Source organism: Triticum aestivum, chromosome 6D (assembly GCF_018294505.1).
Source record: "Triticum aestivum cultivar Chinese Spring chromosome 6D, IWGSC CS RefSeq v2.1, whole genome shotgun sequence".
NCBI lineage: Eukaryota > Viridiplantae > Streptophyta > Magnoliopsida > Poales > Poaceae > Triticum > Triticum aestivum.
Window position 1 is genome coordinate 374,693,230 of NC_057811.1, and position 71,629 is coordinate 374,764,858.

At 46.2% G+C, this 71,629-nt stretch overlaps 3 protein-coding genes, 1 long non-coding RNA gene and 1 pseudogene across 7 annotated transcripts; 4 read left to right on the plus strand and 1 right to left on the minus strand.

Moving 5' to 3' along the window:
- Nucleotides 1–27,555: 27,555 nt before the first annotated feature.
- Nucleotides 27,556–32,217, plus strand: LOC123145182 (uncharacterized). Its single transcript, XM_044564526.1, has 4 exons — nt 27,556–28,051; nt 28,134–28,273; nt 31,301–31,383; nt 31,605–32,217. The coding sequence occupies exons 2-4, from the start codon at nt 28,210–28,212 to the stop codon at nt 31,806–31,808; spliced, it is 351 nt and encodes a 116-aa protein (XP_044420461.1). The 5' UTR covers nt 27,556–28,051; nt 28,134–28,209; the 3' UTR covers nt 31,809–32,217.
- A 10,039-nt stretch (nt 32,218–42,256) lies between these two features.
- Nucleotides 42,257–47,771, plus strand: LOC123145185 (uncharacterized). Of its 2 annotated transcripts, XR_006472158.1 has the most exons (4): nt 42,257–42,559; nt 42,666–42,751; nt 47,104–47,375; nt 47,464–47,771. It is a non-coding gene; the product is annotated as an uncharacterized lncRNA (long non-coding RNA). The 2 variants fall into 2 exon arrangements; XR_006472159.1 differs by having other exon boundaries at nt 42,666–42,802; nt 47,104–47,771.
- LOC123145183 (transcription factor EAT1) lies at nt 42,827–46,388 on the minus strand. Of its 3 annotated transcripts, XM_044564527.1 has the most exons (5): nt 46,095–46,200; nt 45,556–45,674; nt 44,448–45,345; nt 43,260–43,673; nt 42,827–43,146 (listed from the first exon to the last, which is right to left on the minus strand). In XM_044564527.1, exons 3-5 carry the CDS (start codon nt 45,315–45,317, stop codon nt 43,051–43,053), a joined length of 1,380 nt encoding a protein of 459 aa, XP_044420462.1. In that variant the 5' UTR covers nt 45,318–45,345; nt 45,556–45,674; nt 46,095–46,200; the 3' UTR covers nt 42,827–43,050. The 3 variants fall into 3 exon arrangements, with proteins under 3 accessions (XP_044420462.1, XP_044420464.1, XP_044420463.1); XM_044564529.1 differs by lacking the exons at nt 45,556–45,674; nt 46,095–46,200 and adding an exon at nt 46,251–46,388; XM_044564528.1 differs by lacking the exon at nt 45,556–45,674 and having other exon boundaries at nt 46,095–46,322.
- On the plus strand, nt 45,339–47,737 carry LOC123145184 (uncharacterized; annotated as a pseudogene).
- Nucleotides 47,772–48,725: 954 nt separating the features above from the next.
- LOC123145186 (cell division cycle 20.2, cofactor of APC complex) lies at nt 48,726–51,464 on the plus strand. Its single transcript, XM_044564531.1, has 5 exons — nt 48,726–49,069; nt 49,183–49,458; nt 49,561–49,830; nt 50,184–50,774; nt 50,874–51,464. The coding sequence occupies exons 1-5, from the start codon at nt 48,926–48,928 to the stop codon at nt 51,018–51,020; spliced, it is 1,428 nt and encodes a 475-aa protein (XP_044420466.1). The 5' UTR covers nt 48,726–48,925; the 3' UTR covers nt 51,021–51,464.
- Nucleotides 51,465–71,629: the final 20,165 nt, after the last annotated feature.

Sequence of the window (71,629 nt, forward strand, 5' to 3'; positions counted from 1 at the left end):
GTGCTAGGCACACCTGGCTAGAGAGCCATATCGATCGATGTGTGCCGTAAAGAAGGAGCTGGGGGGGCCTACACACACCGTGGGTGAACGACCTAAAGTGAAAAGACGAATTTGCGCGATGGAGCTAGAGAATGCTGAGGGAGGGTGAGAGGGATGCGGGCGTCTGCATGCACGAGAGAAAGTTAGTGCTAGCTAGCTACAAAGATAAGAGGATTGTGTAGGTGTAAAAGACGAATAGAGATCATACTTCATTATAAAAAGCGAATTCGGATATTTGAAGAATTTATCATAGTGTTTTAAACCGACGCATGTGTGAATATATATAACGGTGATACACATGGTGTGGTTATGAACATGCTACATATAATATATTTTATCTCTACTCTTATAAAAAAACGGAGTTGTTGATGATGGTGCCATCCTGCAATATAGGCCGTCCGATTTATATCTGACGGATAGGAAGGAAACTATGGCAATTTTGAAAAAAGATACCCACACGCCTCTCCATATTTGCAAATCAGGCCTCCCCTTGATCATGTTGATGTTTTGTGGGACACATGGGCATCTTGCTAGTACTACATATAACATATAGAACATTGATCATAATTTGGGCTAATGTGTGGCTTTTGCAGCTCAGGTCTAAATACTTGTCATAATGTAGGGGCGGGGCACTATACTATGTGTGATAAACATGGTGTACACGCATGGAACATGGTTTAGATTATGAATATATAGTTAGTACATCAAATGTACTATTATTTGGAATCAACATCAAGTGTATTCAAAAAATAGAAGGGACAATTCCATTTATCCCCCTAACCTGAGCCACCACCTGGCATTTGCCCCTAATTTTCAGGTATGCTAAAAAATACCCCTCTTCCGTCAAGTCACCTTACAGAAATGCCCTTCTGTGTCGTTACCGTCCGGTCAAAGGGGTTTGACCGTCTGGTGAATAGTAAATGGTGAACAGTAAATTCGCAAAAAATAGCAAAAAAATCAAAAAAATCTGAAATTTTGTGGGATCGAAGATACTCAAGGGAGCAAGGCGCGTGCAAATTTTGGCACAGTTTGGACATTCCAGCTGCTCGTGTCAAATGAAACAACTTTAAAATGTACGCTGTGAGCAGTAAATTCAAAAAAAATAGCAAGAAAATTCAAAAAAAATGAAATTTTTTGGCATCAAAGAGGCTGGGGTGCGCAAGGTGCGTGCATTTTTTTTTTGCATTTCGACACTGTAGGAGCTCGTGGAGAAAAAACAAAATTTGGCGCAGAAAAAACTTTGAAAAAATGCACGATTTTGCTTTTTTTCTAGAGCACCTCGCATGTCATTTGATCACAAAAATTTGCAAGCGCCTTGCGCACCCAAGCCTCTTTGATGCCAAAAAAAATCATATTTTTTTAAATTTTCTTGCTATTTTTTGAATTTACTGTTCACAGCGTATAGATTACATTTTTTCCTTTCCCACGAGTTCCTGGAATGTCCAAACAACACGAAAATTTGCACATACCTTGCGCCCTTAAGTATCTTCGATCCCACAAAATTTCAAATTTTTTTATTTGTTTTGCTATTTTTTTGAATTTACTGTTCCCCATGTTACTATTCACCAGACGGTCAAACCCCTTTGACCGGACGGCAAGGGCATTTCTGTAAGGTGAATTGACGGAAGAGGGTATTTTTGAGCATACTTGAAAATTAGGGGCAAATGCCTGGTGGTGGCTCAAGTTAGGGGGATAAATGGAATTGTCCCAAAATAGAATTCGAGTTCATGTTGTACACATAGTTCATATCTATCTCTATAGTAATCATGTGGTGTGTTATTAAGGTAATACACGAATGATGGTTGAAGTTGGCAACAATCATGATTATAGATTCTTATTGAAATAGAGAAACGAATTCAAATTCAGTTCGAATTGGAGCGGTAGTATAGACATTTGGAATGCACTAAAATGTTGGTATGAGTAGGTTACATGCATTATACAGCAAGCGAAAAAATTTAATTGGACATAACATGGATTCATACTCCCTCCTTCCATCTATATAGGGCGTAATGCGTTTTTTAAGACCGCCTTTGACTATTGACAAGATTAATAGTACATGACATGCACAATGTGAAAATTATATCATTGAAAGAACCTTTCACAGACGAATTTAATGGTGTGCTTTGTGTAAGTTGCATGTCATATATTATTGCTCTAATATTTGGTCAAAGTTAGCATCAAAAAACGCATTAGGCCCTATATAGATGGAAGGAGGGATAGCTTTGAATAGCATTTTTATAGTAAAACGGGGCAAGACTCTCTCTTTGTGTGGTGTGAATAGTTTTATTTTTTTCGTTTTCTTTTTGGTTGAGGGAAGTGCGAATTGATTTGGTACGTACAAGTACAATATTACACGTTAGGCTTGTCCCTAAAATTCAACCCGCGCCTTGTTATATCCCGAAAATTCAGATATCGTGCTCCCAAAACTGGCGCCTTCACAACCCGCGCCTTGCTATCCCGAAATTACAACGCACGCAAAAACTCCCTCCAGCTGCCAAATCCCGACACGCGAAATCCCCCTTCTAACCCTAAGTCGAAAGGGCCGCTAGTTCAGATCGGTGGGGGTACTTTTGTAACACACCCTACATTTTGGACAAGCGCGTCCCTAAGTCATGGTTCACCCCCTCCCATCGCCTCCTTTTTGCCATTCGAAATCCCAGGCAGCCATAACCTCTCCTCTCTAGCCGCGAAACCCCACCCTCCTCCGTCCGCCACCTCATCGCTGCCCAGCCGGAGCCTCTTCCACGACGACGTCGTCCAGCGCAACAGCTCGACGTCCCTCGTCCACCTCTCCGGATGAGGATCCGTCGTCCATCTCGTCGTCCCGCCGGTTCAGCCGCCCCGTCCTCCACCTCCAAGGAGCTGCTCCGACGATCGCCTCATCTATCGCAGTTGCTCCATCCCCATAGCGCCGCCTTAACCTGCTCCACCGGAACCGCAGCATCCTCACCGACTCCTCGGACGAAGCCGAGGCCTACTCGGCGCCACAAAAGAGGTTGTACACTCATCGCATTGCACCTTCTCCTTAGCTCGACCTCCCGGCACCGACGGTGCTCCATCCCGCACCCCCATGGAGCGGCTACCTTGAAGCCGGCGCCGCGGGCGACATCTCCACGGCGGATCTCCCCCAGTGCGAGGCCCCTTCGGCGGCGGCGTCCATACCAGCCGGATCTGCTGCTGCTGCTCCGGCTCTCGCTCGCTCGCGCTGCTGCTGCTGCTCCGGCTCTTGCTCGCTCGCTCGCGCTGCTGCTGCTCTTCCCCTCACTCGTGCTGCTGCTCTGCTCTGATTTAGCTACACTTCAGTCGACTGAATCGACTTTTGGGTCAGTCGATTTTCAGGGGGTGGGGGGGCTCGCCGGAGTTAAGGAAGAACCACCCGCAGCGGGGACGGGGGCTCGCCGGAGAGGTACCCCACTATCTATCTTAGGGTTCAGGGTGGGGGCGGGGGGCCTATAGGGCTGGCCGGGGCGGTGGCGGACTAGCGGTGGGGAGTTGTTTCGGGGCGGCGAGGCGGCGCTGGGGCCGGTGGTGGCTGGCGGCTCAAGGGGGTGCAGGTTGAAGATGAACTGCAGACCCTCCCTAAACTACATGTCAAGTGCCTCTCTACTACCATTGCATTCAGTTTCGACAGTAACATTCAGATTCCACAGTAAATCTTGGGCGGGAAACAAATAGTAAAGCAATCATCATCTGTCTTTTTATTAAATTAAAGCAATCATCAGCCTGCTATCATTATTTTTGGATCCATCCACTGGTTGTTACCATCACTCTAAATTTCTGCATGCTCTCCTTACATAATCTCACCATATTTTTTCGTATGCATGTCAGATATTGTACACAGTCATGCTGAACATGTAGAGAAAAAGAGAAGAGTTTTGTGCGGCAATACAATGTCATGCAGACATCGCTCCATGGTGGGTTCAATGGAAAACCCTCCCCACCCCTCTCCAGATTGTAATCTAGAGGAAGATATCTGTTCTGAGGCGGATTCAAACGTCGCTGACCACTCCTATTTACCCCCAAGGTGTTTGCTCTACCTTGGCATGATGATGTTAGTCATATCATGCATATGTTGCCTTGCAGTGCCTACTTTTGACATCATATATGTCATCTACTTAGTTTAGACATGTTCTGTAATCCCACCTGTTTAGTTTCTATATCATATATGGGAATTGTGCAGTCTCATGTCTTTTAGCCAGCCATAATATATGTGAAATGTGCAATGCCATCCTGTTTAACCAGGCATCATATGTTTGAATGATATCTTGCCCATCCTTTTCTTCATTACATTTCCATTTGTCGACAATGTTTGTACATTAAACTACTCTTCCTGTGAATCAGCCATTTGGTTGGGAGATTGAAAAATCTGGAGTGAAAACAAGGCCTTCAGAGCAGATAGTGCTACCTGTCAAAGCAGATCTCTTGTTGGGTCCCGATAGCTCCTCATAGATGGATTCAGAGACAGATGACCAGTCCTATTCCCCCACCGAGGTGTATGCTCTAACTTGGCACGGTTATACTGCTCATATCATGCATATGGTGTCTTGCATTGCATAGATTAGACATCATATACACAATATTCAACACTATGTTCTTAGTGCAGACATCATATCTAATGCCCTCTGTTTAGCATATAAATCACATATGTGAATTAAATGATGCGATCCTGATTACTTAGATAACATGTAGGTGAATTATGTCATGCGATCCTGTTTAGTTATTCATCATATCTTTGAATTATGTTATGCTATGCTATCCAGTTTAGATAGACATCATATATGTGAAATTATGTCATGCTATCCGTTTTAGTTAAAGAATATACATGTCAACTATTTCATGCCCTCTTTTTTCCACACTATCTATTGCATCTGTCTCTCATACAATGTCTGTACATTCAACTATGTTTCCTGTTTATCAGCCATTTGAATTGGAGCGGGTGATGCCAGCATCTAGCGGACTAAAAACACGGTCTTCAAATAAAACAGTGCTACCTCTTGGTGGAGATAGCACCCCGGTTGTACATGCACGAGAACCAGCCCTACCACACATAACCCAAACTCTCGCAGATTGTACCCCTACTGCGATGGACAGAGAACCAGCTTCACCCAATCTAACCCCAACCCCAGCAGATAGTAACCCAGTTCCTGTTGACACAGCACCATCTCCACCACAGAGCTCCCAAACAAGAGCAGTTAGTAAGGCAGCTCCAGTGCCCAAAGGGCCAGTACTACCACGGCGAACCCCAACTCCACCAGTTAGTACGCCTATTCCTGTGGAGGAAGCACAACCAGCTAGTCGTAGTTTAGCATCTATCGCATTTGATGTTGTTAAATCGTATGTGCGTATCTTCCCATCTTGGAAATATTATACTGAAGATGAAGGAAAATGCCAGTTGCAGGTGTTTGTCCAGGAGTTATGTGTAAGTAATGTTATTCATGGCAATTACTTTGCTTTGTCCCATACATCCTACCTCCATGATGGTTATAATACAGCAAATTTTCCCATTTTTCTCTATAGAGAAGGACCGATTTGGAAACTCAGGATGAGGTAACCTGTGCTAATACCTCTGCTATCTTCAAGAATGCTTGGTGGCAGTATCGGAATTACCTGAAGAAAACGTACTTCACCGGCAAAGAAACTCATCAAATTCCCTTACGTTCTCCTGAGACACATTTACTGGACGATGACTGGGAACGCCTTGTTCTGTACTGGTCCCGAACCAAGAATGTGGTAAGGTCTATGAGCTCATTTTCTATTTTTAAGTACTATATTCTTGCGTCTTACTGTACTCTGTTCATGTAGAACAAGTGCCTAAACCTGAAGAACAACTGTTCTAATTTAAGATTCCATTGCTATCATAGTTCAAAAAAGCGCTAGGCGTTAATTGTGCGTTTTGCCACCGCCTTGCGCTTTACTGACCAAAGCGCATGCTTATGCGCAGTTATGCACAGATTAAGCGTAGTTATGCGCAATGCGTTTCGCCAACGCCTAGAGCCTAGGCGCGCTTAAGCGCTCGCTTAGGCGCGCCTTTTTTTAACTATGATTGCTATCGTGCATACTGCTTTGCTCTTGTATCACTGTATTTACTCATACAAACTTATTTTTAAATTGAAGGATCCAATCGAAACTGCAATGGCACAGCAGGTATGTTCACGCATGTTTCTTTAACAGGCTTGCTCTTATCAATAGCTCTGTTGATTTCAATTTCAATTGTGTATACAGTTGACTTCTCATATCATGCACATTACTAGCATCACAACAGAGCCAATAGTGTTGTTGTACATGTAGACCCGTGGTACCCATCTGAAATCTTGTTGTGCCATGTAGTTTCCCACGCTTTGTATTCTTTCACTGCTGCTTTGTCTTGAACTGATATGATTTGAACCGTGTCTCTATTTTGATTTGGCAAGACAATGCAGTGACCATAGGACATAGATATATGTTTGTTTGATGCTTTTATTATGTACTAGTACTTGGCAATAGAAGACTTGGTAGTTTAATCCTGTCCACCTTACTAATGAACTGGTTCACCGAAATGAGTTTCATATACTAGTACATGCTAAACTGTTATGTGTCTGCTTGTTTCTTCTTTTAGAATGCTGACAGAATATTGGGGAAGAGTGCCTTATTAAGCAATGGTAAAGGAAGTAATGCAGATAAGGTTCAGGATAGTGACACATCCTTGTTGGTCTCCAACAAAGCTGATAAAACAGCTAAGGAAGACTATCTCGAAGACAGTGAGACAACCCCAAAGTCCTGTCTTGGTTTAGTGTTGGAGTTACTGGCCACTACCGCTTGCACAAGCTATTCAAACTCACTGTCTGAATCAGTTCGGTTTCTTGAGTCTCAACTACAAGCTGAAAGACATCGATCAGCTGTGCTGCGACAAGAAGCGGAAGGACTGCGGAAGTCCCTGGAGCATTCAGATGCATACTTTCTGGTGCAACAGCAAGCGTTGGAGGATTTTAGCGCCAAACAGGACAAAGCTAATAAGCTTGCTAAGCTTATTGCCAGCATGGTGGATACCACATTTCTTGAGCTCTTCTGAAGTTGTTTCAGTTATGCTCTTGTTTTGCTGCCGCGTTTATTTGCACTGGTGGCCAATTTTGACGGCCAGTGTATGTAATATGCTGCTTTGTTCCCTATATTTGCACTGGTGGCGAACTTTGATGCCCAGTGGATGTAATATGTGTAATAGCAGTAATAGGCTAGCGTTAATTGCTTGCTTATTTATTTCCTTATTGTCTTGTTTAGTTGTTTGCTTGTAGTCACTGCAGTTCTTTTTCTGTGTTTTTCTAGTGGCCACAATAACCTATTTTTGGAAACTAGGCCCAAATAATCATGGCAACACACGGACTGTTGTAACCATGGGCCTCCTGCGGGCCGTAGGATCCATTGGCCTTCTATACGGGCCATACGATCCATGGGCCTTCTATGGGCTGTAGGATCCATTGGCCTTCTATACGGGTCGTACGATCCATGGGCCTTCTACGGGCCGTACGATCCATGGGCCTTTTACGGGCCGTAGGATCCATGGGCCTTCTACGGGGCGTATCATCATTTCGCCAATCATGGGCCGTACTATTCGTGGACAATAACGGGTCGTTTATCGGCCGTATTTGATAACTCTATGAAAACACCCCAACGGGTTTTTTTCGACATGAAAACGGCCCAACGTATTAACGGGCCACAAATGGGCCGACTGTAACCACGGGCTGAATTTGGCCCACAAGCAGAAAATAACAGTGACGGGCCGTAAGTAACCGAATGCTGAAATGAGCCCAAGAATAAATGGGCCCTGAGAAGGCCGAAAGATATCATGGGCTGAAAACGGCCCAACGGATTAATGGGCCGTTAATGGGTATAAAGTGATACACTGTTCATTACGGGCCAGTTTTACCACGGGTCGTTAAGGGGCCGAGGGTTACTAAGGGCCTCATATGGGCCGAAAGACGTCATGGGCCATACATGGGCCGGAAGTTAAAACGGGCTGGAATTATATTGGATGGCCCAGATGACGCTACTGGGCCTAATTCGGATAGGCCGTAAATGGGCCCTGGGATAGCGGGATGTAAATGGGCTATATGCGAACAGGCCGTTAACAGGCTTGTCGTGGGCCGACCCGCCACCGTTTGACCAAGTCAAACGGGCCGGCCTTTTCACACGAATGGGCCTCTGTTGGGTCGTGCGACGTGTCGACGTATCATAGGCGCTTTGGGTCCAATGAGTGGATGACATCTGTCCCAACGGTGAGCCGACACGTGTTTCCTCCAGCCAATGATGATTTTACACGTGGAAAATCCCCATTGGTCGGGGCTGTTAACGGGTTATCGGATCCAAAACCGGACCCGATAGCTTAACGGCGTTCCGTTACGGTGGATGCCACGTGTCGGTCACCCTTGACGAAAGCACTTCTGTGACGCGTGATTTATCGTCATGGAAGTGGACACTTCCGTGATGATAATTTTGGTAATGTCATGGAACACTTCTACGACAGCACAGGTATGACTATCTTGATTCTGTCATAAATTTGTCATGGATGTACATGCATGACAGAAAACGTGACCTACTATGACAAACACGTATCATCACGAAAGTGTATTTTTTTTGTAGTGAAAGCATAACCCCAAAACGATAGCGATAAATCAGTAAGAGACATCATAGATCGCACCATATCTAATAAAGTGCGATTACGATGTTCGGACACACCATTATGTTGTGGTGTTCCGGGTGGCGTGAGTTGTGAAACTATTCCGCATTGTTTCAAATGAAGACCAAACTCGTAGCTCAAATATTCTCCTCCACGATCAGACCGTAGAAACTTTATTTTCTTGTTACGATGATTTTCCACTTCACTCTGAAATTCTTTGAACTTTTCAAATGTTTCAGACTTATGTTTCATCAAGTAGATATACCCATATCTGCTCAGATCATCCTTGAAGGTCGGAAAATAACGATACCCGCCGCGAGCCTCGATATTCATCGGACCACATACATCAGTATGTATGATTTCCAATAAATCTGTTGCTCGCTCCATAGTTCCGGAGAACGGAGTTTTAGTCATCTTGCCCATGAGGCATGGTTCGCAAGTACCAAGTGATTCATAATCAAGTGATTCCAAAAGTCCATCAGAATGGAGTTTCTTCATGCGCTTTACACCAATATGACCCAAACGGCAGTGCCACAAATAAGTTGCACTATCATTATCAACTCTGCATCTTTTGGCTTTAATATTATGAATATGTGTATCACTACTATCGAGATTCAACAAAAATAGACCACTCTTCAAGGGTGCATGACCAAAAAAGATATTATTCATATAAATAGAACAACCATTATTCTCGGATTTAAATGAATAACCGTCTCGCATCAAACAAGATCCAGATATAATGTTCATGCTTAACGCTGACACCAAATAACAATTATTCAGGTCTAAAACTAATCTCGAAGGTAGATGTAGAGGTAGTGTGCCGACGGCGATCACATCAACTTTGGAACCATTTCCCATGCGCATCGTCACCTCGTCCTTAGCCAATCTTCGCTTAATCCGTAGTCCCTGTTTCGAGTTGCAAATATTAGCAACAGAACTAGTATCAAATACCCAGGCACTACTGCGAGCATTAGTAAGGTACACATCAATAACATGTATATATCACATATACCTTTGTTCACCTTGCCATCCTTCTTATCCGCCAAATACTTGGGGCAGTTCCGCTTCCAGTGACTAGTCCCTTTGCAGTAGAAGCACTCAGTCTCAGGCTTAGGTCCAGACTTGGGCTTCTTCACTTGAGCAGCAACTTGCTTGTCGTTCTTCTTGAAGTTCCCTTCTTCCCTTTACCCTTTTTCTTGAAACTGGTGGTCTTGTTGACCATCAACACTTGATGCTCCTTCTTGATTTCTACCTCCGCAGCCTTTAGCACCGCGAAGAGCTCGGGAATTGTCTTGTTCATCCCTTGCATATTATAGTTCACCACGAAGCTCTTGTAGCTTGGTGGCAGTGATTGAAGAATTCTGTCAATGAAACTATCATCAGGAAGATTAACTCCCAGCTGAATCAAGTGGTTGTTATACCCATACATTTTGAGTATATGTTCACTGACAGAACTATTCTCCTCCATCTTGCAGCTACAGAACATATTGGAGACTTCATATCTCTCAATCCGGGCATTTGCTTGAAATATTAACTTCGACTCCTGGAACATCTCATATGCTCCATGACGTTCAAAACGTCGTTGAAGTCCCGGTTCTAAGCCGTAAAGCATGGCACACTGAACTATCGAGTAGTCATCATCTTTGCTCTGCCAGACATTCACAACGTCCGGTGTTGCTCCTGCAGCGGGTCTTGCACCTAGCGGTGCTTCCAGGACGTAATTCTTCTGTGCAGCTATGAGGATAATCCTCAAGTTACGGACCCAGTCCGTGTAATTGCTACCATCATCTTTCAAGTTAGCTTTCTCAAGGAACGCATTAAAATTCAAAGGAACAGTACCACGGGCCATAGATCTACAACAACATAGACATACAAAAATACTATCAGGTACTAAGTTCATGATAAATTAAAGTTCAATTAATCATATTACTTAAGAACTCCCACTTAGATAGACATCTCTCTAATCATCTAAGTGATCACGTGATCCAAATCAACTAAACCATGTCCGATCATCACGTGAGATGGAGTAGTTTTCAATGGTGAACATCACTATGTTGATCATATCTACTATATGATTCACGCTCGACCTTTCGGTCTCAGTGTTCCGAGGCCATATCTGCATACGCTAGGTTCGTCAAGTTTAACCTGAGTATTCTGCGTGTGCAAAACTGGCTTGCACCCGTTGTATGTGAACGTAGAGCTTATCACACCCGATCATCACGCGGTGTCTCGGCACGACGAACTTTCGCAACGGTGCATACTCAGGGAGAACACTTGTACCTTGAAATTTAGTGAGAGATCATCTTATAATGCTACCGTCAATCAAAGCAAAATAAGATGCATAAAGGATAAACATCACATGCAATCAATATAAGTGATATGATATGGCCATCATCATCTTGTGCCTTTGATCTCCATCTCCAAAGCACCGTCATGATCACCATCGTCATCGGCGCAACACCTTGATCTCCATCGTAGCATCGTTGTCGTCTCGCCAACTATTGTTTCTACGACTATCGCTACCGCTTAGTGATAAAGTAAAAACAATTACAGGGCGATTGCATTGCATACAATAAAGCGACAACCATATGGCTCCTGCCAGTTGCCGATAACTCTGTTACAAAACATGATCATCTCATACAATAAAATTTAGCATCATGTCTTGACCATATCACATCACAACATGCCCTGCAAAAACAAGTTAGATGTCCTCTACTTTGTTGTTGCAAGTTTTACGTGGTTGCTACGAGCTGAGCAAGAACCGTTCTTACCTACGCATCAAAACCACAACGATTTTTCATCAAGTGTGCTGTTTTAACCTTCAATAAGTACCGGGCGTAGCCACACTCAATTCAACTAAAGTTGGAGAAACTGACACCCACCAGCCACCTGTGTGCGAAGCACGTCGGTAGAACCAGTCTCGCGTAAGCGTACGCGTAATGTCGGTCCGGGCCGCTTCATCCAACAATACCGCCGATTCAAATTATGACATGCTGGTAAGGAGTATGACTATTATCGCCCACAACTCATTTGTGTTCTACTCGTGCATATAACATCTACGCGTAAACCTGGCTCGGATACCACTGTTGGGAAACGCAGTAATTTCAAAAAAATTCCTACACACACGCAAGATCTATGTGATGCATAGCAACGAGCGGGAGAGTCTTGTCCACGTACCCTCGTAGACCGTAAGCGGAAGTGTCAAGTGACGCGGTTGATGTAGTCGAACGTCTTCACGATTTAACCGATCCTAGTACCGAAAGTACGGCATCTCCGTGATCTGCACATGTTCAGCTCGGTGACGTCCCTCAAACTCTTGATCCAGCTGAGGTTGAGGGAGAGTTCCGTCAGCACGACGGCGTGGTGACGGTGTTGATGAAGTTACCGACGCAGGGCTTCGCCTAAGCACTACAACGATATGACCGAGGTGGAAATCTGTCGAGGGGGCACCGCACACGGCTAAACAATGTCAACTTGTGTGTCTATGGGGTGCCCCCCTCCCCGTATATAAAGGAGTGGAGGAGGGGGAGGGTCGGCCCTCTATGGCGCGCCCTGGAGGAGTCCTACTCCCGATCCCCCCCCCCCTTCCCTAGTTGGACTAGGAGAGGAAGGAAGGGGGAGGAAAGAGGAAGGAAAGGGGGGCCGCCCCCCCACCCAATTCGGATTGGGCTTGGGGGGCGCCCCCTCCTAAGCTCATTTCCCCTCTCTCCCACTATGGCCCAATAAGGCCCATATACTTCCTGGGGGGTTCCGGTAATCTCCCGGTACTCCGGTAAATGCCCGAACTCACTCGGAACCATTCCGATGTCCAAACATAGTCATCCAATATATCGATCTTTATGTCTCGATCATTTCAAGACTCCTTGTCTTGTCTGTGATCATATACGGGACTCCGAACTACCTTCGGTACATCAAAACAGATAAACTCATAATATCGATCGTAATCGAACGTTAAGCGTGCGGACCCTACGGGTTCGAGAACTATGTAGACATGACCGATACACGTCTCCGATCAATAACCAACAGCGGAACCTGGATGCTCATATTGACTCCCACATATTCTACAAATATCTTTATCGGTCAAACCGCATAACAACATACGTTGTTCCCTTTGTCATCGGTATGTTACTTGCCCGAGATTCGATCATCGGTATCTCAATACCTAGTTCAATCTCGTTACCGGCAAGTCTCTTTACTCATTCTGTAATGCATCATCCGTAACTAACTCATTAGTTACATTGCTTGCAAGGCTTATAGTTATGTGCATTACCGAGAGGGCCCAGAGATACCTCTCCGACAATCGGAGTGACAAACCCTAATCTCGATCTATGCCAACTCAACAAACACCATTGGAGACACCTATAGAGCATCTTTATAATCACCCAGTTACGTTGTGACGTTTGATAGCACACAAAGTGTTCCTCCGGTATTCGGGAGTTGCATAATCTCATAGTTATAGGAACATGTATAAGTCATGAAGAAAGCAATAGCAACATACTAAACGATCAAGTGCTAAGCTAACGGAATGGGTCAAGTCAATCACATCATTCTCTAATGATGTGATCCCATTCATCAAATGACAACTCATGTCTATGGCTAGGAAACTTAACCATCTTTGATTAACGAGCTAGTCAAGTAGAGGCATACTAGTGACACTCTGTTTGTCTATGTATTCACACATGTACTAAGTTTTCCGTTAATACAATTCTAGCATGAATAATAAACATTTATCATGATATAAGGAAATATAAATAACAAATTTATTATTGCCTCTAGGGCATATTTCCTTCAGGCGCCCTAACACACACCAGACAATTGTTTAGCCGTGTGCGACGCCCCCTCCACTGTTTACACCCCCGGTCATATTTTCGTAGTGCTTAGGCGAAGCCCTGCGAGGATCACTTCACCATCACCGTCACCACGCCGTCGTGCTGACGGAACTCATCTACTACCTCGACGTCTTGCTGGATCAAGAAGGCGAGGGACGTCACCGAGCTGAACGTGTGCAGATCGCGAAGGTATCGTGCGTTCGGTGATCGGTTGAAGCGCGAAGAAGTTTGACTACATCAACCGCGTTGAGAAACGCTTCTGCTTACGGTCTACTAGGGTACGTAAACACACTCTCCCCCTCGTTGCTATGAATCTCCATGGATAGATCATTGCGTGTGCGTAGAATTTTTTTTGTTTTCCCTGCAACGATTCCCAACACGATCTACACCGACATGATCTTCTTCCGCTGCCACTCGGTGACGGTAACGATCGTGATCCAAACCTGTTATGCATCTTCATATTGATCTTGAGTGTGCATAGATGCGATTTTTTTGTTTTCTACTATGTTTCCCAACAATGACAATATCTCGCTGCGTCTCAAAGTGGGTCTTTTCGACTTGGTGATCTCCATCCCGATCCATACTGTCGGTTTAGCATCTCTATGCCCATGACTTGTGAAACATAGTCATCAATCGAACCGTATACTAGTCAAAGGGTATGTGTCATGTAACCTTATCAATTAGAGACCATTAGAACAATCATTATACAATATATAGTCTCACAAACAAGTCACATACTTATTAATAAACATCGCTGATGATGTTCAAGGACAATACAAAAGACTCATGAATACATAGGGAAATATTATCATCACATAATTTGCCTTTAGGGCATATCTCTGATAACCCACAAGTATAGGGGATTGCAACAGTTTTCGAGGGTAGAGTATTCAACCAAAATTTATTGATTCGACACAAGGGGAGCAAAAGAATATTCTCAAGTATTAGCAGCTGAGTTGTCAATTCAACCACACCTGAAAGACTTAATATCTGCAGTAAAATATTTAGTAGCAAAGTAGTATGGAAGTAATGGTAAAAGTGGCAAAAGTAACAATAGCAGTTTTGTAGCAAATGTAACAGTGGCAACGGAAAAGTAACATAGCAAAGATCAATATGAAACGAACTCATAGGCAATGGATCAATGATGGATAATTATGTCGAATGGCATTCATCATGCAACAGTTATAACCTAGGGTGACATAGAACTAGCTCCAATTCATCAATATAATGTAGGCATGTATTCCGAATATAGTCATACGTGCTTATGGAAAAGAACTTGCATGACATCTTTTGTCCTACCCTCCCGTGGCAGCGGGGCCCTAATGAAAACTAAGGGATATTAAGGCCTCCTTTTAATAGAGAACCGGAACAAAGCATTAGCACCTAGTGAATACATGAACTCCTCAAACTACAGTCATCACCGGGAAGTGTCCCGACTATTGTGACTCCGGGGTTGCCGGATCATAACACGTAGTAGGTGACTATAACTTGCAAGATAGGATCAAGAACTCAGATATATTCATGAAAACATAATAGGTCCAGATCTAAAATCATGGCACTCGGGCCCTAGTGACAAGCATTAAGCATAGCAAAGTGATACGTCTCCAACGTATCTACTTTTCCAAACACTTTTGCCCTTGTTTTGGACTCTAACTTGCATGATTTGAATGGAACTAACCCGGACTGACGCTTTTTTCAGCAGAATTGCCGTGGTGTTATTTTTGTGCAGAAATAAAAGTTCTCGGAATGACCTGAAACTTCACGGAGAATATTTTTGGAATTTATAAAAAATACTGGCGAAAGAATCAAGACCAGGGGGCCCACACCCTGTCCACGAGGAAGGGGGCGCGCCTGCCCCCCTGGGCCCGCCCCCTGTCTTGTGGGCCCCCTGGTGCTCCACCGACCTCAACTCCAACTCCATATATTCACGTTCTGGGAGAAAAAAATAAGAGAGAAGGATTCATCGCGTTTTACGATACGGAGCCGCCGCCAAGCCCTAAACTCTCTCGGGAGGGCTGATCTGGAGTCCGTTCGGGGCTCCGGAGAGGGGAATCCATCGCCGTCGTCATCATCAACCATCCTCCATCACCAATTTCATGATGCTCACCGCCGTGCGTGGGTAATTCCATCGTAGGCTTGTTGGACGGTGATGGGTTGGATGAGATTTACCATGTAATCGAGTTAGTTTTGTTAGGGTTTGATCCCTAGTATCCATTATGTTCTGAGAGGTATGTTGCTATGACTTTGCTATGCTTAATGCTTGTCACTAGGGCCCGAGTGCCATGATTTCATATCTGAACCTATTATGTTTTCATGAATATATGTGAGTTCTTGATCCTATCTTGCAAGTCAATAGTCACCTACTATGTGTTATGATCCACAACCCCGAAGTGCCAATAATTGGGACCACTCCTGGTGATGACCGTAGTTTGAGGAGTTCATGTATTCACTAAGTGTTAATGCTTTGGTCCAGTACTCTATTAAAAGGAGTCCTTAATATCCCTTAGTTTCCAATAGGACCCCGCTGCCACGGGAGGATAGGACAAAAGATGTCATGCAAGTTATTTTCCATAAGCACGTATGACTATATTCGGAATACATGCCTACATTACATTGATGAACTGGAGCTAGTTCTGTGTCACCCTATGTTATAACTATTGCATGAGGAATTGCATCCGACATAATTATCCATCACTGATCCAATGCCTACGAGCTTTTCACATATTGATATTTTCTTAGTTACTTTTCCGTTGCCACTGTTACGATCACTACAAAACTACTACTGTTACTTTTGCCACTGTTACCGTTACTTCCATACTACTTTGCTACTAAATACTTTGCTGCAGATATTAAGTTTTCCAGGTGTGGTTGAATTGAAAACTCAACTGCTAATACACGAGAATATTCTTTGGCTCCCCTTGTGTCGAATCAATAAATTTGGGTTGAGTACTCTACCCTCGAAAACGGTTGCGATCTCCTATACTTGTGGGTTATCAAGACTATTTTCTGGCGCCGTTGCCGGGGAGCATAGCTCTATTCTTTGAGTCACTTGGGATTTATATCTGCTGGTCACTATGAGGAACTTGAAAGACGAGAAAACCAAAATTTATCCCTCAACTACGAGGGGAGGTAAGGAACTGCCATCTAGCTCTGCACTTGATTCACCTTCTATTTTGTGTAAACTTGCGACACCTAAACCTGCTCATGCTATTAATTCTGATATGTCGCATGTTATTGATGGTGCCACTTCTGCTATGCATGATGCTTATGAGGAAACTACTTCTATGCTTGATAATACTGTGCCACTAGGTGAATTTCTGGATGAACAACTTGCTAGGGTTAGAGAGAATGAAATTATTGAAACTGATAATATTGATGAAAGTGATGATGAAGATTCTCCCCCTAGATATGAATTGCCTGTTGTGCCTGAGGGTTATGTTATGGATGAAGAAACTGCTAGAGATTTTCTTGCTTGCAATGATAGATCTGATCTTAAGAAATTATTAGCTAAGCTGAAAGAAAAATCTTTGAATGCTAGAATGAAATATGACCCTGCTTTTGCTACGTCACCAATTTGCATTACTGATAAGGATTATGATTTCTCTGTCGACCCTGAGATAATTACTTTGGTTGAATCTGATCCTTCTTATGGCTATGAATCTGAAACCATTGTGGCACATCTTACTAAATTGAATGATATAGCCACCCTGTTCACTAATGATGAAAAAACTCGCTACTACTATATCCTTAAATTATTTCTGTTCTCATTAACAGGTGATGCTAAAACATGGTTTAATTCTCTTGATCCTGGTTGTGTGCGTAGTCCCCAGGATATGATTTATTACTTCTCTGCTAAATATTTCCCCGCTCATAAGAAACAAGCTGCCTTAAGGGAAATATATAATTTTGTGCAAATTGAAGAAGAGAGTCTCCCACAAGCTTGGGGGAGGCTTCTCTGATTACTTAATCCTTTACCCGATCATCCTCTCAAGAAAAATGAAATACTTGATATCTTTTATAATGGACTAACCGATGCTTCCAGAGACCACCTAGATAGTTGTGTTGTTTGTGTTTTCAGGGAAAGAACTGTTGATCAAGCTGAATTGTTATTGAATAATATGTTGACTAATGAAAACAATTGGACACTTCCTAAACCAACTCCTAAGCCAACTCGAAAGGGGTATTCTATTTCTTAGTCTTGAAGATATGCAAGAGGCAAAGAAATCAATGAAAGAAAAAGGTATTAAAGCTGAAGATGTTAAGAATTTACCACCTATTGAAGAAATACATGGTCTTGATAACCCGACACAGGTAGTAAAGGTAAATTCTCTCTATAGATTTGATGAAGGTGATATTCCTTGTTATAAGTCTGCTAGCCAATGCTTGGATGAGTTTGATAATTTTATTGCTAAACAAGAAAACTTCAATGCTTATGTTGGTAGACAATTGAAACGCGATGCTTATATGATTGAACACTTGAGTGATTATATGTCTAGAGTTAAAGGTGAACTTAAACTCCTTAGTAAACATGCTTCTATGGTTACCACTCAGGTAGAACAAGTGCTTAAAGCTCAAAATGATTTGCTCAATGAATTAAATAATAATAAAAATGATAATGCTGTTAGAGTTATGACTAGAGGGGGTAAAATAACTCAGGAACCTTTGTATCCTGAGGGCCACCCTAAGAGAATTGAGCAAGATTCTCAGAGAACTAATGTTGATGCACCTAGTCCTTCTAAGAGGAACAAAAAGAAAAATGATAGGACTTTGCATGCTTCTAGTGAACCTGTTGTTGACACACCTGAGAATCCCAATGATATTTCTATTTCCGATGCTGAAACACAATCTGGTAATGAACATGAACCTAGTGATAATGTTAATGATGATGTTCATGTTGATGCTCGACCTAGCAATGATAATGATGTAGAAACTGAACCTGCTGTTGATGTTGATAACCCACAATCAAAGAATCAACGTTATGATAAGAGAGACTTTGTTGCTAGGAACCCACAATCAAACCATCCAAGAGAAATGATGATGAGGATTTTGAGCGCTTTGCTGAAATGATTAGACCTATCTTTTTGCATATGCGTTTGACTGATATGCTTAAAATGAATCCTTATGCTAAGTACATGAAAGATATTGTTACAAATAAAAGAAAGATACCGGAAGCTGAAATTTCCACCATGCTCACTAATTATACTTTTAAAGATGGAATACCTAAGAAACTAGGAGATCTAGGAGTACCAACTATACCATGCTCCATTAAAAGAAACTATGTTAGAACTGCTTTATGTGATCTTGGAGCCGGTGTTAGTGTTATGCCTCTCTCTTTATATCGTAGACTTGATTTGAATAAGTTGACACCTACTGAAATATCTTTGCAAATGGCTGATAAATCAACTGCTATACCTGTCGGTATTTGTGAGGATGTGCCTGTTGTGGTTGCAAACGTTACTATCCTAACGGACTTTGTTATTCTTGATATTCTCGAGGACGATAGTATGTCGATTATCCTTGGTAGACCCTTTTTGAATACTGCAGGGGCTGTTATTGATTGCAACAAAGGCAATGCCACTTTTTTTGTTAATGGTAATGTGCATACGGTACACTTCCCGAGGAAACAACCTCAAGTCCACAGTATAAATTCTATTGGAAAAATTCCAACTATCACTATTGGAGGTTTTGAATTTCCTCTTCCTACTGTCAAGAAGAAATATGATATTCTTATTGTTGGGGACATGCATATCCCCGTTGAGGTAACTTAGTGCTGTTTAAAAATTCTTCGGTTTCATGCGATTCGGAATGAGTTTGTTAACAAGACTTGATCAACCTGTTAGTGGATTCCTTTTGATGAGCACGAGATGGATGAAGTTAGAAAGCACAAACTCTCTGTACCCTCCTTTTACTTTCTGTTATTTAGATTAAATAAAGCAAAAATAGTATTTTCTGTCTGTTTTATGAATTATCCTTGCAATAAAAATACCTCGAAAATAAAAGTTCTCCAAATGTCCCGAAAATGAAATATGATTTTTTCTAGAATATTTAAGAATATCTGGCACCGAGAACATAGCAGAGGGAGCCACAACCTGGCCACGAGGGTCCAGGGCGCGCCCCCTGTCTCGTGGGCTCCACGTGGCCCCCTCCACTTATTCCAGCACCCACACACTTCGTCTTCCTCCAGAAAAAATCACCACACAGCTCAAACTCGTGTTCTAGCTCGTTTTGCTGCGATTTTTGATCTCCTTGCTCAAAGCTCCATTCACAAACTGCTTTGGGGGATTGTTCTTCGGTATGTGACTCCTCCAATGGTCCAATTAGTTTTTGTTCTAGTGCTTTATTTATTGCAAATTTTTGCTGCTAAGGTGACCCTCTTCTTGAGCTTGCATGTGAAATTTATTTGGTCCAAGTAGTTCTAATGCATGATATAGTCTCTAGGCACTTGTGGGAGTAGTTGCTATCAATCTTGTTGAGTTTGGTTCACTTTTATTTTGAGTGACTAAAAATTTCAGAAATTTTTCACAGGAAGAAATATGTTTAGGAAAATGTACCAAGGTGGTTCTTCAAGGAAGCAAGGACCCAGGCCTGCAATACGTGAGCCGGACCATGAACCACCAAGAGAAGCTCAAGTGCGGCCTTGTGAATGGTCGTCAGAAAATTTCATGGTACGAGCAGGAATAAAGGATGAATTTGATGCGTATGTGCGTAATGCTGAACTCGGGGGCTTCATCTCAGATAAGTGCCCCCAACATTACTACCTAACTAACTCCTTCGTGAGAAGGTTTAAATTTCATCATCACGCAATTCTCACATGGTCTTGTTTGATCTTTATGATAAATCTTATACCATGGATTTAGAGGATTTTAATACTGCTTGTAAACTCCCGCAGTGGGGTAGTGCTAGTGAACCTCGCAAATCTGAATATAAAGACTTTCTTGCTAGTATAACTGTGGGGGAATCTAGGGAAATCACACAAGCTACTATAGGGAGTATTCATTTTCTTGCCATACATTATTTTGCTCTCTTTATAGGTAGATGCATTAACGGTAAGGACGAGGCATGTCACATGTGCGTCCCCGATCTTAGTGTTCTCAAGAGCGCTGTATTAGGAGATAAACAATATAACTTGGGAGCTATTGTTGCACGAAGGTTGCATCATAACAGTATTAGCGGAGATTTGTTTGGTGGAATTTATGCAACCCGTTTACCTAATTTTCTTGAGGTACCCATTCGTGAAAATGATATAGAGTTGCCTCCTGCTTATCTAGATTATAATGCTATGGTTCGTCATCAGTTTGTTGAGAGGAATGAACAGCTTCTTCAGTACCGACTAATCTTTGACAGACGTCGCGCTATCCATATTGCTCTCCCTGCTCCTACTTTCTTTGACTTTCAGGCAAAGGGGAGATATGTCATAACCAGAGAGGAGGCAGACGAGTATGAGAGGAAGACGGAAGCAGCTCGCCTCCAAGCTGCAGCTCGTCGGGCAGTAGCGGTTGCATCTCAGTACGACCCCAGTTACAACTTTGGATATCCGCCAGGCCAGCCATGGGCATAGACCAACTTAGGCCAAAAGCCTAAGCTTGGGGGAGTACGTATTTCTCACCGACATTACATTCATGTTCACACACTCATTCCAGTTGTCGGTGCTCATACTTTTTCACTGTACTATCCATGCTAGTTTATTTTCTTTTCTAAGCTTTCTTCTAGTGTGTTTGAAAACCCTTAAGAAAAAACAAAAAGATTAGTTATAGCTTTTAGCTAGTTTACTTTCCATGCTTGTAGTAGTATCAATTAAAAGAAAACCCAAAAAGATCTCTTGTTCTTCTTTTGCTTGTTGGGAGCTTTCCCGTGTAAATAGTTTTATTTCCTTTCTTCTCTTTGAGGGTTGAGAGGAGAAGACCATGATGAAAATGTTGAGTGGCTCTCATATGCATTATTGTTGATTTAACCAAGAGCCCATATTACCTTGTCCTCTCCTCTGTATTAAATTCTCGCAGATTCCAGCTTAGTCCAATGCACGTGCACTATTATTATTATCCCCACCGTTCGGTCGTGCGAGTGAAAGGCAATAATGACGATATATGATGGACTGATTGAGATGAGAGAAGCTGGTATGAACTCGACCTCTCTTGTTTTTGTAAATATGATTAGTTCGTCATTCCTGATTCAGCCTATTATGACTGAAACATGTTTGCAATGATAATTAGAGATTATAGTTGCTCATGCCATGCTTAATTAGCTAGGAGTTTATAATAGTTCACCTTGCGTGCCAACATGCTATTAAAATGGTTGTGATGTGGTATGATGGGGTGATATCCTCCTTTGAACGATTCGAGTGGCTTGACTTGGCACATGTTCACGCATGTAGTTGAAACAAAATCAACATAGCCTCCACGATATTTATGTTCATGGTGATTTATATCCTACTTATGCTTGCACTCATTGTTGATTAATTTTGATGCATGTTCATGACTATTGTCGCTCTCTAGTTGGTCGCTTCCCAGTCTCTTTCTAGCCTTCACTTGTACTAAGCGGGAATACTGCTTGTGCATCCACTTCCATAAACCCCAAAGTTATTCCATATGAGTCCACCATACCTTCCTATATGTGGTATTTACCTGCCGTTCCAAGTAAATTTGTATGTGCCAAACTCTAAACCTTCAAATGAAATTCTGTTTTGTATGCTCGAATAGCTCATGTATCAACTAGGGTTGTCTATATCTTCCATGCTAGGTGGGTTATTCTCAAGATGAGTGGACTCCGCTCATCATTCATGAGAACATGACCGGTAACCGGGATGCCCAGTCCCATGCTCAAATCAAATCAAATTAATTGCAAACAAAACTCCCCCAGGACTGTTGTTGGTATGGACGGTACCCGTTGTTTCGGACCAGCCATGCAGTGTGCTTGTTGGTGGTGGGGGAGTATAAACTTTACCATTCTGTTTGGGAACTGCCTATAATGTGTGTAGCATGGAAGATATCGAGATCTCTCGGTTGTTATGTTGACAATGAAAGTATGCCACTCAAAATATTATTTATCTCTATTTCAAAAATCGAGCTCTGGCACCTCTACAAATCCCCGCTTCCCTCTGCGAAGGGCCTGTCTATTTACTTTTATGTTGAGTCATCACCCTCTTATTAAAAAGCACCAGTTAGAGAGCACCGCTGTCATTTGCATCCATTACTATTAATTTATATTGAGTATGACTGTGACTGGATCTCTTTTACCATGAATTACAATGTCTAGTCAGTCCTTGATCTTCAGAGGTGCTCTGCATTTATGCTTTGCGGTCTCAGAAAGGGCTAGCGAGATACCATCTTGTTATATCATATTATGATTGTTTTGAGAAAGTGTTGTCATCCGAGATTTGTTATTATTGCTCGCTAGTTGATTATGCCATTGATACGAGTAACATGAGACCTAAATGTTATTGTGAATATGGTTAGTTCATAATCTTTGCTGAAAACTTGAATGCTGGCTTTACATATTTGCAACAACAAGAGCAAACAAAGTTTGTAAAAGTTTTTCTTTATAACTTTCAGTTTGTCAACTGAATTGCTTGAGGACAAGCACAGGTTTAAGCTTGGGGGAGTTGATACGTCTCCAACATATCTACGCTTGTTTTGGACTCTAACTTGCATGATTTGAATGGAACTAACCCGGACTGACGTTGTTTTCAGCAGAATTGCCGTGATGTTATTTTTGTGCAGAAATAAAAGTTCTCGGAATGACCTGAAACTTCACGGAGAATATTTTTGGAATTTATAAAAAATACTGGCGAAAGAATCAAGACCAAGGGGCCTACACCCTATCCACGAGGGTGGGGGGCGCGCCCCCTGTCTCGTGGGCCCCCTGGTGCTCCACCGACCTCAACTCCAACTCCATATATTCACGTTCGGGGAGAAAAAAATAAGAGAGAAGGATTCATCGCGTTTTATGATACGGAGCCGCCGCCAAGCCCTAAACTCTCTTGGGAGGGCTGATCTGGAGTCCGTTCGGGGCTCCGGAGAGGGGAATCCATCGCCGTCGTCATCATCAACCATCCTCCATCACCAATTTCATGATGCTCACCGCCGTGCGTGAGTAATTCCATCGTAGGCTTGCTGGACGGTGATGGGTTGGATGAGATTTACCATGTAATCGAGTTAGTTTGGTTAGGGTTTGATCCCTAGTATCCATTATGTTCTGAGATTGATGTTGCTATGACTTTGCTATGCTTAGTGCTTGTCACTAGGGCCCGAGTGCCATGATTTCAGATCTGAACTTATTATGTTTTCATGAATATATGTGAGTTCTTGATCCTATCTTGCAAGTCAATAGTAACCTACTATGTGTTATGATCCGGCAACCCCGAAGTGACAATAATTGGGACCACTCCCGGTAATGACCGTAGTTTGAGGAGTTCATGTATTCACTAAGTGTTAATGCTTTGGTCCGGTACTCTATTAAAAGGAGGCCTTAATATCCCTTAGTTTCCAATAGGACCCCGATGTCACGGGAAGGTAGGACAAAAGATGTCATGCAAGTTCTTTTCCGTAAGCCCGTATGACTATATTCGGAATACATGCCTACATTACATTGATGAACTGGAGCTAGTTCTGTGTCACCCTATGTTATAACTATTGCATGAGGAATCGCATCCGACATAATTATTCATCACTGATCCAATGCCTACGAGCTTTTCACATATTGATCTTTGCTTAGTTACTTTTCCGTTGCCACTGTTACGATCACTACAAAACTGCTACTATTAATTTTGCCACTGTTACCGTTACTTCCATACTACTTTGCTACTAAATACTTTGCTGCAGATATTAAGTTTTCCAGGTGTGGTTGAATTGACAACTCAACTGCTAATACTTGAGAATATTCTTTGGCTCCCCTTGTGTCGAATCAATAAATTTAGGCTGAATACTCTACCCTCGAAAACGGTTGCGATCCCCTATACTTGTGGGTTATCACAAAGTCATAGCAACACCAATCTCAGAACATAGTGGATACTAGGGATCAAACCCTAACAAAACTCTCATCCAACCCATCACACTCCAGCAAGCCTACGATGGAATTACTCACACACAGCGGTGAGCATCATGAAATTGATGATGGAGGAAGGTTGGTGATGATGACGACGATGATTTCCCCTCTCCAGAGCCCCGAACGGACTCCAGATCTGGCCTCCGGATGAAGAATAGGGGGTGACGGCGGCTCCGTATCGTAAAACGCGATGAATCCTTCTCTCTGATTTTTCTCTCCCCGAACGTGAATATATGGAGTTGGAGTTGAGGTTCGTGGAGGTTCAGGGGACCCACAAGGCAGGGGCGCACCCTAGGGGGGACGCCCTAGGGGGGCGCGTCCTCCACCCTTGTGGACAACCGGTGGGTCCCCTCTGTTGATTCTTTCGCCAATATTTTTTATTTATTCCAAAAATATTCTTCGTGAAGTTTCAGGTCATTCCGAGAACTTTTATTTCTGCACAAAAATCTCCAACAGTGCTCATCCTGGAACCAAGTGTCCCAAAGCGAGGACGTGACGGCGTACCTAGGATCATCGACAAGGTCCAGCGGCAACGAGGCTTGGCGGCGGTTGATCTCGAGAAGCTGAGCGCGGCCGCTCGCCGAAATGGCCGGAACTGGCACCCGATCTAGGCTCATATGCCAGCTGGTTATCAGGTGGGCATCTTCCACGGCAGCGGGGTGGAGGTGTCCCAGTAGCGTTGGCACAACTCCATCTTCACGTACGGGCGGATCCGCGTCGCGCGCGGGGCAATGGTGAAGCTGACGGCGGCACCCGGGCCTGAAGAAGACCCCGCCTTGTGGTCGTGCTTCTCCAACTTGGTTATGGCGACCAACGGCGGGCTCTAGGGCTGGTCGGGGCTCGAGGGTGTATGGAGAGTGTGGAAGCGTCGAAGATGCAGTGGGGACGAGGATGTGGACAGCCTGTCCACGACTTCGGCATCAAAAAGGACGCTTGGGTGGCGGCTCGGTTGCTGAAAGGCGGGCCCGTCCCACGCGTGCAACTTAAATGTGGGCAGTGGGAAGTAGTTGGGGGGCGACATACGGGACCGGGGCGAAAGACGAGAAGCAGCGTGCGCGTTCATCCATTATCCGATTTGACGCAAATTCGGCCCAGATTTGCTCCGGATTTAGGTCGAGATGGACACGGACAAATTTTGGTTCCGCGTGTTGGGGCGTCCCATCTGTCGATCAATTTTTTTGGGTCTCCCGTTGAGTTGGCTTTGGTCACAAACGTGTCCCCAAAAAAAACGTGGTGGTTTCCACCAGTTTACTCTGCGGGCTCCAGTTGGCAAGGCGCGGGTTCAGAGAGTAACGGGTAATACTGGGTACTATCGAAAATTAATATATAGGTGAAAAATATTTCCGAAAATGTTAAATTATATATAATACTAGATCATGATGGCGCGCGTTGCTGCGCCCGTCCATTTTTACAATATAATGGTAGGAATTATCTTCATATATAGATGCATTGAACATCAAAAATGAAATTTTACAACCCAGCCCCTATGTTTGTCATTATCAAAGAGATAGTTTGAATAAGTTTACAATATAGTGGTCCTAGTCAAGGAGGTGGTTTGATCACTTTGCAATTAAGTAGCTTGTCAATAGGAACTATTTTTTTCTTAGATTTAGTGGGCTTGAAGTTCGTTCGAGCTCAGGCTTCAGGTGTATTGAGTTTTCAGTAAGGATGCTTGATGGTAACATGTGTGTGTCGTGAGCTTGGAGCCTCCGTACATATGAATTTTTTGAAGAGGTAGAGAAATATAATATAGAACAAAACAAAGATATTTTTTTCCATTTTTTATACATAAATAGGTAATGCTTTGGACGTTTAGCTATGTGACTAAACACCACATAATCAGTTACAAGCACAACCTTTTTTACCTCATTACTCTTTACTACAACATTTCTGAAGTTACAGGTTTTAAGCAGCATTGACAACATAATTAAGCAACCAATACTTAAACCACGGAATGATCATGTAAGACACCTATGGTGGGGCTTTGTGTGCCCAAATTTCAATTGCCAGATTCTCTCAAAAGTATAATTGTCTTGCTTTTTTTTGTATGAATAATCTTGCATTTTGTTTTAAGCATTTTGATGATAACCTGGATTAGTCACGACCTTAGCGGTTTACAGAAAAGAAGAGCTCAAAGAAAAATTTGCCAGTTAAAAAATTTCTTGTCATCATCATACCCGGCTTACGAATACTTACAAAGTTTTTTCATCATATTGTCTAGTATATTTATGTAATCTAACTCATCAACACACATGCTTGCCTTACCTTTGTATCGAGGTGGAACAAAAACAACATTAATCCTCAGGTGTTTGATTACCTGAAATCATCCATGCTACTCCCTCCGTTCCAAAATAGATGACCCAATTTTGTACTAACGTTGGGTCATCTATTTTGGAACGGAGGGAATAGCTATTATCTTGTAGAGAAGTTTAAAATTGTAAAGTTGAAAAACACCACACTGAAAGCTATGTAATTGATCAAACGGCACGGCTACACTAAATCAGGAAAAACAGAATACTTGGCCATGCTTGAAGCCTTTGACACAAGGTCAGCTACTGTTTTATTTGCGTGCTCTCTGATGTAGTAGGAAAGAAATCAACAGGAGTTCTTCTGCTCGTCTTGATATTGGCAACACGCTATGTTGATTGGACCCAGAAAGTGATGTTCAAGCATCAGCCTTTCGACAATTTTATTTGCACATTTTTAATTTTCCTAAATTTCCTGATGCATGGAGCAGCGACAGCAACCAAAAATGCAATTATTTCAATGAATCGTACACCAAGAGAGTGGCCTAATATTCTACGAATAAAGGCATAATAGTACACGGATATTAAACTGTCCATTAGCCGCTGGAGATTGACATAATCTACTGCAAGGTAGAAGCCAACCTAGGAGAACCAGCCAACCCAGAAGTACCGGGCTGGAATTCCTTGTTCTACCGAAGAAGTCTTTCACCCAGCTTCATGTATATATAACACAACCGCTGGACATTCTGCACCTTGCCAAGTCCGAAATGTAAGTCGTTTAAGCATTCGACGTGCAAATTTTGTTAAGCTACGAATATTTTCCACTTTCCAGAAATGCCCTCTCGTTCGTTCACCTCACCCACTCGAGCTCACTCTCTCTGGTTCCCCTCTCACCCACCCCCTTCTCGATCCCCTCCAGATCCCCGTCGTCGCCGGCCTCTCCTCGTCGTCGTTCGCCGGCCTCTCCTCGCCACCACCGCGTACTCTGTTTCCTCCCACCGCGCACCCCGTTTCCTCCGGCCGCGCACACCGCACCGTAGGTCAAAAGCTTGCTTTTTTAGGCGCCGTCGACGAGCTTCTGGGCGGCGGAGGATGGATCCGCGTGCACTGAAGCTGGATCCGCGCGTGTCGACGCCGTAGCAGCGGAGCAGGGCCATAGCAACGCCGTCCTCCTCCACGACCACACAACCGCGTCGGCGGAGGACCCGAATCCCTAGCCAGCGAGCTCAGGCAGCCATGGATCCATGGTTACAAATCCTTCCTCTTATCTCTCTCTGACCCACCCCCGTCTCTTCTCCCTCCCTCTCTGACCCCCGTCTCCATGACCAGGTCGATGCCATGGAAGAGCCACCAACAGCAGCAGCTAAGATATGGACATGCAAGCCGCTGCGCTCCCTGATGCATCATGCGTGCTGCCCTCCCTAACCACCGCTTCTCGGACTCTACTTCTTCCTTGGTCACCATGGAAGGTACTCCATGTTATGCTCTGCTATGCTCCATGTTATGCTTGCTGCAACTTAAGATAAAACTGCAAAAATCTCAAATGTTATGCTTCCATGTTATGCTCCCGTGCATAATTCAGTCAAGATAAAACTGCAGAACTCTCAGACTTTAGCATGGACTGAATAATGCTGGTGCATATAATTCAGTCAAATGCAGTTAAGGATTTTGTTAGGATTGTTACTACTCCTAAGATCATTCATGGACTGAATAATTCAATCAGATTCAGCTAAGATATCCAGTCAAATTCAGATGTCCCTTCAGTTTGCAATCATTCATGGACTGAATAATGCTGGTGCAAACTTTAGTGATCTCATAATTTTGGAGTAGCTTCCTTAAATGAATGCTTGAGTTGGAGTAGACTGCTACGGTTAATGAATGCTTATTTATCTTACTGGAGCTGTTAATTTGCATATGAAGCATGGAGTAGTTTCTCTAGTTTTGTTAAAGCATGGATATTGAACTTTCCTTGTGGATAGAGAGCCTGTAGGAGAACACCAACAACAGAATTATGCAGAGCCTTGTCAAATGTTGTTGCACTGAACAGAGGCATGGGTAAAGCCCTCAATTTCAGTATGCAAATGTATGCAGTAGTCAATTTAATTAAAATGTGTTTCTGTAGGCATCTGTATGGAGTACTAGTCCATTTAAGTGTAGCAGTAGTGCTTGCTCGATTGCTTGCACTAGTTTAGTTGCTCTTTTAGTTGCTCATAACCGAAAAAGGCTTTTGCCCCGCTTTATATATAAAGCAACGATTGACATACATGATGCAAATCACCCGACACCACACACACCCAAGGCAGATACAAGGAGCTGACGAACAACAACTCTACTCTAAACACCCCAAAGCAAACAACAAGTAGGCAGAAGAGCATAGCTAAGGGTCTAAAGAGCCCTCCACCGTGAACGAGTCACCGCGAGGAGACGAAGCCGCAACTCGACGAACCAGGGACTCCAAAGCGGTGCTTCCAAGAAAGAAAAGGCACCGAAGAGCCGCCACCGCCCGATCCAGGGAATCTAGGTTTTCACCCGGAGTAACACGAAGGACGCAGGGTCACCGCGATGGAGCCTTCAAGAAGGGAACGACGCATGGACGCCGCCGCCATCGGTCTGGCTCCGAGCCAGACGAGGTTTTCACCCCGGCCACCACCCTCAGCCTCCGTCCAAGGTACGGCCCTACATGAGAGCGCCGTCCGCACCACCACCGAGATCGTCGAAGGCCCACCCCCATGCCGCCCACGCGGCCATGACAGCAAGCCCGTCAGCGCCCGAGCCACGAGCTCCGCCCACGAGCCAGCAGCTCCCGCCACCAAGGCCGCCGCCTTGCATCCAGACACTCCGGAGACCATCAAAGGCACGAGCTTTGAGCCGACCGGCAAACCCCTAGCACCATCGGAACCGCCGGTGACCGACCCGCCCCGAACAATTGTCCGCGGCAAGGAGGCACTAGGCCAAGAAAAGGGGAGGGGGGAGCGGAGCTCATCCGGACCGGCGCACCCCTGCGCCGGTGACAGGTAGTCGATCTACCCGTCCCTCCAGCAGCCTCCCCTGCGTCACCCCTGACGCCCTACCACGGCCTCCGGCCAGAACCTGCGAGGAAGAGGCAGCCACCTGTCCGCCGGCGAGGGCCGCCGGATCGACCGCACCCAGCCGCCGAAGAAGGCCGCCAAGAGCGTCAACCACCACCACACCACCTGCGCCTCCACACCCTGGCCAGGAACAGCCGATGCCCCGCCACCCCACCGGAGTAGAACGAGGACCAGTTGCAGCGCCGCCACCTTGGAAGGGCCACCGGCCACCCCTGACGCCGCCAACCACCACCACCAACCGGATCTGGGCAAGGGTTGCCAGATCCGCCGCCAGCACGCCCCCGGGCCTCCAGCCCCCACGAGCCAAGGAGGAGGGGGAGGAGGGAGCGCCGGCAGTCCACCAGGACGCCAGGAGGAGGGAGGAAAACGGAGCAGCGGCCGACCGGCGCCCGGCGCCACCGAGCAGGGGAGGGCGCCCCGCGTCGCCTGTCAACTGCGCTTGGGAGGAAGATGCCCCGCCGCCGCCGCCTGCGCCACGCGGCCTATGGCCGGCGACGCCACCGGCGGCGGCGAGGGATGGGGTGCGGGGCGAGGAGACGGGGGCGGCGGCGCTAGGGTTGCCTCCCGGGGACGCCCGCGGGAGCGCCTCGGGAGGGGAGGGGAGGGGAGGGGAGGGGCGGCTCTCGTCACTCTAGTTGCTCATAATTAAGTGTAGGAGTATCTTCTTCTCTGTTCTTGCTGTCATCTTCTCTTAGCTGCTCATAATTAAGTGTAGGATTTTCTCTTTTCTTTTCTCTTCTCGTCTTTCTCTCTTCTTCTCTTCTCTTGCAAATACTCCTCTTGTGCCCTCCTTGATTTAATTTTCTTTAATTAAAATTAAACTGAGTAGCAGTAGCATTTTGCTTGCCGGAGTAGAGTATTGCAATGCATGCATTTGATTCAGTTTCTTCTCTTTTGAGCATGTTTGCTTGTAGTGCTTACGATTAAACCTTTTCAATTAATTTTCTTGGATTACTTGGAGTACTGATGGTGATTGCTGCTGTTAAGTTAGGACCTGCAAGCAGTAGTGCTTGCTTAGTGTAGGACTTGCAAGAAGAGGATTGCAAGCTACTGTAGTGTACTCCTCTTGCAAGTAATTTAACTAAAAAAAATTAGTGAACTGAAATATTCGGTTAAAGTTAACTAAAAACGTTCCATGTCAAATTGTGTACTCCCATTGCTTTATTTGATCATTTGAGTTAACAGAGTATTTAACTTTAACTTTAACTGATCATTGTTTTATTTGATCCGCATTGTGTACTTCCATTGTTCTACTCCTGCATTTAGTACTATATCTGCATTGTTCTACTCCCATTCAGTTAACAGAGTAGTTCATGTCAAACAAATTCTGAAATATACCTGCATTTAGTATATCTCCATCTCCTGCATCTTCATCTCCTGCATCTTCAATCATCTCATCTTCTTCAGGTGGAGTGTTGTTGAGGTCTGGGAGAACCATCTTCTACAGGCGAGACGACGAGGCCGTTGTCAGTGGTGAGCTGGTACTACAGGTAAAGCATGTTCTCCAGAACCTTCTGCTGCTCCTTATGTGTTGCTGATCTGCTACTACTGTTGTTGCTAATCTGATGATGCTGCTGTTGTGAAACTACTGCTGCTGCTGTTGTCAAACTACTACTGCTGCTGTCATACTCCACCTGCAGAAGAACCCAGCAGCTGTTGTTGCTGCTACTGATCAGTATGACTATAATCTCTGTTGTTGCTGTTGTTGCAGGAGAAGGAACATGCCCAAGAGAAGAAGGAGCACGCCCAGGACAACAAGAAGGAGCAGGATAAGGCCCTAAGGACCTGGGATCGCTGCTGCTGGACCTGGGACCTAGGATTGCTGCTGCTGGACCTGGGACCTAGGATTGCTGCTGCTGGAACTGGGAACTGGGATCGCTGCTACTGTGTGCCTCCTTGGCACCCCTGGATCTAGGATCGCCGCTGGAGACAAGGACCTGGGATCGCTGTTGGAGGCGAGGACCTGGGAGCGCATGGGACCTGGGCGCATGGAGGAGAAGCAGGGGCAGGCGGAGGAGAAGCAGGGGCGGGCGGGCGGACGATGTCCTGGTGAACAGGCGGGCTATGGCCTGGCGGATGGAGGAAGAAGACGATGGGGATACCGATTCAAACTAGGGGCAACGATGTAAATTCCACCGTTTTCACTTGGTCGGAACGAATCCTCCAGCGACTTACATTTCGGAACGGAGGGAGTAATTCATACTGGAGCAGAGCAGCAAAAGTGAGGAACACAGATAGTGTCTAAAATTATACAAGGACAATTGTATGTTTACAACATTCATACAAAAGAAACCTGACACAGTAACCAGTTGTACTTTGATCAATTGGAAGAATTGGGGATTTAAACAAAATACATACATACAACGTGGGACGAAACCCCCGTGCCGCTCCCGCGAGCGGCCCGGGCGGAACCCTAGTTCGCCGCCGTCCCTCCCCCTTTCTCGCCTCCTCCCTCGCCGCCGCCAGGGGATGGTGCCGGGCAAAGCCCGCGCGTGCGTCGGCGGCGGCGGGACTCCTCCCCTGTCGCGAGGCTCCTGGGCGGCGTGGGACGGCCGGCCCTCGCGGCAGCGCTCGGCTCAGCGGCTGCGTGCGTCGGGCCACCGGCGGATCTGGGCGGCGTGGCTCCCCTGCTTGGTGGCGCTACGGCGCTGGCGGCGGCGTGGTCTGCGCGGGGCGGCGAGGCGCGGGCTCCTCCTCTTCCTGATCTGATGGCGCCGCGGTGGCGCCGGCGCTCGGGCGTGCGGCGGGGTCCGCGCAGGTCGGCGGCGCGACGTCTTCTTCCTTCCTGATCTGATGGCTCCACGGCGGCGGTCGGCTTCGGCGTTCTGTGCGTGATTCCGGGATCCCACGATCCGGATCTGGCGCGGGTTGGGAGGTTGCCGGCTCCTCTTGGTGGTTGGTGCGCGGGGCTCGCAGTGGGGTGTGTGCTGGCGGCGGTCGTCTGGAGCCTGGCGTAGGGCGCAGCAGGCTGGTGGGAGTTGGTGGTGCACGGGCACCGTCTGTGGCGGCGGCATGAGCACAGACATGGAGGCGGCGGCGCTGCGAGGCCCTGCTAGGAAGGGTCCTGGCGGGCAGCGGGCGCTCGGCTGCAGCCGTGTGAGGCGCGCGGTGGTGCCTCGACGGAGTTGGTGTCGGAGAGTGGTTCGAGGTGCGGATCAAGCCGGATCTGGTGGCAGTCCCCTGGTGCAGGCGAAGGTCGTCGTGGTGGCTCTGGTCCTTGCACCGCTCGGCGGATGCTGCGGTTCTTCGTTTGTGCCGCAGGCGGTGGCTTGAGGCGTCCTCCCTCGGCAGTGAGGTTGGAGTGGTTCTTGTTGGTGTGGCTTCGATGGCATGTTGCTGCAGCGTCGGCGGTGTGAGGCATCGGTCAGGGCTGGCCATGATCTTGGCGGCGTGGAGATGTGCAGCGCTACGGATGAAAATCATGTTCGGCTTTGGTCGGACCGGCGACGATGGCATCTGTGGATGTCATTTCCCTTCCTGGAGGCGTCGCCGTGTGTTCTGCCATTTGCTTCGTTGCCCGGTGGCGGTAATTGTCTCCGGGGCGAAAGCCTTGATTCGCAGGATTGGCATGATGGCGGTGTCTTTGACGCCGTTTCTCTGTTGAGAGCATTGTGCTGTGAGACGAGAGGCCCTTTGATGCACTTCTCCGGTGTTCGCGACTGCCTGGATCGCTCCTCTCAGGCGCTATGTACGGTCGTCGCTGGTTTATCCAAGGAAGCTGGAGTTGCTGTTCTTCGGAGATGACCGGTGTTAGTCGAGACGCGGCGAGGTTCGCGGTTTTGGGTAGGTTCTTTGGCGTCGTAGTTGTGTGTGCGCGCGCGCGTGTGTGTTGTCTGTGGTGTTGCTACGCTCGCTGTTCGCAATGAGTGATAGTTCTCGTTGTATGTTTGTTTTTCTCTCCTTCTATAAAGCTAAAGTACGCAATTTGCGTACTCTCAAAAAAATATACATACTTTCAGGAAACAAAACAGTGTAGTCGAAAGCAGTGCATCACCTTCGAACCCGACATAACCGAATTGGTGTAGCTAGAGAACCTGTATCCATCTGGGAGTAGAGAGAACAACACAGATGAAATAAAGTTCTAAAATTCAATGAAAAATTGGGGGAAGAGGAGGAAAAACTTCACAGCGGGGAAGACGAATTAGTGACCTATGCGTCAACCATGACTGCGACAGAAGATTTTGCCGAAGAAAAGATGAGAGTTGGGAAGGAGCAGCCGGACTATGGAGATTATATGGACGAGCATGGAGTAAAGGAGGAGCTGAATCGGCATGGTAACTGAACTGTAGTTATCGGCCGCCGGCGAGTTGCACGCATCGATTGCCATTAATGGCCTCAATCCGCGCGAGACTCCAATCGACAGCCAACGGTTCGCTAGCCACTCCACCAACCTGTAGCGTCGCAGGGCCCTGTCGCTCGCGTCTGTCAGAACGCACGGGCGATCGCCATGATGAGAGCCACCAAGCCCTGACCGAAACCTCCGCCACACCCTATGGATCGCATCACGGCTCACACGCGAGGGTTCACGTTCTACCTTTTTTTTTACGGGTAACTAGGGACTTTATTAAGCAGTAATCAACATCGGAATACAAATAATGTCTGGTAATGTCCCTAGCCAAATGTGGCGACCTACAGCGAGAGAAGTTGCCGCTTTCGCCAGTGCATGAGCTTCGAAATTATTTTCTCTGTGTTCAAACTTGAACTTGACATGGTGGAAATCCCTTCTCCTCTCCGATATTTCATGTAACACCGGTGCATAGTGAGTTGCAGCTGCTGTGCCTATATTGTTCACCACTTCCAAACAATCCGATGCAATCAGCAGACGAGTTAGATTAAGGTCCATAGCCAAAGCTAAGGCCTCATTACACGCATGCGCCTCCAATGCAGTTGCATCGTTCAAACCATCAAAGACCACTGCCGAAGCCCCCAGGAAAAGACCTTCATTGTTTCTGCATATCACCGTTGTTGCACCAACATGGCCCTGCCTCGATATACCCCATCAACATTGAACTTAGCTTCATCTTCCTCCGGCGGAATTCATGCTTTTGCCCGTGGCCGGGTGCCAACGGCCGTCGTAGCGGTCGGGTTTCCCCGCTTCACTGCAATCTCTAGATCCTGAAAATACCTTGTGATAAAACAAAAAGTAGACAATGGGCTCTAAAATTCGTTGTCATGGATTGCTTTCCTTCGCGCCCACCATATAGCCCACATTGTGATCAAGACTTTTGCAAGCTCCGATTCATTTAGTATCTCAAACAACCAGAACAGCCACAACCTGGGATCCGGCGATCTGTTAGATATGACATGTTCTAGCACCTCTTCTTCACCAAGTGCCCACACACAGTGTGCCATGCGGCAGTCAAACAAGGAATGGCACCAAGTATCTTCATGTGCATTGCATAAAGGGCAGGCCGCTGTGTCTGCCATCTTCCGGTGGTGGCGAGTTGCTCCGGTTGGCAAAGAGGTATGTGCCAAGCGCCAGGCAAACACCCTGACCTTCGACGGCACCCTCGCCTTCCAGAGACTGGACCATTCCCGCTTAGTGGAGGCATGATCAGATGTGCTTGGGTCGTGCTCTATCCAGTCCTCCCTCTGATACTTTATGCCCGTTAGCATCATGTACGTCGATTTGACCGACAAGACACCCCGCTTGTCATAGTGCCACGCATAGAAATCATCGTGCAGCCTTGCGCTCAACGGGATATTTAGAATAGCATCCACATTTGGGCCAACAAAGTGTTCGTCAAGCATATGTTTATCCCACGTTCTCGTGACTGGATCGATCAACTCCGAGACCTGTTGAGGTGGATCAGCCCCCAAAGCACACAATGGCCTCAATTTATAGTCACGTGGTATCCAGTTATCACTCCAGATATCTGTGTCCTCACCTGTTCCCACTCTTTTGATGATTCCGAGTGCTAGGATCTCCTTTCCCTCCATAATAGAGCGCCAAACCTGAGAAGGATGACTACCCAGAGAAGCCTCAAGGATGCTGCATTGTGGGTAGTACCGTGCCTCGTGCTTAGAGAATCGGGGTCCTGTAGAAGGTGCCAAGCTTGTCGGGCTAACAAGGCTAGGTTAAAGAGTTCAATATCTCTAAACCCCATCCCTCCCATAAACTTGGGTTTGCACATAGTATTCCAGGACACCCAAGCCATTTTCCTCTCTCCTCGTTTGCTGCCCCACCAAAACTTCCTGAGTAGACCATTAATATGCTCACACAAACCTCTTGGCAATTTGAAACAAGCCATAGAATATGTTGGTATGGATTGTGCCACCGATTTTATTAGAACTTCCTTCCCTCCAGCAGATAAGCACTTCTCCATCCATCCCTGAACATGCTTCCATATTCTGTCTTTTAGGTACCGAAAGCACCCTTCCTTTGAACTACCAACATCGGTGGGTAGCCCAAGATATTTCTCCGACAGAGATTCATTATGCACGTCAAGCAACCCCTTTACCTCATTCCTCAATGTATCTGGCACACCTTTGCTGAAGTAGATGGACGATTTGTCTGTGTTGATACGTTGGCCTGACGCATCACAATATTTCTTCAACAACTCCCGGACTTTTGCTGCACTCTCCGTATTTTCCTCAAAGAAAAGCAAACTGTCATCCGCAAAGAGGAGGTGATTTACCGCCGGCGCTGTGGCCGCAACAGAAACTCCTCTAATCCCTCCCTCTTGAGCTTTCAGTAAGCAAGAGAGTCCTTCAGCCGCCAGCAGAAATAAGTAAGGGGAAATAGGGTCCCCTTGCCGCAAACCCCGTGATGGCCTGAAAGCATCTAGAATTCCACCATTAAAAAGTACTGAGAAAGAAACCGAAGATACACACCTCATGATAGTTTCAGTAAATCTCGGGCTAACACCCAACTTCAGCATCACTGCTTTGAGATACGACCACTCAAGCCTGTCATAGGCCTTCATCATGTCCAGCTTCAGTGCACAGAAACGATTACCCTTCACCCTTCTCATTTTCATATAATGCAGGCATTCATATGCTGTAATAAAGTTGTCCATAATCAGACGTCCAGGGACAAAAGCTGACTGCTCTTCAGAAATCACATCCGGAAGGATAATCTTCAGCCTGTTAGCTAAAACCTTGGAAGCAATCTTGTAGATCACATTACAAAGGCTTATCGGCCGAAATTGTCCTAATATTTTTGGACTTGCAATCTTGGGAATCAAAACGATGAACGTGTTATTGATATCCTCTGGTGAATCATCTCCTTCAAGCAGTCTTATGACCATACCTGTCACCTCCTCGCCACAAAGATCCCAATGCCGTTGAAAAAAGTGTGCCGGGAAGCCATCTGGGGCCGGAGCCTTTGTGGGAAACATCTGGAATAATGCCTCTTTTACCTCGTCTCTACTGTACCTCGCGTTCAAACGGGCGTTCATTGCTGCATCGACACTTCTTGGTATATGGGACAACACCTCTTCGATCCCAATGGAGCCCTTTGAGGTATACAACTTTTCATAAAATGCACTTGTCATATCTGCCAATTCTCGTGGATCTGAGCAGGTAGTTCCATCGCCGCGCTCCAAACTGCTGATAGTATTCTTTGCTTTGCGTGCACTTGCCTTCTTCTAGAAATACTTCGTATTTGCGTCACCTTCTGATAGCCATTGCACTCGGGCTCGCTGCCTCATCATTACCTCTTCTCGGAAGGACAGCTTGACAATCCTGTCCTGCACCCATTTCTCGTCAGGGCCGGGACCAACCCTTAACGGGTCAGCTCGATAAGTCGCCAGCTGCCGCCGCAATTCTCTCAGCTCCTGCCGGACAAAGCCAAACGTGTGTCTGCTCCACCGTTTTAAACTTGCTGCAACATTGTCCAGCTTGTGCGCCAAATCGCCTACTGTAGTTGCTGGGAGTGACGACTCCCACGCTTGTCCCAGTGCCTCGCCGAACCTGTCGTCAGTTTCCCATGCGCACTCGTAGCGGAATGGTTTCTTCAGTGAGTGCCTCAAGCTTCTATCTTCCAACTCGTTTGACAAGACGATCGGGCTATGGTCAGACTTTGCTGCGGTGAGGTGTTCAACTGATGCAAAAGGGAACAAAGACGACTAACTGGAAGTGGCTAGTGATGGTGAACGTAGCAGAAATTCAAAATTTTCTACGGATCACCAAGATCAATCTATGGAGTAACCTAGCAACGAGGGGAAGGGGAGTGCATCTACATACCCTTGTAGATCGCGATGCGGAAGCGTTGCAAGAACGCGGATGAGGGAGTCGTACTCGTAGCGATTCAGATCGCGGTTGATTCCGATCTAAGCACCGAAGAACGGTGCCTCCGCGTTCAACACACGTGCAGCCCGGTGACGTCTCCCACGCCTTAATCCAGCAAGGAGAGAGGGAGAGGTTGGGGAAGACTCCGTCCAGCAGCAGCACGACTGCGTGGTGGTGGTGGAGGAGCGTGGCAATCCCGCAGGGCTTCGCCAAGCACCGCGGGAGAGGAGGAGGAGGAGGTAGGGCTGCGCCAGGGAGAGGAAAACTCATGTGTTTGCAGCCCCCAATACCTCAACTATATATAGGGGAGAGGGAGGGGGCTGCGCCCCCTCTAGGGTTTCCACCCCAAGGGGTGCGGCAGCCCCAAAACCCATCTAGGGTGGCGGCCAAGTGGGGGGGAGAGGGAGGCGCACCAGGCATGGGCCTTTAGGGCCCATCTGCCCTAGGGTTTGCCCCCTCTTCTCTCCAGGCGCATGGGCCTTGGTGGGGAGGCGCCCTAGCCCACCTAGGGGCTGGTCCCTTCTCACACTTGGCCCATGTATGCCTCCGGGGCCCCGTGGCCCCTCCCGGTGGACCTCCGGACCCCTCCGGTGGTCCCGGTACACTACCGGTGATGCCCGAAACACTTCCGGTGGCCAAAACCATACTTCCTATATATAAATCTTTACCTCCTGACCATTCCGGAACTCCTCGTGACGTACGGGATCTCATCCGGGACTCCGAACAACATTCGGTAACCACATACATACTTTCCCTGTAACCCTAGCGTCATCGAACCTTAAGTGTGTAGACCCTACGGGTTCGGGAACCATGCAGACATGACCGAGACGTTCTCCGGTCAATAACCAACAGCGGGATCTGGATACCCATGTTGGCTCCCACATGTTCCACGATGATCTCATCGGATGAACCACGATGTCGGGGATTCAATCAATCCCGTATGCAATTCCCTTTGTCTATCGATATGTTACTTGCCCGAGATTCGATCGTCGGTATCCCGATACCTTGTTCAATCTCGTTACCGGCAAGTCTCTTTACTCGTTCCGTAACTCACATCATCCCGTGATCAACCCCTTGGTCACATTGTGCACATTATGATGATGTCCTACCGAGTGGGCCCAGAGATACCTCTCCGTTTACACGGAGTGACAAATCCCAGTCTCGATTCGTGCCAACCCAACAGACACTTTCGGAGATACCTGTAGTGCACCTTTATAGCCACCCAGTTACGTTGTGACGTTTGGTACACCCAAAGCATTCCTACGGTATCCGGGAGTTGCACAATCTCATGGTCTAAGGAACTAATACCTGACATTAGAAAAGCTCTGAGCAAACGAACTACACGATCTTGTGCTAGGCTTAGGATTGGGTCTTGTCCATCACATCATTCTCCTAATGATGTGATCCCGTTATCAACGACATCCAATGTCCATGGTCAGGAAACCGTAACCATCTATTGATCAACGAGCTAGTCAACTAGAGGCTTACTAGGGACATGGTGTTGTCTATGTATCCACACATGTATATGAGTTTCCTATCAATACAATTCTAGCATGGATAATAAACGATTATCGTGAACAAGGAAATATAATAATAACCAATTTATTATTGCCTCTAGGGCATATTTCCAACAGCTAGGGCTCTATCTAGCCGGACACGGAAGAACTCTCCCCCCACAACTCTCTTCTCAAAAGTCCAATCCAAGCCCTTATACCCCAAGTCAGCTAGGTTGCAGACATCAACTGCTTCACGAAAACCTGTAATTTGTGCACTGTCCCGTTCATTTGGTCCCATTTGTTCCTCTAGACGAAGTATCTCATTGAAATCCCCCATGCACACCCAAGGCAGAGTGTTTTCACCTCTTAGGATCTTCATCGTATCCCATGTTTTGTACCTCAAGCTCCTGTTTGCAGCTCCATAAAAGCAAGATAAACGCCAAGGTTCCTCCTCGGGTTGGGAAATCACCGAGTCAATATGATACTGAGAAAAAGTTTTTATTTTGAGATTGATATTATTCTTCCAATGCAAGCACAAACCCCCACTTCTTCCACCACTACCTACTCCAAAGCTACTACTAAAACCTAATCTACTTGCCAAACCTTCCACTCGGTATTTTGCCAGTTGAGTTTCAACAATGCATAGTACCGACGGCGCACTAGCCTCCACAAGATCGCGGAGCTCACGAACTGTCGCAGGGTCGCCAATTCCTCGACAGTTCCAACACATAGTCCTCATTGGGCTCGGCGGTCCTCCTCTCCGGAGGCCGCCTTAGATGTGTACTCAGCTCCATCCACAATCATCCCCTCATCTCGCTTCCTCCGTTTCACCACCTGCACTTTCTCTGGCGTTGATGTCGGTTCATTTGCTCCTGAAGGGGTAGCACCCTCGATGCATAAGACCGAACCTGCCACTATACCAGCTAAATTCGGGACCGGTTGGCCCCTTACATTAACGCTTCCATCTGCCGCCACCAGCCGCTTGCGGGCTCCTTTTTCCCCTCCCTCTTCGCCGAACTGGCCCCTGGGATCAGAATCCACACCATCCATCTCCGTCCGCTGTGTACCAGCAGCAAACACCTCCTCTCCAAAATCACCTCTCCCTCTTCCACCCCCTGAACCCCTTCCTCCTCGACCTCCCCGGTCTTCTCTACCAGCATCCCTCCCTCTACCTCTTCCTCCTCCATCACCTCTCCCTCGCCCCCCTAAACCTTGGGTTGTTGGCATCTCCGGCTCCCAAAGCAACCACTCCCCCTATTCGAAGGTTCTCGGGTCATGAACCCCGTCACCACATTCATCAGCTAGGTGTCCCATTCTTCCACATGCAAAACAGAAGTCTGGGAGCTTCTCATAGTAGACACTATACCTCTTGTACTCCTTTAAAGTAATTGGCACAAACCGGACCAGTGGGATGTTGACATCCACATAAACCCTAACTCGGAGGGTACTCGCCGGGTTTATCCTTCCCTCATTCATGATCACGTTGAATGGTGGATCCCCCACCTTTGCAGCAACTTTTTCGGCTAGCTCTCTCCTCCTTGTAAGGCCATCTGGCAGCCCCTTCACTCTTGCCCATACCGGTATCTTGTTTAGTCTGTATCCCTTGACATATGAAAAACCATCATATTCTTGTAGCACCACCAGAGCCCTCCTAAACAGCCACGACCCCCCCATCCATGATCTTCCTCCAGTCACCTAAACAGTGGCATTGAACTAAGAATAAGTTTGGGCCCTTGACGTTGAAGGTGACCCCTTGTGCCGCCGCCCAAGCATTACGCATCTGTGTCATCAGTGCGGCATGGCTGAAAGGCTTTGTGGTGTGTACGCGAAATAGAGCCAGCCAGCGCACATCCTTTATGAGTTCATCCACTTCTTCCGAGAAATCGAGCTCTTCCTCCTCCCGGCCATGCAACTTCATCCCCGCGAATTGATCTTCCAGATCTGGATCGGGGCCATGGTAATTGCCATACTCCTCCTCGAACCCATCTGCCTGGTTCCGCACGTCCTGCGAACTTTGATCTTGCCTATCCTTCCCCCTAGTCTCATCTCAGCCCCTCCTCTCGCCAGCCCTGATCCACTTGGCCGGGCCGCCGCCGCCATCGCTACTACCTCCGCCATCGCTCCCTCCTTCCCTCCTTGCACATGAGTCGTTGGATCCGCCATGCACTCACGCGCACACGACGGAAGAAGATATATCTCACCGACGGCCAAAAAGATCGGCAGCCGGAGAGATTTTACGTGGACTCCGGCAAGAGCGCCGGAGGATAGGTGGAACCCTAGGCGAAAACCCTAGGGGAAAGGAGTGGTCACGTTCTACCTTTTCTTTGGGGGGACGGACCTCATAGTTAGCCCGTTAGGCCCAATTAAACAGAAGGTGTCCGATATTGTTCCCGGAGTAGCGGCCCATGACATGAGGCGCTCCGTGCGTGGTGGGATGGTCATTCAACGACCAGAAATGCTCATTTTCAGATATCTAAGGGCCGCAAACGCAAGTGGCCTGAGAGGGCTCGAATAGTGCGTGATTATAATGTCTCTAAATGCTCTAGTAATTGTTACACGACTTTTATATATTAATTTAAAATATCAACGAGCCTTAAAATACCGTAAGGTGGAAGGCAACTTGGGCTCCAGTTGGTCTAGCCCGGGTTGGTCTGTTTTTTTTTTTTACTCTGCGGGCTCCGGCCCTGCCCTAAACACGGGCGCCAAACGCGGACGACGACTCTTTTCCGCCGCCGGCCACCGCAGTCAGAGGCAGCTGCTACCCGCCGACCAAGTACGTTCTCACCGGACATTAATCTCAAGCTCATGTGAAACCATAGGCCTTCTTCCTCTCCTGAAGAGTGAAGTCCTGGCAGATCCTGACTGGAACCATGCTCAACCACCCCACCCCACTGCCGCCCCAGTTTCTCCCACCCCCGCAGCGCCGCCGATCTTGCTGGTACGTACGCAGGCAGCCCGAATCAATCCGACTGGTAAAACTAATACCACCCCCTCCTTCATAATTGCATTACTCACAATCAGATTGCTCGATGCGTTTCATCCAGATCTCGCCGATACGCGTGCAGCGGGTGTTCCATGGGTCGGGCGAGCGATGAAGAGTGGCCCGCATTCAGATGCTGGGCTCAAGGTGGTAAGAATCTAAAGCACCAGTCCCATCTCCCCTTTTGGGCTCAACTTTGAAGTAAGTGTTGCAACCCAAGACATGTGCAAGTTAATTTGTGAATTCGTAATCAGAAGCATCAGATCATTACAGCGAGTGTGCAAGAAGACAGTTCGTGAAAAATAAAATAAAATTCAGCAGCACTCACTGAAGATAAAGTATTTTCTAGGTCGGCTAGTTACTTCTAGTAAGCTCACACTTTGGTAATGGTAGGGCTAACATAATGGACCATTCTGGTGCACCAGTGAATCTCCGTCATGGTGGCTAAGCTAACTGAAGATATCGACAGCGAGGTGCTCCATCTCCATAGCTCGGAGGAGCTTCGAAGCCAACGCACTGGCGTAGACCGAGGAGCCCTCAGATATCTGCACAGTAGGCAACAGATGTCAAGCAGAATGGTACAACCATGTGTGCTAATGCAGTAGAAACGGGGAAGAGGGCCAATGTGTTGCTTTGAGTAAACAAATTTGATTGTTACCTTTGTGTTGAACATGAATATACGTTGATCTCCAATAACCCCCCCAACAACATGGATGAGTTCAAGACGAAACTCATCTATAACCTTTGCAGCACAAAGCAAAGAATTAGTCTTCTTCTTTTCAGTGAACTTGATGTTGATCTCATTACCAACTATGCGGACATCAACATGACATTCCTTGGACCTCCTTTGTATCCATGAGCTCCTTATAGCTCCATTCAGCTGACTGTCCTGATCGTCCTTCACTTGCTGCAGCGACGAACTTTCTCCGTTGTCACGTGCTGCATCATCCAACTTAAGCCTCTTCATCCTATGTTTGGTATCGCCTTCCACCAAACTTGTCAGTTCCTTCAATGTTCTGTTCAGCTCATTGATGTATTCGATGGCATCTCCAACTATAGAGGCTCGGTCATTCTACAGAAAAATATTGTAATAACCAATAACATCACATTCACGAGAAATACAAGAAGTGTACACAATTTAAAAAGGTTTTGTCATGATTCCATATTTCTTATTTGCCTTAGATAGCCTGAAGATACCTCTTAAGGATCAGTACGGTTGGTGATAAGGTAATGCTGGATATGTCAAATCAAATCCCATTTGATCTATGTAAGATTATTTTTCTGTTTCACAACTGTTTTATCTTCAGTGTTTCACAACTGTTTTATCTTCGGCTAAGCAAAAAGTGACAGATCCTAAAAATCTAACAATGGTAATGTATTTATGCTGCATAAACTAAGGAGTTGCATTCGAATTTGTTGTCTTTGGATACTAATGATCTATGCACATCAATTTGTCAACTAAATCTACCGAGAACTCCAGTATTCACCTACAGAAAGGTCCAGCATACACTTCCCAACATAACGTATGTCATCTATGTGGAACTTATATTAGGTGGACTGTTGTAACTAGGGAACTTTGTAAAAGCTTGCTGGTGATGAAAACATAAAAAAAATTATGAAAAAGTTCAGGTTTGTTTTGACCTCCTAAATGCCAGTGGTAGTGGTTCTTTTTATACTCTTAGAAAATATTGTTGGCTTCATACTGAAATGGCGCCAGATCTGGAAACTAATAGAAGATAGCGAATTTTGTAGAAAATTCATGTCATTAGTTGCCGTTTAAGTGATTTATCTGTAACTGTGAGAACCAAAAACCATTTAAAATCTAGAGAAGATGTGTTGAACAAACCTTCGTAGGGCTTGGCAGCAGTGATCTTAAAGCCCCATATTTCACATTTATCTGCTCCCTCCTCTCTTTTTCAGTTGCAAAGTTAGCTTTTGCCTTGCCAAAGCCACCTTTCTTACTTCTTCCCAGTTTTGGGCTACCAAACTGCCTCCCGTCTATCTCTTGGAGAATATTTCCTGCAGCTCCTACTACCCCCATCGCCCGATCTCTCTCATCATCACTGGAGAACAGCCCAAAACTTTGCGGAAGTGAATGATAGAGATCCTTGAATAGGTGAGATTGATTGTCATTATATTGTAATGGTAGAGTTGAATCACCGAGCATCATCCCACTGTCATGAATTGCTCTTCCCAGAACATCATTGTTGATGTCCAATTGGTTGCCAGCATTCTGCCCTGGATCACCAAAGATATGTTCTGTCGAAGGGAATGCAGTAGTCATACTGTACCTTGGGATCTGTAGAAGATTTAGGAGATCAGGTGCAGCTGTGTGAGCACCATCTGGATATGATGCAGCATCATAGTCATCCATTTGTTGTTCAATCGACTGTTGGCTGATGATATGATTTTGGGTACCGAACATTGCAGGAACCCAATTTGAAGTTTCTACCTGGGTCTCTTGTATCATGTGGCCGTGAAGATCCTGATCCATGTCAAATTCAGCCCGATGTTGTATATGGTTGATTGTTCGTGCAGACTCAGAGGTAAGATTGGTTGGATTGCATATATCTTCTATGAAAAAGGAGGGACCGTGGAAGTTTCCTTGCTCAATCTCTGTATTGTCACAAATAGAGTCCAGGGAATCGTGAATCAGTGATCCTGCCATGAGGATAGCATCTCTGGAACCATCAAAATAACCTCCCTCAGCAATCATTCTGGCCTCTGGTGCCTTCACTCAATATCTAAAACAACAGAAGTTAGTAACCAAGGAGCCTCAAAGATGTATCTTAAAGTAGTACAATTTTGGGGGAAAAGGAACCAAATGGAAGAGACAAAGCTGATGAACAAATGACACAGTAGCATGTTAGAAGTGATCAACTGAAATAGCTTGGATCTAAAATAGAGAAAATCATTGGTTCAAGCACGCATATTTAGGAAAAAGGCTACTCAACTTGAATGAAACAGACAATCTGTTTGTTAGATAGAGAAGGCTGCAGCTCGCCTTGGTCGTGTTGGTTGTTCGGAAGAAAGCAAAGACGTGGAGTTTAAGCTAGGCATCTGGTTGTCTCTTCTTTCGATGAGGAGAAGCTGTATTAGCACACTGGACGAGACATGAAGCCTCTTTGCTTCCTCAAGACCCAACAAACTCCAGTGTGTCTTTATTGGTATCATACTATAAATATTAATCTTGGTAGCTTGTGCTTCAACTACCTTAACCTTACCAGTTAATAAGCAGAGACTAATACAAAATCATGGGTAGTGACCTAAATATCCCTCGTGTTGCTGTAATTTTCTCAGAAAGTGCAAGAAATCAGAAGTTGTTGAAAGTGTTTCAACTTATAAAGCTAAAAGTAAGTTCTCTGAACAAAAGGCAGAACATTATGATCCCATTTTTCAAGGGCATTTTTTTAATTCTTTAAAAGTAGGGGTGATGTGTGTCTTGACAGTAGCACTAAAAGCTTGAAGAGAAGAGATGTGAAGAGAGCATTACCAAGATTAATTCTTTTTGCCAGATCAAATGAAGGAAATGTTGCTCAGAAACTAGTAGCTCAAAAGCATCGTCGAGAACGAGTTGGGGTGCTATGCCAATAATATGTAGGGACTAGAGAAGACTATGGTGAGAACTAGCAAGCAAAATGTAACTGACATGTGAAGGACTGAAGGCATGGAAACAACAGTTTTTGATCTTCATGTAGAACTTATGAGCATATAGCAGAACACCTCAAATAGCAATCATTTCCTAATTGTGTCTTCTGAACAGTGCAAGGGAGGTCAAACCGTCAAGGCTAAGGGCTATCATATCTTCATCATTAAGAACAGAAGACCTGAAAGATGGGAAACTCACACTCTTTGAACTTGGCATCTTTGCTGTTACTCATTCCAGCCGGAAGTTGGGAAATGCAAGTCATGCCTTCTCCATTCTTCCGTATTTTATGCATGTACCGGTACACTTCGCTAGGAGAAACAAACTGTACGACTACTTAAAATATTGGAGAATTTAAAGGTGAGCATCATCCTGCATCTGAGGAGAGCTAACCATGTTAGCACATACTCCCTCCGTTTTTATTTACTCCGCATATTAGCTTTGACTGAAGTCAAACTTTATAAAGTTTGACCAAGTTTGTAGAAAACAATATGAATATTTACAGTAACAAATTTCTGTGATGTGAAAATATATGCACTGATGAATCCAATGCTATTGATTTGGTGGTGTATATGTTAATATATTTTTCTACAAACTTGTTGAAAGTATATAAAGTTTGACTTTAGACAAACCTAATATGCGGAGTAAATGAAAACGGAGGGAGCACAATTTAAGCATGCCTGTGCTTGTACATCATACTTTTTTTTATCAAGAAATGTTCTTTATACATTAGGCTCGTCGCTGGCAGATTATCACATTTCTGGAAGCCTTCTTTTCCATATAATACTTTTACAGGAATTGGAAGCTACATCTGTTGGAACTAAATACATATGTTTTGTCTGAATTTCTTCTGCAGAAGTGCATATAACTGAATCGTACAGCTGCTCTCAAAGTCATCTACATAACAAGACGACCGAACTACCGTGGCTATCTGGTAACGACATTGTTATCCTATCTTTTCATCCTTTTGACTTATCAGGAGCCAAGATACAGGGAGCAGGAGTTCAACCTCCATGCTTTGGGTGGCTTTGTGCCTGTGAGAACTGAGCGATCTGTCAACAGAACCATGTTGGAACTAATTCATGGTCAATCTTGGGATGGATTGCCTGCCAACCTATGGAGATTATGGTATTATTATCTACTGTAGTTGCATAATTCTCTTTCCCTTCGATGATAATGACCGACCTGAAGGAAGAGATCCCGAGTGCTATGGCAGGTCGTCAACGGATTCTTCTGTGAGCACGCCCAAGGCGTGGTACCATTGATACGAACGGTGGACTCTCGAGTCACTGAACTCGCTGCATCGACATGAGACGACTGTTTTGGCGTGGTTTGATCCCAGCCACTTGTTTCGGATCCGATGCTTGAAAAGCCTGTAACAAAGTTCAGGTAGAAAGAAAATCAAAAGGCCTGTAATTATTCTGGATGCTGCCCTGTACTGTAACGCAAGAATATTCTTGTGAAGAAAAATATTTTCCTGTTTCTGGATTTGGGACTGGATGCCAATGCATGTGCAGTTAGTTATTACAGTATGCACGAGTTAGTCATGGGCGTGCTGGTCGGGACATGTCACCGAGTTCTTGCTGCGATGATCTGCAGGCTGCGGTACTTGGCGAGCGAACTGTCACCGAGTTCTTGCTGCGATGATCTGCAGGCTGCGGTACTGGCGAGCGAACTATTTGGAATGGCGTGTCTTACTTTGGGAGTACAATAATTTTACTCGGTGCTCACTTCTATGCACACTCAACAACACCGGAATGCCTTCTCTCTCAAAAAAAACACCGGAATGCCAACTAAAAAAAAGTAATGTTATTCAGCTAACGTTTGTTGGGGACCATGGCAACGCAAACGTTTTCGTGGCAATTTATGCGTCGGGAGTATGACAATTTCTTCAAGCGAGAATTTAACAAATCCTCTATCTGCCAAAATTTGCCGTGTGTTCTTGAAGAAATTGTCATGTGTGTTTGAAGAACCCGCCATAAAAAAGCGTTCGCAATTGCCATGCTCAGCACGGAACGTTCGTTGGTTATTGCGGTCCAAAAAAAAGCACCGGAATGTACTAGACGATCATTCCCTAAAAAACTGGATGGACATTCTCATTCCAACGTGTACTCAGAGTATAAACATTCTTCGTACCAACATATGATTCGCAAGCAGAGACGCCCCGGCGGAATACCGTGGTATATTGAGTTGGTACCAAATTAGACTAGCCATTTTTTTGGTAAATAATAAAACCTTGACAACTGAGTTGTTTTTTGAGGGGAACCTTGACTGCTAAGCTTTAGCTATTTTTAGAAAACCATAAAATTTTAGCCCCTCAGAAAGGTTCCGGCCCAGGGAGGGAGGGAGGAAGGCCCATAGAGCCCAGCACCAAACCCTAAAACCGTGGGCAGCAACGGCTCTAATCTCTGTTCCGTGGCGACTAGCCGTTGGGTCGGCCCCCGCCGCCGATCCCTACAAATACAGCTCGAAGTCAAATCCCTAAACCCCACAAGTCACCGAGCAATCCGTGGCTTTCTCCTCCCCCTCCCCCCCTCTCGTGCTCGCCGCCGCCTCCCTCTCCTTTCGGGGGAGCTCGCGTATTGATTGTTCATCCGATCGATCTGCTCATCCGCGTTCCTGTTGCAGTTCCTGTTGCGATTTCTGTTGTTTGTTTGTTTCTTCTGTTTCTTCTAAACATGGACGCAGGATCCCACTCGATCTCTTCCGGCAAGAGCAGCGCCGCCGCCGCCGTGCAGCGCCCGCCGCTCCAGGAGGCCGGATCCCGCCCCTACATGCCACCGCTCAGCACAACCTCGCGCAACCCGGCGGCCAAGTGCTACGTAAGTTGTTCGCCCCGACTCCCAGATCCTGTGGATTCGTTGTGCGCGTGAGCTGTTCGATGGAATGCCTGACTGACATGGTGTTTTTGTCTCTCCTCTCTCTGTGTGCGCAGGGGGACAGGTTCATCCCGGACCGGTCGGCGATGGACATGGACATGGCGCACTACCTGCTCACGGAGACCAAGAAGGACAAGGAGAACGCGGCGGCCATCGCGGCGTCCCCCTCCAAGGAGGCGTACCGGAGGCTTCTCGCGGAGAAGCTGCTCAACAACCGGACGCGGATCCTCGCCTTCAGGAACAAGCCGCCGGAGCCGGAGAACGTCTTCGCTGCCGACACGGTTTCTTCTCACCAGGCCAAGCCGGCCAAGCAGAGGCGCTACATTCCCCAGGTATGCATGCGCAGCTTGTGGTTCTACTAATGCATTGAAGCTATAGGTGTAGTAGCATTTGGTAGTGGTGGTTACTGATGTGATGTCCATTGACAATTGCAGTCTGCCGAGAGGACTCTGGATGCACCGGACCTCGTCGACGACTACTACCTCAACCTGATGGACTGGGGGAGCAGCAACGTGTTGTCCATTGCGCTGGGCGACACCATGTACTTGTGGGACGCCTCCAGTGGATCCACGTCTGAGCTTGTGACAGTCGAGGAGGACAACGGCCCCATCACCAGCGTCAGCTGGGCTCCTGATGGCCGGCATCTTGCTATTGGGCTCAACTCGTCTGACATTCAGCTCTGGGACACCAGCTCCAACCGCCTGGTTAGTATACACTGTCCATCATCAGAAAATGTTATTTATGTGCCTGAACTACTTGATCTGCTGAATTACATTCTTCTTTGTATACACTGTCCAGCATCAAAAAATGTTATTTATGTGCCTGAATGTGCTTGATCAGATGCTGAATTACAAAATTTGGATATTCGTAGATGAAGAATAACTAATCTTGTCTTCAGATTCTGTCCATTGATAGAATAAAAAATGATAAGAGACTTTTTTCCTGAAATCCCTGCGAAAGAAGAAATTATTTCTATAAGATTTAATGAAAATTGATAAATCATTTAATATAATTGCTATGCTTAGTGTGTGATCGTTATTTTCTTCGTTGTATGCAGCTGAGGACTCTGAAAGGTGTGCATGAGTCAAGGGTCGGTTCGCTGGCATGGAACAACAACATCCTGACGACTGGCGGCATGGACGGTAGGATCGTGAACAACGACGTAAGGATCAGGGACCATGCCGTGCAGACGTACCAGGGGCACAGCCAGGAGGTGTGCGGGCTCAAGTGGTCTGGCTCAGGGCAGCAACTGGCGAGCGGTGGCAACGACAACCTTTTGCACATTTGGGACGTGTCGATGGCATCCTCCATGCCGTCCGCGGGCCGCAACCAGTGGCTGCACAGGCTTGAGGACCACATGGCCGCCGTGAAGGCGCTCGCATGGTGCCCATTCCAGAGCAACCTGCTGGCAACTGGCGGTGGCGGCAGCGACCGCTGCATCAAGTTCTGGAACACGCACACCGGTGCATGCCTGAACTCTGTTGATACTGGATCGCAGGTGTGCTCCCTTCTGTGGAACAAGAATGAGAGAGAGCTGCTGAGCTCGCACGGATTCACCCAGAACCAGCTGACATTGTGGAAGTACCCTTCCATGGTCAAGATGGCCGAACTCACTGGCCATACCTCCCGTGTCCTCTTCATGGCGCAGGTACATCTTTCTCGCCATTTCTTTTACAGATACTATCAACATGTTAACTTGTTTGTTCATTGCCTGATCTGATCATCTTGCCATGCTGTGGAATTGCAGAGTCCTGATGGTTGCACGGTAGCATCTGCTGCTGCAGACGAGACCCTCCGCTTCTGGAACGTGTTTGGCACTCCTGAGGTAGCCAAGCCTGCACCCAAGGGTTCGCACTCTGGCATGTTCAGCAGCAGCTTCGCCCATATCCGATAAGACGATCAATGCGAAACAATCCCTTGAACTGGACAGCTGTGTTTGTGTACAGAAAATAGGCTAAAATACCTGGGTATATACTGCTGATGTACTGACTTTACTGTGGATAAGGAAATATACGGATGGAGCCGCCGCACTTCGGCTCCCGGGGACGTAGGCACATTGCCGAACCTCGTTAACAAATGCCTCCTGTGTCTTTTGTTGGCTGTGTTTGCTTTACTTTGTGTGCATTCATCTCATCCAGAAAAGGTTTAGAGGTCATATGCTATTTCTTTTATGGGCGGTGCCATCTTCTTCCAGAATCGCCCTTCGCTGAGCAGAGGACCTGATGGAGCATCGAACTCCTAAGTCATCATATATGCTTCTTTCCTGTAATTAAGCTCCACTGTTCAGAAACTGAACCTGAATCTGATTTGCTTTCTAACATTCAGAAGTCCATCTGTATAAGATCGATCTCATTAGTTTCATCGTTGGCCTCTGACCTCAGATAAGATCGATCTCATTAGTTTGATGTAAAAATATATGTTAATTGAGATCAGTCATTTTGACCGAGTTAATTTGTTCTTCGGGAGTCAACGTCAAAAGACCAAAATATGTTGTAACCCAGTTCCACCGCAGCTGAATCTACTGAACTTGCGTTCTGAAGACAAGAAGCAGAATATAATTGAGATGTTTTCCGGTGTGAATCGAATCCTCCCCGCAATGTCGATGTCGCATTAGGATCTGAATGTTTTCCAGTGTTCAAAAAATTCAGATACAGCAGTGACCTTCTTTTAGAGAGAACGGTAATTCATGATGCGTCGGCATTAGAGATGCCGAACAGCATACAGCAGTGACTTTCATTTAGAGAGAACGGTAATCTAATCCAACCGAAAAGGAGCCAAGAGTGGTGTCAGAGAGCAGCCGGGAAGAGAAGAGGACCGTGCATGATTCGCCATTTCGCCAAGACCCACGCAAGGAACGGCGCCTCCACGTGGCCGAGGTCGCACCCGCACCGCCCCCTTTGTCGCGTTGCGCACCGCACCCGGCTCGGCCGGCCAGCCGGGCGCCAGGCTCGCCGGTCCGCCACGACCGCACCAGCAGGCGACCGGCGAACCAGGCGGCGGTAAACGAATAGTGGAGAGCACGAGAGATTCCATGTCCCCTTCCTCACCTCCGCGTCCCGCGGCCGCGCCCGCACAGCTCACCCTCTGACCCGCTGCCGCACCGCCACCCAACAACCAGACCCCTCGGAGGCATGTGGCCTCGGCCCTTAAACAAGTCGCGCCACCACGGACCACGCAGCATATGCTCATGTGGACTGGGTTGCCCGCCTTGGCCCTTGGAGGACGGCCACCCTCTCCATCAGAGCCTCCGTTTGGTTTGCATGCAGTGCATGCGCCAGACATGCGTACCCGCCCGGCCGGCCGGAGGGAGGTTTCGATTCGGCCCAACGAGAAAATATTTTGGTGTTTGTTCGCGATTGGTCAAGGTCTCAGCAAAGGGTACAGAACTAACATGGAATGATGCTCTCTGCTGCTAATCTGCTGATGATGGGCTATAGCACCGAAATTTGGTACTCCCTCCTTTCATATATATATATATAGGGCCTAATACTTTTTTCGAGGTTGCCTTTGACTATTTGATAAGATTAATAATATGTAAGATATATAATATGAAAATTATATCATTAGATTAGCAGCTGATTGTTGGAAAAATACACAGGAGCTCCTGGGTGCTCCACACCTTTATACAAATATTAAATATAAAAAATACCAAAAAATTCAAAAAATCTGAAATTTAGGAATATCAAATCTGGGTTCTCAATCTACTCCCGTGTGAAGTTTCGTGAAAATATACCACGAAACGTATCCGTGGCGAAGGAAATACTGTCCGAACAAAAATCCATCCAAACAGTTTTTTTACACATAGGAAATTTTTGTCTTTTTTTACCACGAATACATCTTCTGGTAAATTTTCACGAAATTTCACACTGGAGTAGATCGGGAACTCAGGTTTGATATCCCAAAATCTCAATTTTTTTAAATTTCTCTGTCTTTTTTTGAATTTAATGTTCGTATAGGTGTGTGGAGCACCCGAGTGCTACAATCCGCTTCCCTAATTGTTGTTATTATAGTAGATAGAGTTACTATTATTATCACTGGATGGAGAGCGAGGCATTTGTCGTGCTATATGTGTGCCCCATTGCAAGGGAATATGGCGAAAGCACGTGCTTAGCGATCGGTGTTACAAGCTCGATGGGAACAGATGATGACTGTTGGCCGGCCGGTCTGCCTTTAAGCATACGATTCTAGTTCCAAAACCCAAACCTAAGTATGCGATTCCGGGAGAAGTTTACTTCAAGGAGCATATAAAGTGGGAATCAGAACAAAGACAAAACAAGACGTGGGCTCCTCAAAATCTATATGCTCCAAGGGGAATCTTATGCTGACCCCAATGCTGCAAGCATTTTACACCATTATCCTTTTTGCCACGCCCTAGCGACTTGTACAAGTTTTTTTTCTTTCTAGTTGACTTGTATAAGTTTTATGGACGTGGCTAGGGAGCGCCGCTGCGCTCGTTTGTTGCCTGGAGCGCATCGACGTACATAGCAAGTCCATGTCCTTGTGTCCAACTGTCTACGCTAGAAAAGAAATTGTTTGGCCACACCCTGTAGCGCACGGACGAGACTTGCCTACTCCCCGCGCGTGTGCCCATCCGTACTCCCGTGTACGTGGCTTGATTTGATTGGAACAAAATAAGGCCCGGCCCCACCCCCTTAAAATCAGGGGGGAGATGATTAGATTAGAAAGAAAAAAAAGAAAAAAGACAGCCGTAGAATGAAGTGGGAGAACGGATGGGAGCATGGGGAGGGAGCAGGCAAGCCGGATCCGTAGCGCACATGGGTGCCGATTGAATCAGCCTAAATCTTGTCCTCAAGTGCATTTATTTGGGGTTTAGAAAGTTGTAAAAGCCATAATTTTTGATTCAAGCATCAAAATCCAGTTCCGCTTTCACCGTCAGGTTTCTGACGACGAGTTCTTCAAAACTAGATCTCATATGAGTAGGTTTTGTTAAACTTTTTTTGATGGCAACTTTGGATGCAATTGAGGTAACTATAGTGCTATAGGGAAGCAACTTCATCTTTTTCGCCTAGTTGGACTGACTATTAGGTTGGTTTGCGCAAAAAGGAGAAAAATCACACAAAACATAAGGCATCTATAGTGCTACATACAAAGCAACTTCACTACACTATGTGTATCTGTGAATTTGGTAATATTATCCCAACTTGTCTATCATGGTTGCTCAAATTGCCTATTGCATATAAATCATATAAATTGCCTATATTGATGCCTAGTTGCCTACTATTGGTAATTAGTTGCCTACAATTGCTTCTCAGTTGCCTAACTGTAAGTGCATCTAGTGCCCCTTAGTGATTTTGGTGTATTGAAGACTTATAGGTTAAGGGATTAATGTGTTGTTGAGTGTACACAGATCTATAAGTCTATAAGGAGTTTGATATTTACAGAGAAAGTTGACCCCTAAAAATGAATGTCTTCGTCTGAAGACTTTGGATTTCTGAAGACTTTGAAAGTGAAGGAATTGGGGTGACCTTGAAGACTTGGAATTCATTCGAGGAACATGGAGCATGAAGACTTTCGTTGTCGTACTTTCATTTTCTCTTTCTTGAGTCATAGGAAACACCGTACTGTTAAAGGGGGTCGAGGAAATACTAAGGGAAAATTTCCAAGTGATGCTCAACTCAAAATCCTACACCTACCAATCCCTTTGAGTGAAGCCATTGGAAATCTTATACAGTTCAGTCAATTTTTTCAGTGACAGAGACGAAGTTCTTCTGGTCTCTGAGGAATTTGTTCTGACTGAGGAGTTAGGAATTCGCCAGTGCGGATTGCCTACAAGTGAGGAACATGATAGCCCTGCGGAATTTGATAGTCAAATTTCCGACCGTTGCTGTGCTATGCGCCAGCTGTCCCAAAATATGTACCCACCTTACGGTCATATCATTGAAGGGCATTTATGTCTTATCATGTTGGGATGCTCCCTAGGCTATAAATAGCCACCCCCCTACAACCACTAGCTGGTTGGCTGCTCCGAGAGAAACTGACACTTGTCATTTGAGAGCATCCCATCCTCTGAGGACTTTGAGCAAAAATCATCAAGTGAGGAAACCCAAACCCAAACACCTACAAACCCAAAGTGATTGAGCATCACTGAAGAGATTGATCTTGCGTAGATCCGACGCTTGATACCTTTGAAGACTGTGCATCTTCCAGACGGTTAGGCGTCATGGTCTGAGCATCCAAGAGGAAATTATGGATCACCGAGTGACCGAGTTTGTGAAGGTTTGGAAGTCACCTGAAGACTTACCACGAGTGATTGGGCGAGGTCAGTGTGACCTTAGCTCAAGGAGAATACAGTGAGGACTGTGTGTCCTCAGGTTTAAATACCTAGCCGCTTCAACCAGACGTACAACTGTCACAACAGTTGGAACTAGTCTACCAAATCATTATCTTCACCAAGCCTACTGGTTCTATTTCCTCAACGCTTTCATTTTCTCATAACTGTGTTGTGTGCTTGTTCATATCTGTTTGAAGACTTTGACTGAAGACTTTCTCCATTTTTTCAGTTTAATTTCTTCAGTCTGTTTGTCTTCATCCTGTTTTATCCTGTGTTTACGCTTTCTGTACTCTGTGCTTGTTTTCATTTCATCATGATGACCATGCTTATGTTCTGTTATGTTTACATCTGAGTACTTATTCCGCTGCAAGTAGTTCTTTGCTTAGGAATTTCTTCACCCTAAAATTCCTCATTGAAGAATTCATAAAAGTCGCCTATTCACCCCCCGTCTAGTCGACTTAACACACTTTCAATTGGTATCAGAGCAAGGTACTCCCTTGTTCTGTGTGATTTTGGTTTAACCGCCTGGAGTTTTAGTTATGTCGACCGCAGATATGATCAAGGTCTCTGCTGAGTGTCCTACCTTCGATGGGACAGACTACCCCTACTGGAAGAATAAGATGCGAATGCATCTTGGGGCAATTGATAACGATCTCTGGTATTTTGTGGAAAATGGTGTTCCCTTAGTCTCACCTTCTCTGAACGCCTATGATGTGAAGAGATTCAAGCAACTTGATTCCCAAGAGAAGAACATCATATGTGGCCACCTGAGCAAAGGGCAGTACGGAAGAGTGAGTGCTTTGGAAACTGCTAAGCTTATGTGGGATAGGCTGTCCAAGGTCAATGAAGGAGTCTCAACACAACGTGACTCTTGAGTTGACGTTCTTCGCAATCTCTTCAACCGCTTCAAAAGACTTGACAATGAAAATGTTCAGCAAACCTTTGATCGCCTCACTGACATCTCAAATGAGCTTCAAGCACTTGGTGCCACTGACATCACCGACCATGAGGTGGTGAAGAAATTGCTAAGATCGCTTGATTCTGTTGGAAATATGCCCTAGAGGCAATAATAAATGGTTATTATTATATTTCTTTGTTCATGTTAATTGTCTATTATTCATGCTATAATTGTATTGTCCGGAAATCGTAATACATGTGTGAATACATAGACCACAACGTGTCCCTAGTAAGCCTCTAGTTGACTAGCTCGTTGATCAACAGATAGTCATGGTTTCCTGACTATGGACATTGGATGTCATTGATAACGGGATCACATCATTAGGAGAATGATGTGATGGACAAGACCCAATCCTAAGCATAGCATAAAAGATCGTGTAGTTTCGTTTGCTAGAGCTTTTCCAAAGTCAAGTATCTTTTCCTTAGACCATGAGATCGTGCAACTCCCGGATACCGTAGGAGTGCTTTGGGTGTGCCAAACGTCACAACGTAACTGGGTGACTATAAAGGTGCACTACGGGTATCTCCGAAAGTGTCTGTTGGGTTGGCACGGATCGAGACTGGGATTTGTCACTCCGTGTGACGGAGAGGTATCTCTGGGCCCACTCGGTAATGCATCATCATAATGAGCTCTATGTGACTAAGGCGTTAGTCACGGGATCATGCATTACGGTACGAGTAAAGAGACTTGCCGGTAACGAGATTGAACAAGGTATTGGGATACCGACGATCGAATCTCGGGCAAGTAATATACCAATTGACAAAGGGAATTGCATACGGGATTGATTGAATCCTCGACATCGTGGTTCATCCGATGAGATCATCGTGGAACATGTGGGAGCCAACATGGGTATCCAGATCCCGCTGTTGGTTATTGACCGGAGAGGCGTCTCGGTCATGTCTGCATGTCTCCCGAACCCGTAGGGTCTACACGCTTAAGGTTCGATGACGCTAAGGTTGTAGAGATATATGTTTGCGGAAACCCGAAAGTTGTTCGGAGTCCCGGATGAGATCCCGGACGTCACGAGGAGTTCCGGAATGGTCCAGAGGTAAAGAATTATATATAGGAAGTCAAGTTTCGGCCATCGGGAAAGTTTCGGGGGTTACCGGTATTGTACCGGGACCACCGGAAGGGTCCCGGGGGTCCACCGGGTGGGGCCACCTATCCCGGAGGGCCCCGTGGGCTGAAGTGGGAAGGGAACCAGCCCCTAGTGGGCTGGGCGCCCCCCCATGGGCCTCCCCCCATGCGCCTAGGGTTGGGAACCCTAGGGTGGGGGGGCTTCCCACTTGCCTTGGGGGGCAAGGCACCCCCCTGGCCGCCGCCCCCCACCCTAGATGGGTTCTGGCCGGCGCCCCCCCTCCCAGGGGGCCTATATAAAGGGGGGGAGGGAGGGCAGCAGGATGACAGCCTTGGGCGCCTCCCTCTCCCCCTGCAACACCTCTCTCTCTCGTATATGCTCGGCGAAGCCCTGCCGGCATCCCGCTACATCCACCACCACGCCGTCGTGCTGCTGGATCTCCATCAACCTCTCCTTCCCCCTTGCTGGATCAAGAAGGAGGAGACGTCGCTGCACCGTACGTGTGTTGAACGCGGAGGTGCCGTCCGTTCGGCACTCGATCATCGGTGATTTGAATCACGGCGAGTACGACTCCGTCATCCACATTCATTGGAACGCTTCCGCTCGCGATCTACGAGGGTACGTAGATGCACTCCTTTCCCCTCGTTGCTAGTATACTCCATAGATGCATCTTGGTGAGCGTAGGAAAATTTTAAAATTATGCTACGATTTCCAACAGTGGCATCATGAGCCAGGCCTATGCGTAGTTACTATGCACGAGTAGAACACAAAGTAGTTGTGGGCGTTGATGTTGCCAATTCTTCTTGCCGCTACTAGTCATTTCTTGTTTCGGCGGCATTGTAGGATGAAGCGGCCCGGACCGACCTTACACGTACGCTTACGTGAGACAGGTTCCACCGACTGACATGCACTAGTTGCATAAGGTGGCTAGCGGGTGTCTGTCTCTCCCACTTTAGTCGGAATGGATTCGATGAAAAGGGTCCTTATGAAGGGTAAATAGAAATTGGCATATCACGTTGTGGTTTTACGTAGGTAAGAAACGTTCTTGCTAGAAACCTATACAAGCCACGTAAAAACTTGCAACAACAATTAGAGGACGTCTAACTTGTTTTTGCAGCATGTGCTATGTGATGTGATATGGCCAGAAGATGTGATGAATGATATATGTGATGTATGAGATTGATCATATTCTTGTAATAGGAATCACGACTTGCATGTCGATGAGTATGACAACCGGCAGGAGCCATAGGAGTTGTCTTTATTTTTTGTATGACCTGCGTGTCATTGAATAACGCCATGTAAATTACTTTACTTTGTTGCTAAACGCGTTAGCCATAGAAGTAGAAGTAATCATTGGAGTGACGACTTCATGAAGACACAATGATGGAGATCATGATGATGGAGATCATGGTGTCATGCCGGTGACGAAGATGATCATGGTGCCCCGAAGATGGAGATCAAAGGAGCATGATGATATTGGCCATATCATGTCACTATTTGATTGCATGTGATGTTTCTCATGTTTTTGCATCTTATTTGCTTAGAACGACGGTAGTAAGTAAGATGATCCCTTATGATAATTTCAAGAAAGTGTTCACCCTAACTGTGCACCGTTGCGAAGGTTCGTTGTTTCGAAGCACCACGTGATGATCGGGTGTGATAGATTCTAACGTTCGCATACAACGGGTGTTGACGAGCCTAGCATGTACAGACATGGCCTCGGAACACACGCAATACACTTAGGTTGACTTGACGAGCCTAGCATGTACACACATGGCCTCGGAACACGGAGGACCGAAAGGTCGAGCATGAGTCGTATAGAAGATACGATCAACATGGAGATGTTCACCGATCTTGACTAGTCCGTCTCACGTGATGATCGGACACGGCCTAGTTAACTCGGATCATGTTTCACTTAGATGACTAGAGGGATGTCTATCTGAGTGGGAGTTCATTGAGTAATTTGATTAGATGAACTTAATTATCATGAACTTAGTCTAAAATCTTTACACTATGTCTTGTAGATCAAATGGCCAACGTTGTCCTCAATTTCAATGCGTTCCTAGAGAAAACCAAGCTGAAAGATGATGGCAGCAACTATACGGACTGGGTCCGGAACCTGAGGATCATCCTCATAGTAGCCAAGAAAGATTATGCCTTAGAAGCACCGCTAGGTGATGCACCAATCCCAGAGAACCAAGATGTTATGAACGCTTGGCAGCAGCGTGCTGATGATTACTCCCTCGTTCAGTGCGGCATGCTTTACAGCTTAGAACCGGGTCTCCAAAAGCGTTTTGAGAAACATGGAGCATATGAGATGTTCGAGGAGCTGAAATTAGTTTTCCAAGCTCATGCCCGGGTCGAGAGATATGATGTCTCTGACAAGTTCTTCAGCTGTAAAATGGAGGAGAATAGTTCTGTTAGTGAGCACATACTCAGAATGTCTAGGTTACACAACCGCTTATCCCAGCTGGGAGTTAATCTCCTGGATGACGCGGTCATTGACAGAATCCTCCAGTCGCTTCCACCAAGCTACAAGAGCTTTGTGATGAACTACAATATGCAGAGGATGGAAAAGACCATTCCTGAGGTATATTCAATGCTGAAATCAGCGGAAGGGGAGATCAGAAAATAACATCAAGTGTTGATGGTGAATAAAACCACTAAGTTCAAGAAGGGCAAGGGTAAGAAGAACTTCAAAAAGGACGGCAAGGGAGTTGCCGCGCCCGGTAAACCAGTTACTGGGAAGAAGTCAAAGAATGGACCCAAGCCCGAGACTGAGTGCTTTTATTGCAAGGGAAGTGGTCACTGGAAGCGGAACTGCCCCAAATACTTAGCGGACAAGAAGAAGGCCGGCAACACCAAAGGTATACGTGATATACATGTAATTGATGTGTACCTTACCAGTACTCGTAGTAGCTCCTGGGTATTTGATACCGGTGCGGTTGCTCATATTTGTAACTCAAAACAGGAACTACGGAATAAACGGAGACTGGCGAAGGACGAGGTGACGATGCGCGTCGGGAATGGTTCCAAGGTCGATGTGATCGCCGTCGGCACGCTACCTCTGCATCTACCCACGGGATTAGTTTTAAACCTCAATAATTGTTATTTAGTGCCAGCTTTGAGCATGAACATTGTATCTGGATCTCGTTTAATTCGAGATGGCTACTCATTTAAATCCGAGAATAATGGTTGTTCTATTTATTTGAGAGATATGTTTTATGGTCATGCCCCGCTGGTCAATGGTTTATTTTTGATGAATCTCAAACGTGATGTTACACATGTTCATAGTGTGAATACCAAAAGATGTAAAGTTGATAACGATAGTCCCACATACTTGTGGCACTGCCGCCTTGGTCACATTGGTGTCAAGCGCATGAAAAAGCTCCATGCAGATGGACTTTTGGAGTCTCTTGATTACGAATCATTTGACACGTGCGAACCATGCCTCATGGGTAAGATGACCAAGACTCCGTTCTCCGGAACAATGGAGCGAGCAACCAACTTATTGGAAATCATACATACCGATGTGTGCGGTCCAATGAGTGTTGAGGCTCGCGGAGGATATCGTTATGTTCTCACTCTCACTGATGACTTAAGTAGATATGGGTATGTCTACCTAATGAAACACAAGTCTGAAACCTTTGAAAAGTTCAAGGAATTTCAGAGTGAGGTTGAGAATCAACATGACAGGAAAATAAAATTCTTATGATCAGATCATGGTGGAGAATATTTAAGTCACGAGTTTGGTACACATTTAAGGAAATGTGGAATCGTTTCACAACTCACGCCGCCTGGAACACCTCAGAGAAACGGTGTGTCCGAACGTCGTAATCACACTCTATTGGATATGGTGCGATCTATGATGTCTCTTACCGATTTACCGCTCTCATTTTGGGGTTATGCTTTAGAGACTGCCGCATTCACTTTAAATAGGGCTCCGTCGAAATCCGTTGAGACGATACCGTATGAATTATGGTTTGGGAAGAAACCTAAGCTGTCGTTTCTAAAAGTTTGGGGATGCGATGCTTATGTCAAGAAACTTCAACCTGAAAAGCTCGAACCCAAGTCGGAAAAATGCGTCTTCATAGGATACCCTAAGGAAACTATTGGGTACACCTTCTACCTCAGATCCGAAGGCAAGATCTTCGTTGCCAAGAATGTGTCCTTTCTAGAGAAGGAGTTTCTCTCGAAAGAATTGAGTGGGAGAAAAGTGCAACTTGATGAGGTGATAGTCACCCCTTCCGAACCGGAAAGTAGCGCAGCGCGGGAAGATGTTCCTGTGGTGCCTGCACCGACTGGGGAGGAAGTTAATGATGATGATCATGAAGCTTCGGATCAAGTTACTGAACTTCGTAGGTCCACAAGGACACGTTCCGCACCAGAGTGGTACGGCAACCCTGTCCTGGAAATCATGTTGTTAGACAACGGTGAACCTTCGAACTATGAAGAAGCGATGGCGGGCCCGGATTCCGACAAATGGCTAGAAGCCATGAAATCCGAGATAGGATCCATGTATGAAAACGAAGTATGGACTTTGACTGACTTGCCCGATGAGCGGCGAGCCATAGAAAACAAATGGATCTTTAAGAAGAAGACGGACGCAGATGGTAATGTGACCATCTACAAAGCTCGACTTGTCGCTAAGGGTTATCGACAAGTTCAAGGGGTTGACTACGATGAGACTTTCTCACCCGTAGCGAAGCTGAAATCTGTCCGAATCATGTTAGCAATTTCCGCATACTATGATTATGAGATATGGCAGATGGACGTCAAAACGGCATTCCTTAAGGAAGAGTTGTATATGATGCAGCCGGAAGGTTTTGTCGATCCTAAGAATGCTAACAAAGTATGCAAGCTCCAGCACTCAATCTATGGGCTGGTGCAAGCATGTCGGAGTTGGAACATTCGCTTTGATGAGATGATCAAAGCGTTTGGGTTTACACAGACTTATGGAGAAGCCTGTGTTTACAAGAAAGTGAGTGGGAGCTCTGTAGCATTTCTCATATTATATGTGGATGACATACTATTGATGGGAAATGATATAGAATTCTTGGAAAGTATAAAGGCCTATTTGAATAAGTGTTTTTCAATGAAGGACCTTGGAGAAGCTGCTTATATATTAGGCATCAAGATCTATAGAGATAGATCGAGACGCCTCATTGGTCTTTCACAGAGTACATACCTTGACAAGATATTGAAGAAGTTCAATATGGATCAGTCCAAGAAGGGATTCTTGCCTGTATTGCAAGGTGTGCAATTGAGCACGGCTCAATTCCCGACCACGACAGAAGATATAGAAAATATTAGTGTCATCCCCTATGCCTCGGCCATAGGGTCTATTATGTATGCCATGCTGTGTACCAGACCTGATGTAAACCTTGTCGTAAGTTTGGTAGGAAGGTACCAAAGTAATCCCGGCATGGAACACTGGACAGCGGTCAAGAATATCCTGAAGTACCTAAAGAGGACTAAGGATATGTTTCTCGTTTATGGAGGTGACGAAGAGCTCGTCGTAAAGGGTTACGTCGACGCTAGCTTCGACACAGATCTGGACGACTCGAAGTCACAGACCGGATACGTGTATATTTTGAATGGAGGAGCAGTAAGCTGGTGCAGTTGCAAGCAAAGCGTCGTGGCGGGATCTACATGTGACGCGGAGTACATGGCAGCCTCGGAGGCAGCACAGGAAGCAGTCTGGATGAAGGAGTTCATTACCGACCTAGGGGTGATTCCCAATGCGTCGGGCCCGATGACACTCTTCTGTGACAACACTGGAGCCATTGCCCTTGCGAAGGAGCCCAGGTTTCACAGGAAGACCAGGCATATCAAGCGTCGCTTCAACTCCATTCGTGAAAGTGTTCAAAATGGAGACATAGATATTTGTAAAGTACATACGGACCTGAATGTAGCAGATCCGTTGACTAAACCTCTCCCTAGAGCAAAACATGATCAACACCAGGACGCAATGGGTGTTCGATTCATCACAATGTAACTAGATTATTGACTCTAGTGCAAGTGGGAGACTGTTGGAAATATGCCCTAGAGGCAATAATAAATGGTTATTATTATATTTCTTTGTTCATGGTAGTTGTCTATTATTCATGCTATAATTGTATTGTCCGGAAATCGTAATACATGTGTGAATACATAGACCACAACGTGTCCCTAGTAAGCCTCTAGTTGACTAGCTCGTTGATCAACAGATAGTCATGGTTTCCTGACTATGGACATTGGATGTCATTGATAACGGGATCACATCATTAGGAGAATGATGTGATGGACAAGACCCAATCCTAAGCATAGCATAAAAGATCGTGTAGTTTCGTTTGCTAGAGCTTTTCCAATGTCAAGTATCTTTTCCTTAGACCATGAGATCGTGCAACTCCCGGATACCGTAGGAGTGCTTTGGGTGTGCCAAACGTCACAACGTAACTGGGTGACTATAAAGGTGCACTACGGGTATCTCCGAAAGTGTCTGTTGGGTTGGCACGGATCGAGACTGGGATTTGTCACTCCGTGTGACAGAGAGGTATCTCTGGGCCCACTCGGTAATGCATCATCATAATGAGCTCTATGTGACTAAGGCGTTAGTCACGGGATCATGCATTACGGTACGAGTAAAGAGACTTGCCGGTAACGAGATTGAACAAGGTATTGGGATACCGACGATCGAATCTCGGGCAAGTAATATACCAATTGACAAAGGGAATTGCATACGGGATTGATTGAATCCTCGACATCGTGGTTCATCCGATGAGATCATCGTAGAACATGTGGGAGCCAACATGGGTATCCAGATCCCACTGTTGGTTATTGACCGGAGAGGCGTCTCGGTCATGTCTGCATGTCTCCCGAACCCGTAGGGTCTACACACTTAAGGTTCGGTGACGCTAGGGTTGTAGAGATATATGTTTGCGGAAACCCTAAAGTTGTTCAGAGTCCCGGATGAGATCCCGGACGTCACGAGGAGTTCCGGAATGGTCCGGAGGTAAAGAATTATATATAGGAAGTCAAGTTTCGGCCACCGGGAAAGTTTCGGGGGTTACCGGTATTGTACCGGGACCACCGGAAGGGTCCCGGGGGTCCACCGGGTGGGGCCACCTATCCCGGAGGGCCCCGTGGGCTGAATTGGGAAGGGAACCAGCCCCTAGTGGGCTGGGCACCCCCCATGGGCCTCCCCCCATGCGCCTAGGGTTGGGAACCCTAGGGTGGGGGGGCTTCCCACTTGCCTTGGGGGGCAAGGCACCCCCCCTGGCCGCCGCCCCCCACCCTAGATGGGTTCTGGCCGGCGCCCCCCCTCCCAGGGGGCCTATATATAGGGGGGAGGGAGGGCAGCAGGATGACAGCCTTGGGCGCCTCCCTCTCCCCCTGCAACACCTCTCTCTCTCGTATATGCTCGGCGAAGCCCTGCCGGCATCCCGCTACATCCACCACCACGCCGTCGTGCTGCTGGATCTCCATCAACCTCTCCTTCCCCCTTGCTGGATCAAGAAGGAGGAGACGTCGCTGCACCATACGTGTGTTGAACGCGGAGGTGCCGTCCGTTCGGCACTCGGTCATCGGTGATTTGAATCACGGCGAGTACGACTCCGTCATCCACGTTCATTGGAACGCTTCCGCTCGCGATCTACGAGGGTACGTAGATGCACTCCTTTCCCCTCGTTGCTAGTATACTCCATAGATGCATCTTGGTGAGCGTAGGAAAGTTTTAAAATTATGCTACGATTCCCAACAGATTCATCATTTGATACTCTGGCACTAATGATACAAGAACATGGAGATTACAAGTCACTTGATCCCGCTGATATCCTCATGAGTTCCAGATTGCTGAGAAGAGAGATCTCTATGGTTCGAGCTATGGCAGATCACGTGCCCTGAAGGCCAAGACTGTCTCTGAATCTGAAGGTGAAGATTCTGGTAGTAGCCTTGGTGATCCTGAAGAACTGAGCCAGGAGTTAGCACTGCTCGTGAAGAAGTTTCGGAAGTTCTCTAGACGTGGTCGTTTTGGAAAATCCTCAAGGAGCAATGATTCCTCATCCAGTGACTACAAGAAGAGGCTATGCCACAAATGCAAGAAACCTGGTCACTACATTCAAGATTGTCCTCAGTGGGAAAAGGAATCAAAGAAGAAGAAATACAAGGATTACAGTTCTGATGACGCAAAGAAGAAGAAGAAATCTTCAAAGTCTTCATCATCAAAATCCTCAAAGTCTTCATCTCACAAGAAGAGCAGCTCCAAGAAGGCTCGGGCATTCATTGGCAAGGAAATGGACTCTGAGGCTGAATCTGAGGAACATGAGGAAGAGGAGGCATCTGAGGAGTCCGAGTCTGGTGTGGCGAGCCTAGCTCTCGCTACTGCATTCGTCAGCAAGTCCATCTTCAACTCTGAAGAAAATGGCTTCACCAACAAGGCTGATGAAGGCAATGATGACTACACTCCCACCTATTGCTTCATGGCAAAGGGTGCCAAGGTACTCAAATATCCCTCCTCTGAATCAAGTGAGGATGAATCTGATGAAAACCTCAAGCCTAGCTACTCTAAACTTGCTAAGATTGCTGTGAAACAACAAAAGGCTTTTGAAAAGGTTCAAAACATGCTAGACAAAAGTGATGATATGTTAGGTGAAGAAATGGATCACACTAAAACTTTGACTGAAAATCTTCAGAGACTTCAGTCCAAGTTTGACAACCTTCAAAGTCATCATAACACCCTCTTATCTGATCATGAGAAGCTTTCTTATGAATTTCTTCAAAGAAAGCAAGATCTTGAGAAGCTAAGGGAGAGTTATGAAATCTTCAGAAGGAGCACGATTCATTACTTGCTCAACATATCAGCGCTGCTCAGGAAGAATTCATTCCACCATGTTTGAAGTGCATTGAACGTGAGACTGCTAATTCTTCACCTGAATGTTCAAATGCTTCTTCTGCTACAAATTCTTCACCTGTCTCTGCTATCACTAATTTCTCATTTGAGGACATTGCTAGTATCACTGATGATGCAGGGCTAAAGGAATTGTATATGACAGGCATGTACAAAAGCCTCAAAGGGCATCAGACTCTTTGTGATGTGCTTAAAAAGCAGATCCTCAACAGGAACCCTAGGAAAGAGGGTATTGCATTTGAGAGGAAAATCAATGCCGATGGAACATATTCGAAGCCTGAGCAGTACCCCAAAACCTCATGGGTTGCTGCAAAGGGACCTCCAGTAGATCCATCTACTTTATCTGGCTTTACATGTGAATCTCCTCATTCTTCTGATGAGTCATTTGACTCCAACTATAAACTGTTCAAAAATCATAATGGTGAAGTATTTGCTAGATATGTTGGCACTAACTGCAGGAACGGTTCCCCTATGAAGAAAAACTGGGTTCCCAAAAGGTACCTTGAAAATCTTCAGGTGAATGTCATCATGACACCACCTGTGAAGAATAGGAACCCCAGATCAAATTCTTCATATGGACCAAATTCTTCATATCGATCCAAGTCCTCAACTGGACAAAATTCCTCACGTGGATCAAATTCCCGAAAAGGATCAAAGTCCTCATGTGAACATCATCATGCTAACACCTCTGTTTCGCCGGAAGAGCTAATGGCTATGAATATGAGCATTATCCTTCTAACCATTATGTTCATAAGTCCTGAAAGAATTTCTCTGCTTATTCATATGCTTATCCTAACCCCTCTTATGTGAAACAAAGTGGAATGGCTTCTATGCCACCATTCTCTTATGGAGCTCGTAGAATGATGAACTCTTTGCCACCCCTTCAGATGTGGGTGGTGAAGAAAAGGAACTAATCTCTTATGTAGGGACAGGTCTCCAGACGCACTTAAACGTCTGAAGAATTTGCTGGAGACCTGTATATGCTTGAAAGGACGCAAGCTAATCATGAAGAAATGAACCTCCATTTCTCACGTCCTCATTCTATGTTATCTATTCCATTGCTTGATGATTTGATCTGATGAAATTGATGTCATATTCTTCACTGATGAAGTATATGAGTTCGTAAGCTGCACTAATTCATCTGCAGGATGATCAACCCAAAGCCAATGAGTGGGTCCTCTGTTGGGGATCGTAGCAGAATTTTAAAATTTCCTACGCATCACCAAGATCCATCTATGGAGTATACTAGCAACGAGGGGAAAGGAGTGCATCTACATACCCTTGTAGATCGCGAGCGGAAGCGTTCCAATGAACGGGGTTGATGGAGTCGTACTCGCCGTGATCCAAATCACCGATGACCGAGTGCCGAACGGACGGCACCTCCGCGTTCAACACACGTACGGAGCAGCGACGTCTCCTCCTTCTTGATCCAGCAAGGGGGAAGGAGAGGTTGATGGAGATCCAGCAGCACGACGGCGTGGTGGTGGATGTAGCGGGATCTCGGCAGGGCTTCGCCAAGCTTCTGCGAGAGGGAGAGGTGTTGCAGGGGAGGAGGGAGGCGCCAAGGGCTGTGTTATTGCTGCCCTCCCTCCCCCCTTTATATAGGCCCCCTGGGAGGAGGGGGGGCGCCGGCCTGGAACCCATCTACATGGGGGGCGGCGGCCAGGGGGGAGACTTGCCCCGAAGGCAAGTGGGGCGCCCCCCCACCCTAGGGTTTCCAACCCTAGGCGCAGGGGGGAGGCCCATGGGGGGCGCCCCAGCCCACTAAGGGCTGGTTCCCTTCCCACTTCAGCCCATGGGGCCCTTCGGGATAGGTGGCCCCACCCGGTGGACCCCCGGACCCTTCCGGTGGTCCCGGTACAATACCGGTGACCCCCGAAACTTTCCCTGTGGCCGAAACTTGACTTCCTATATATAATTCTTCACCTCCGGACCATTCCGGAACTCCTCGTGACGTCCGGGATCTCATCCGGGACTCCGAACAACTTTCGGGTTTCCGCATACTCATATCTCTACAACCCTAGCGTCACCGAACCTTAAGTGTGTAGACCCTACGGGTTCGGGAGACATGCAGACATGACCGAGACGCCTCTCCGGTCAATAACCAACAGCGGGATCTGGATACCCATGTTGGCTCCCACATGTTCCACGATGATCTCATCGGATGAACCACGATGTCGAGGATTCAATCAATCCCGTATACAATTCCCTTTGTCAATCGGTATGTTACTTGCCCGAGATTCGATCGTCGGTATCCCAATACCTTGTTCAATCTCGTTACCGGCAAGTCTCTTTACTCGTACCGCAATGCATGATCCCGTGGCTAACTCCTTAGTCACATTGAGCTCATTATGATGATGCATTACCGAGTGGGCCCAGAGATACCTCTCCGTCATACGGAGTGACAAATCCCAGTCTCGATCCGTGCCAACCCAACAGACACTTTCGGAGATACCCGTAGTGTACCTTTATAGTCACCCAGTTACGTTGTGACGTTTGGCACACCCAAAGCACTCCTACGGTATCCGGGAGTTGCACGATCTCATGGTCTAAGGAAAAGATACTTGACATTGGAAAAGCTCTAGCAAACGAACTACACGATCTTTGAGCTATGCTTAGGATTGGGTCTTGTCCATCACATCATTCTCCTAATGATGTGATCCCGTTATCAATGACATCCAATGTCCATAGTCAGGAAACCATGACTATCTGTTGATCAACGAGCTAGTCAACTAGAGGCTTACTAGGGACACGTTGTGGTCTATGTATTCACACATGTATTACGATTTCCGGATAACACAATTATAGCATGAACAATAGACAATTATCATGAACAAAGAAATATAATAATAACCATTTATTATTGCCTCTAGGGCATATTTCCAACAGTCTCCCACTTGCACTAGAGTCAATAATCTAGTTACATTGTGATGAATCGAACACCCATAGCGTCCTGGTGTTGATCATGTTTTGCTCTAGGGAGAGGTTTAGTCAACGGATCTGCTACATTCAGGTCCGTATGTACTTTACAAATATCTATGTCTCCATTTTGAACACTTTCACGAATGGAGTTGAAGCGACGCTTGATATGCCTGGTCTTCCTGTGAAACCTGGGCTCCTTCGCAAGGGCAATAGCTCCAGTGTTGTCACAGAAGAGAGTCATCGGGCCCGACGCATTGGGAATCACCCCTAGGTCGGTAATGAACTCCTTCATCCAGACTGCTTCCTGTGCTGCCTCCGAGGCTGCCATGTACTCCGCTTCACATGTAGATCCCGCCACGACGCTTTGCTTGCAACTGCACCAGCTTACTGCTCCTCCATTCAAAATATACACGTATCCGGTTTGTGACTTCGAGTCATCCAGATCTGTGTCGAAGCTAGCGTCGACGTAACCCTTTACGACGAGCTCTTCGTCACCTCCATAAACGAGAAACATATCCTTAGTCCTCTTCAGGTACTTCAGGATATTCTTGACCGCTGTCCAGTGTTCCATGCCGGGATTACTTTGGTACCTTCCTACCAAACTTACGGCAAGGTTTACATCAGGTCTGGTACACAGCATGGCATACATAATAGACCCTATGGCCGAGGCATAGGGGATGACACTCATCTTTTCTCTATCTTCTGCCGTGGTCGGGCATTGAGCCGTGCTCAATTGCACACCTTGCAATACAGGCAAGAACCCCTTCTTGGACTGATCCATATTGAACTTCTTCAATATCTTGTCAAGGTACGTACTCTGTGAAAGACCAATGAGGCGTCTTGATCTATCTCTATAGATCTTGATGCCTAATATATAAGCAGCTTCTCCAAGGTCCTTCATTGAAAAACACTTATTCAAATAGGCCTTTATACTTTCCAAGAATTCTATATCATTTCCCATCAATAGTATGTCATCCACATATAATAAGAGAAATGCTACAGAGCTCCCACTCACTTTCTTGTAAACACAGGCTTCTCCATAAGTCTGTGTAAACCCAAACGCTTTGATCATCTCATCAAAGCGAATGTTCCAACTCCGAGATGCTTGCACCAGCCCATAGATTGAGCGCTGGAGCTTGCATACTTTGTTAGCATTCTTAGGATCGACAAAACCTTCCGGCTGCATCATATACAATTCTTCCTTAAGGAAGCCATTAAGGAATGCCGTTTTGACGTCCATCTGCCATATCTCATAATCATAGTATGCGGCAATTGCTAACATGATTCGGACGGACTTCAGCTTCGCTACGGGTGAGAAAGTCTCATCGTAGTCAACCCCTTGAACTTGTCGATAACCCTTAGCGACAAGTCGAGCCTTATAGATGGTCACATTACCATCCGCGTCTGTCTTCTTCTTAAAGATCCATTTATTTTCTATGGCTCGCCGATCATCGGGCAAGTCAGTCAAAGTCCATACTTCGTTTTCATACATGGATCCTATCTCGGATTTCATGGCTTCTAGCCATTTGTCGGAATCCGGGCCCGCCATCGCTTCTTCATAGTTCGAAGGTTCACCGTTGTCTAACAACATGATTTCCAGGACAGGGTTGCCGTACCACTCTGGTGCGGAACGTGTCCTTGTGGACCTACGAAGTTCAGCAGTAACTTGATCCGAAGCTTCATGATCATCATCATTAACTTCCTCCCCAGTCGGTGTAGGCACCACAGGAACATCTTCCCGCGCTGCGCTACTTTCCGGTTCGGAAGGGGTGACTATCACCTCATCAAGTTCCACTTTCCTCCCACTTAATTCTTTCGAGAGAAACTCTTTCTCCAGAAAGGACCCATTCTTGGCAACAAAGATCTTGCCTTCGGATCTGAGGTAGAAGGTATACCCAATGGTTTCCTTAGGGTATCCTATGAAGACGCATTTTTCCGACTTGGGTTCGAGCTTTTCAGGTTGAAGTTTCTTGACATAAGCATCGCATCCCCAAACTTTTAGAAACGACAGCTTAGGTTTCTTCCCAAACCATAATTCATACGGTGTCGTCTCAACGGATTTCGACGGAGCCCTATTTAAAGTGAATGCGGCAGTCTCTAAAGCATAGCCCCAAAATGAGAGCGGTAGATCGGTAAGAGACATCATAGATCGCACCATATCCAATAGAGTGCGATTACGACGTTCGGACACACCGTTTCGCTGAGGTGTTCCAGGCGGCGTGAGTTGTGAAACGATTCCACATTTCCTTAAGTGCGCACCAAATTCGTGACTTAAATATTCTCCACCACGATCTGATCGTAAGAATTTTATTTTCCTGTCACGTTGATTCTCAACCTCACTCTGAAATTCCTTGAACTTTTCAAAG

Excerpts from the sequence above, each read along its gene's own strand:
- LOC123145183 (XM_044564529.1), bottom strand. The coding sequence starts at position 45,317 with ATGATTGCTGAGGGAGGTTATTTTGATGGTTCCAGAGATGCTATCCTC. Across the intron at positions 43,674-44,447 it reads TGCTGCCAAGCCCTACGAAG|AATGACCGAGCCTCTATAGT; the intron begins GTTTGTTCAACA and ends ATTTTTCTGTAG. Across the intron at positions 43,147-43,259 it reads TATTCATGTTCAACACAAAG|ATATCTGAGGGCTCCTCGGT; the intron begins GTAACAATCAAA and ends CCTACTGTGCAG.
- LOC123145186 (XM_044564531.1), top strand. The coding sequence starts at position 48,926 with ATGGACGCAGGATCCCACTCGATCTCTTCCGGCAAGAGCAGCGCCGCC. Across the intron at positions 49,070-49,182 it reads ACCCGGCGGCCAAGTGCTAC|GGGGACAGGTTCATCCCGGA; the intron begins GTAAGTTGTTCG and ends CTGTGTGCGCAG. Across the intron at positions 49,459-49,560 it reads AGAGGCGCTACATTCCCCAG|TCTGCCGAGAGGACTCTGGA; the intron begins GTATGCATGCGC and ends TGACAATTGCAG.
- LOC123145182 (XM_044564526.1), top strand. The coding sequence starts at position 28,210 with ATGCGTGCTGCCCTCCCTAACCACCGCTTCTCGGACTCTACTTCTTCC. Across the intron at positions 28,274-31,300 it reads TTCCTTGGTCACCATGGAAG|GTGGAGTGTTGTTGAGGTCT; the intron begins GTACTCCATGTT and ends CATCTTCTTCAG. Across the intron at positions 31,384-31,604 it reads GTGGTGAGCTGGTACTACAG|GAGAAGGAACATGCCCAAGA; the intron begins GTAAAGCATGTT and ends CTGTTGTTGCAG.